Source organism: Pelecanus crispus, chromosome 8 (assembly GCF_030463565.1).
Source record: "Pelecanus crispus isolate bPelCri1 chromosome 8, bPelCri1.pri, whole genome shotgun sequence".
In the NCBI taxonomy this organism is placed as follows: domain Eukaryota; kingdom Metazoa; phylum Chordata; class Aves; order Pelecaniformes; family Pelecanidae; genus Pelecanus; species Pelecanus crispus.
In genome coordinates, this window is record NC_134650.1 from 22,247,567 (window position 1) to 22,319,156 (window position 71,590).

Here is a 71,590-nt window from a genome sequence, read left to right on the forward strand (position 1 = left end):
CAGGACTGTGTTACTCTTCCTAGTGCTGATGGTCATGATGGGACAAGGCCAGGGGAAGGGCAGGTTTGGCTCGTGCCTGGTGCCAGGCAAAGCATCTGTCACAGCAGGAGTTGCTGTCCATCAGGACTGCCAGTGTCCATTACTGGCAGACCATGGCAACAGTCTCTGAGGAATGTGAACAGCACATTATTAACAATCTTTTAAGGAGCTGCCAGTGTGTCCTGGGTCCCTGTTTATTTCTGCATATGGCCTGTCCACCATTGAACACAACATTCACAGGAGATGTCATCTCAGCTTAACGTGGTCTGTTACTTACCCCAATCAAACTCCTGCAGTAGGTGTTTCCTCCTCTGGGCAAGGACAAAGTCCCACAGGAGGGGGTTTATTCTCCTTTTAAATCATCTCTGCTTTTGTTTTCCTTCTCCTGAGGGCTACGTTTGTACAGAGCGGATGCTGGATCAACGGTGTCCAAGCTGGAACACAGTGGTCTCTGGATCTGCTCCCCAGATCGCTATGTCCATGGATGTTGGGGCTGTTTCTGTGCCTATGCCTTGAGCACACCCTGTGATGGAGAAATCTGGGGGTGTGCTGGCTGGAGGTGACATGGCTGGGAAGCAGGGATATGCCCAGAGAGAGGTGCCATGTCAGGGCTAGGGTGGCTGGGAGAGAGGGTGCAGGTAAAGCTGCCATCCATAGCTTTGTACCAGGTCCACTCTGGTGGCTGGAGCCCATCTGCAAGGGCACTCCAGGCACTGGCCTAAAGGATGGCGATCTCACCATGCAAAAAGCAGTTACTCCATTTTATGGTCACAGAGGCACCAGGTGGGACCCAGACCAAGGGGTCAAGGGCTCCTGGCCTTTTTCATGCAGCAATGTCAACACCAGCTATGGGACAAACCAGCACAGAGCCACCCACCCTGCTAGCCTTGGCAAGAGCAGGTTGCAGGGGGTGCATTGTGACCAAAGCTTCCCTGACTAGCTCCTGTGGGGACATAGTCTGTTTTGAAGGTGCTGGAATCCCCCAAGCCAGAGGTGCTCAGTTTCTACTGAGCAGGCAGTGGACCAGACATGACAAGGTTGTCTCTTTGGGGAGACATGAGCTGGCTGCTCTTTGGGGCCATTCAACTGCCTGGTACTGTGCTGTGTCTGAGCACAGAAAACCAGGTAACCTGTGACACACTGGGGCTGGGATGTCAGGGGAGCCAGCAACTGGAACACCTCTTTGGAGGATGCCCGCTTGGATTTTCACAGGACCCTGGGAGATCCTGAATCCTTCCACTTCTGCTGCTCACCTGGGCTCTCTGCCCATGACTTTTCCTGCTCTTGTGGCATCACTGCAGCAGCCCATGGCACAACCAGCTGAGAATGGCAGACCATCCAGCTCTGGGTCCACCTGGAAAAACATGTCCTATGGTGAAGGAAAGACCAACAAAAAGCAATAGAGAGTCACTGCTGTCATTGCTGAGACACTGACTGCACTGTGCTGGTGCGGGCAGCATTTGTACAGTGCCTGGCACAACACTCCGACACAGTGGCAATGAAGACAGCAGCACACAATAATGTTGATCAAACCATGGGAGGTGCATTCATGATTAGAACCTGATTTTCTTTGGAAGCAGCAGATCAGGGTCCGGATTCTGGACACCTGCAAAGGACAGGACCTCGGTCTATGTAAGTGGTGGCAGGTGCTGGGGTCATCCTCGGTGGCGTGCATGCAAAGAAGTCCCATCCCCTCCAGGAGTAAGAAGGGGATAAGGGCCCGCTGGGACAAGCAGCCAGAGCCTCTCCAGCCATGCGTGCTTTTCCATAAGCAGTCGCCTGGGTAACTGTAAGCACAGAGCCAGAGAAGCCATCAAGGATGAGGAGCCATTGTGCTTGTTCAGGGAATGATTCCCAGCCCTTTTCCCTGGTCAGGGGGCTCTGTAGGTCACTCTGTTCTGCCAGCCTGGAGATGGGCAGCAAAATGGTCCTGCCTGGGGCTCCCTGGCAGGCTGGAGTGGGTTATCTCAAACCTCTGCTTCCCCCATGGTAGGGTGGGATGATGGGGGAGGGAGACAACAAGCCCTCCCCCCGCCCCAAGGAAAAGCTGCCAAATGCATATGAATTGAGACTGAAGGGGGTGGCCCAAACCACCACCAAGCTGGGATGAGCCTGATTCCTAAACCCTTACATTTCACCCTGCGCAGAGAGAGGGCGAGTTTTCCCTCTGTGTTATTACTTGTAGTAAAGCGTGCACGTGCGTGTGCATGGCTGGGGCAGCAAATGGTGAGCAAAGGTGCTCCCCATCTAGCTGCATTTCTGCCTCTCCACAGCCAGACTGTCTCAGTTTTGCGGTTGTTGCTGCTTGCTTGGCACCTGCTCACCCTGGACGAGCCTGCTGCTTTGCTAATGAGCTGCAGTGTCTTGCTCAGGGTCCTTCTCAACGTCGTCAGAGTGCAGGGACTCTGCAGGCTCAGGTGCTTAGCTCAGCCCCACGGTTTAAATCCCTGCCAAGAGAAATGGAAGAATCTGGTGCAGCCAGGCCTGGAAAAAACAGCAAGGACAGTCTCCCATTAACCCTTCCCTCTCCTGCCCACGCTGCTCTCCTCTCTTCCCTTCCCACACGCAGGAAACCAGCAGGCTTCACACCCTTTCTTCCCACACCCCATTTCATGAGCGTTTCTCTACCTCTGGGGAAAAAGCAGCTTTTCTCATGAGATTGCCCAGAATACCCAAGGACTGAGTATTCCCACGATGCTTCAGTGCATGCCCCCTTTGATTGCAGGAGGGCAAAGGGCAGAGATCTGGGAAAAGAAAAGAAAATAATTTGAAAAAAAAAGGAGACACAAATGAAAATAAAAAAAGGCAATTCAGGCAGGAGCTTCCATCAACCTCTGTAAAATACAGTTCACGTTTCATGCGAGCCTGGGGTGCAGATCACATTTGACGTGAGGTGCTTTACCCAGCCCCGGTGTAAATTCTGGAGCCTTGCGTTTGCATGGCGTGATGGGAAAAAGCTTAAGAGGGGCCCGGGGAGCTGCAGAGAAGGCGGCTGTGCTATCTGGCTACCGCAGGGGCTGTCGATGCACAGACATTTCCAAGGCTATTTGTGAAGGTGAAATGGTCTGTAAAGATTCCAGGACACCATGTGGCAGGACAGTTAGCAGGGCTTCTCCTTCAGTGTTTGCACAGAGCTGCCGGGCTGGAGAGAGGCTGTGTGTGCAGAATGCCTCGCGGTGATTAGAGCATCTGCAAATTTCAGCTTAATACACGGCATAATGAGACACAGAATATTATTAGCCTGCAGACATCCCCCCGCCCCAGTGGCGATCTCTGCAGCTTGAGCTGGTTTCACCTTCTCAGTGCTGTGCTGCAAGAGCCCCCGTGAGAGATGCTTGCCCCGCTGGCAGGGCAGGCAGCCTGCAGGCAGCTCTGTGGCCATGCAGGACTGAGCTCCCACAGCAGGCAGAGTGGCTTTGCACTCTGGCTTATATGAAATAAGGTTTCATCATCCTACCCACTGGCTGTGCACACCACCCCCGTACTCTTCTGGCCTTTCCTGCAGTGCCCCGAGCCACAGCCTGCTTGCGCCAGCAGCCACAGGGACTGCTTACAGACAGTAACTTCCAACTTCCCATCCCAAAGCTGTATCGCCGTGGCTCACCTCCCCAGGTCATGAGGACTGATCCTGTGCGTGCTGTCTGTGAAGGCAGGAGGTGCTGGGAGGGTTCAGGCAGCATGGAGGCTGCACAAGGAGCCGTGGCAGCGCTGGGAACTGAGAGCACGGCTTTGTTTGCCACAGAGTAGTACAAGCATAGGGTGGCTGTTCATGAAGAGGAGTTTGTCAGGATGCTGTACCCGCTGGCAGTGTCCAGCCACATGCGCACAGACCCACACCAGCTCCAAGCTCCTTTCTCCTGCAGTCTGTGCTCCTCCATCCTGCCACCCAGCTGGACCTTGCAGCCCCAGCTCAGGCAAGTCCTGCTGCACTGCTTATTGGCTCTCATTTTTGGGCAGACAGGAATGTCCAAAAGTTTTGGCCCCTCTCAGATGGAAAGAGCTGCTGGCCGGTGGCAGGAGGCAGTTCTGCCCAGTGCAGTTGGTGCTGGCATGAGGAGGCTAGTGGGGTCCTGTGCGTGGTGCAAGTCTCTGGGAAATCCCTGGTGCAGATCTGGGTTCAGCCAGGAGCATCCAAGCAGCTCAGTGACTCCTCAGGGTCTTGGGGCATCACTAGCCCTGGCCTAGGGTGAAGGTGAGGATCATGGGGCCATGGCTTCCACAGGGAGGCTGTGGGAGGTGCGCGGGGAGCACCGGGTCAGCAGCCTGTGTGCCTGGGAGTGCATGCATCTGTTGGCATGCACAAGCATGTGTGTGTTCACATGTATAAAGGTACGCTTGGACATGTGTGCGTGCGTGTGCATGTATGTAAATCTGTGTGAATGTGTGTAAGTGTGAGGGACAAAGGGTGTGTGTCTATGTGTAAGGTATATGCAGATATGCATGCACCCTGGGATATACACTCTGTATGTGTGTGTGTGAGGGTGTGCACAGTCTGTGTGCAAGGACAGCTGGTGTACATATAAGTGCAGGTTATAGGCAGGTACCTGAGCATACATGGCGGGGGGGATGTGTGTGTGTTTGTGCAGGGTGTACGTGGGTGCAAGGTGTGTGCTGAGGCTGTCTTAGTACATGCAGATAGATGCCTTGGTAGCTGTTTGACCCCTGCTCCATGGACTTGCTGGCATGATGTTTCGAGGGACGCAAGTGAGGCATGGTGTGGTTTGGAGGTCATGGTCCCTGGAGCCACTGCCTTCTGCCTGGCAGAGACAGCACAGGACAGTGCTGGCTACACTGGCTGCAGGATGGTCTCTTGCCCAGAGCTTCCTCCACGCAGCCTCTCCTCCATCTTATGCTGACCCATGCATTTGTGTGACCTTGTTGCTGCTGCCAAGCAGAACCTTCCTTTGTTTTGCCTGGGGTATTTTTCAGCGAGATCAGCTCCCCTGCCTGTTTCAAAGCTGGCATTTGCTGCCAAAGGTATGACAGTGGCATCTGCAGCCAGGGGCATTCCCCCAGAGATGCTTGGAGCTGCCTGAATCACTGTCCCTCATGCTCGCCATTTACTGTGCTATTGATACATTTTAAAAAAAGCAAAAGCAAAGTCTGGAGAAGGTATCACCAAAGCAAAAACTGTTATGAATGCTGTTAAACTAACACTAACTGCTGCTGCTGTTAATCTGTACCTAGGTCAAATTCACAAACTGGCAGGTTAGTTTGAGTTCCAGCCTGAAATTAGATTGTCAATTAGTTAAATCATCACTTTGACACAGAAAAAAAACTGGAGTGGACCCAGTCCTTGCAAATCCTGCAGAATGGTCTGAGAAGGTGGCTCTGTATTTTACTGGGAAGAATTTGACCAAAGCAATTCACATCCATAGCGTGGAGCCAGCTACATGTTTTAATAGTGAAAACAACTTATCACCCACTGCCCAAGCCATAACCTCCAAGCTGATTTGGATGCTGCCATCTCAGCCCTGTTCCCCTGTCCCCAGCAGATGTTACAGCACAGTGTTAACCTATGCTTCAATAAGCTGAGGTTTGAGGCTTCCCATATACCAGAGTTGAGTGATGACTATTTAAAGTTTCTCAGGACTTTGAAACCCAAACCCCACCTTAATTTTATGAGTAATTTTATGGGACAATCTTTAGGGCTGTGAAATCTGGAAACTTTTCCTTCAGGTGCCTTGACCTTATGGCTGCTCATCTACCCATGCAGGAGCCTCACTACACTTTCATCTGATCACCCTTGAATTCAGAGCTATAAAAAGGATGGGATGTCTCCCAGCTAATAAAAACAGGAAAAAAAGGGACAAGCAAAGCTAAAGATAAAGGTGTCGCAAGTCCTCCTCTCTCGCAGCCTTTGGAACGTCATGGAGTGGGGGCTGGCGTGTGAATCGGCAACCAGATGGTGAAGTCCTTCAGGCTTGGCGCTCCTCACTGCTGGCCACCCGCCGTGCCTGGGAGGGCAGCTGGAGCTGGGAGTGGGCTGCTTCCTGAGGTCCAGGGTCAGTGGCCTTGGACAGCCCACCTGGTTGCTTTGACATGGGATGGGATGCAGATCTTGCAGGACGGATGGTGCAAGGCTCCTGGGTTGGAGGGGCAGCTTGGTAGAGTCTCGATCACCATGTGATGTGTGGGCTAAAGGAAGACCTGGGTCCTGGCACGAGCAGCTCCTGAACTCCCAAGCTCCAGCTCTGCTGGGGTTCCCGGGTCTCCCTCCCGTGCAGTTAAGCGTGTGTGCACACATGCATGGGAGAGTGTTTCTCCATGTGCCTACGTGGAGAGGACGCAGAATTAGGAGAGAATGCAGATATGCCACAACTGGAAGTAGAGCAGATCTTGGCTACAGCCACAAGGGAGGGTTAATCTGTTCTCCATGTGTCCACACATTAAGGTCACTAAATTCAGTGCCAGGAGCAGGGGATGCAGAGCAGCATTACAGGCTGGGGACTTGTCCCCCTCTGGCAGGCATCAGGATCTGGCACAGACACCTCTTGGGTCTCACTTGCTCCCAGATGATCAGATTCAGCGTTGTTTCACCAGCTCCAGCATCGACAAGCAAGCACACCCCTACCTCTCAGCCTTGCATCCCTCAGTACGTCTCAATCTTCGCTCATCCTTTTCAGTTGACTCTGGCATTACATCTACTGACAACTAACATCTACTGACAACTTTTCCTTCAGCTGCTCAAGATGGAAGCTAAAAACGCAAACAGTTCCTTCCCCCAAAATGTTCTCTCCATGGAGGGGCCCGGTAGCGTCTCTGACAACAAACAGCAACGTGTCATTTGTTTTTATTACTCTAGGAGGGCAAGCGGCTGTGCGTGACCAAGGAAACCGAGAGCTGGCTGCCCTTGTGAACTTGCTGAGTGCCTGATGGAGAATGGGAGGAGAAGAGAGCTGTGGGAGTAGGAAAACATTACTTCTCTCCTGCTTATTGGCCGAGGCAAGATTGATTGACTGTACTTGCAATAGCATAGTATGCGTCAAGGTAGGCACAAAATTGTGGTTAGCACTAGAAAACCACCGGCTGTGTAGAGGAACTTAATGTGAGAAAAGACATATGGGGCGGACACAGATTTTGTATTGTGCTGGGGAGTGGCATAGCTCCTTGGGGTAGGGAGGGCAGCGGAGATGCGTCCGGCACAGAGCACAAAGGCATGTGATGGCACTAGCTTGTCTCTTGATAGAGCAGGGATGGACCTTTTGATGTCTCCAGTGTTTGTAGCCTCTGCTGGAGAGAAATGGACATTTCTAGGATGTAATTCTCCTCCCCAGATCAGCCACAAGGTGTGCCCAGAGGTTTACTTTGCAGGTGGTGGCTTCCCCACTTGCCAGTTGAAGCCCTGCCCAGCAGATGAGATGCTCCCGGAGGCTCTCCTTCTGGCAAAGGGCAGGCTTAAGAAAGGACTTGAAGAACAGGGGAACATCTGGGGGTTGTGTTAGGGATGGTGATGGGAAATGAGAAAACACCACAGTACTGGCCTGAAGCCTGAGTAAGTGGCTGGGGGTGGCCGTCATCGTACGGTGCCATGCACACACCAGCTGGAGGGATAGCAGAGGAAGAATCAAGGTAAGGGCTTGTGAAGATAAGAGCAGTTGGAAGTGTTTTATCAGGACAGGGCTTTTGGTGACATAAAGTCAGTTTGATATGAACAGTTCAGTTTTGCCTGATAGTAATGGCTCCAGTACTATTTCCCATTGTGACAGATACTCAAACTAGAATCATTTCCATAAAGGACATGGAAATTATGTTTTTGATGATTTTTGGTTTAGAAAGCCTCAAAATTCTGCCTTGCAAGTCCCCTAATTTTGATGCTCTGAGCCTTCAGTTTCCCAAAACAGAGGGGAAAAAATTCAGTTTTGGGGAGAACTTTGATAAAGCAGGATTTCCTTGCTGCTGACATCCACTGTTTGGATTTTGCCACATTGAGACAGCCCACAGCAAAGCAGTGGCAGAGGAAGAGGCTGGGATGTTAAGGAGGCCAAGGGCATCTGGGTGGTCGGCGGCTGGTCTGGGAGCTTCCTGGTGGGGCAAGGGGTGGTGTGAGCAGGGCCAGGGACCCTTACAGAACAGCTGGTCCCTCCTCCAGCCTGCATGTTGCTGGCCCTGCAGCTTCCTCTGGCAACGCCTTACTCAGGCTATTTTTATGCTGTGTGAAAAAGCGTGTCTTTCTGCAAGCGGAGGAAAGGCGGCGTGGAGAAGGAAAGTGAATTAGTGAAGGTCACAGGCACAATGTCGCTCTGCACACTGCTGGGGCAGAGCATGAAGAGCTAAAGGGGATAGCATGGGGGTCTGGGTGGCAGGCTTGTCTAGGGTGGAAGATGGTCGTGGAGCAGCTCTGTGCTCCACCTCTGCCTTCCTGGGGAACATTCAGCTGCTGTGGCCCTGCCAGCATGGGGGAGCGGGCTGGCAGTGCGCACCTACTTCTCCACTGCTCGCTTGCTGCTACCACTGACTGTTTATAGACCATCAGCCACTATACGGACTGTAACTGGGTTTTTACATACAGCATAAAAAGTAACGATCACTCTCTCCTGCTAAATCACATGCAGTCAAATTGTAATATGGAGTCACTCCTGTCTGCAGCAGCAAAACATTCGTACCTGGGAAAGCCCAAATAGCTCCTGAAGGTGAAAAACTTCATGTTTTCCCCCACTGAACTCAGTAAGGGGAGCAGTGCCTAGCACCGCACCCTCAGGATCCGGCCAAAAACCACAGTCATTTCTGCAGCATCCCTTTCTCCATACTTTCCCCTCTTCCTTTAAAGCAATGGCTTTCCTGAGAACAACAGGGAAAGATGAAAGCAAGATGCCCCGCCTGCACATCACTGCTTGCAAATCGGAATTTGGGATCTGGACCACTCTTGGGCTTTCCTCACTTGGGTGAGCTGAGTGAAAAGTTGGCTGGGGTGCTCCTCTCTTTTGTGCAGTGTTCGGGAGCCAGGGATGTGAGCCTGAGCAAAGGGAAGAGCATCCTGCTGCCATGCCACAAGCGACTCTGTCCCGCAGTGCATTGCTGGCAGGGTACCGCGGGGAGCCTGTGTGCTCTCAGCAGCCTCCTGCTTCTGGGGATGCTGGAGGCAGAGTTCCCATCACTTTCCCATCTCGGAGCAGATTTACGAGCCTCCCAAAAGCTCTCCTGCAGCCCTCCAGGAAGGCCAGGGCTGGGGGCTGGCAGGGGGGCTATTTGCAGGGAATTGTGAATCTACTTTCTTACACGGCTGCGTACCACTGTGCAACGGTAATCCCCTGAGCAGGGTGAAACGGAGGCCTAGCTACCATGACCTCCTCTGTAGGTTTCCATGGATACCATGTACTATAAATAAAAAAAGGAATTTCAAACCAGTTTTCAATCCTGCTTAGTGGGAATAGGAAACCTCTTTTGAATTTAGTTTCCTATCTCACCTTACAGGGGTTATTTTGCAGCCTGTTTGAAACAAATAATTACCCCTTCAGCCAGGAAATTACCACCAATCATACCTATTTACTTCCAAACACTCGGCTAATTAGCACATTGGGGAGAGCTGCCTATTTGCACGCTGGAGATGGGAGGCTTAGCGTCTTTATTTTGGTGGTGCTGGGAGAAAGGACGTGGGGCCAAGGGTCAGTGAGGGGCGTCAGAGCCCTCCGAAAAAAAATAATAAAGAAAGAAGGAGAGCTGTAAAACTCGAAACGCCGAGATGCCATGTGAATTAGCGTGCAAGAAGCCCCGGCAAAAAAGGGAATATTACATCTGCATCCTTTTGCAATGAATCAGAGTCATGCTGCAGATTTTGTCTGGCATACTGGGTCTCTGGAGGATAGAAAATAATTTGGTCGCAGCAGTGGGAGGTGTGTGTGCGTGGAGAAGGGAGTTGCTTTCCAACAGCCTGCTGTGGTGAGAACATGCCTGACACTTCATTCCTTTCCAGTTAATGCAGGGAGGCCGGGAGGAAACTTAACCCTCTAATTGCTAAAGTGTACTGGGGACTTGGGAAACTCCTTGGAAACCAAACCAGGCTCTTGGGCTGATCTTGTCTCGCCCAGGCACCACTGGCAGACAGCTGAGGGGATTTGCCCAAATGGCTGGAGGTGGGGGTAGGGGAAATGCTAATTTGAAACAGGCGCTGGTGAGCAGGACAAGAGGACAGAGAGGTTGTGTTTTTCAGACCTCTGGGCTGGCAATGGGCCTGCAAAGTCCTGTCCGTCACAATGCTGGGTCTGAGCCAGCTGGACACGTGGTGGAGGGGTCTCACGGTCTGGTGCTCCCAAACGGCCCTGCAGCCCAAGCTCAGCACTGTTGGTCCACAGTCCTGGATCACAGTCACTGAAAATCCCAAGTGCTTTCCATAACTACACTGGTGCTATGTCCCCCCACCTCCCTGAATGGCTTCTGCTGCCATGGCCGCAGAGCACAGTCCCCATGGTGTGGTGTTCGCAGGGGTGGCCCGCAACTTCTACCAGACAAAGAAGGGTAGGTGAAGGATGCGTGAGCACAGGATGGGCATGCAAATGGGGGGCCACAACACCCCCATCCCTCTATGGCTGCCTGGGGGTCTGCTTACAAGGGAAGGGCTTGCTTCCTGCTGCTGTCCTTTGGTGGTCTTTGGGAGGTTGCTCTCAGCACGCATGGCTCCACATGTGAACCAGCTATCAGGTGTGCACCATCTCTTTGCCTTGCTCACCCCAATAAAGGTCTTCCAAGCAGTGCAGGACCAACAAGCATAAGCTCTCCACAGCCGGGGAGAAGGAGGAAGAGGAGGAGGAGGCAGCTCTGTCAGTAGCAGGGATGCACAAAGCACCCAGGGCTCAGCCAGAGCCTCATGCACAATACTAGTAAGCTCTGCTCAAAGCTAGTCCATAATGTTTAATAGCACAGGATGATCATGGGCATCTGACTAGGAGCCTGTTCACTGCTGCCCTCCTAAAGCTCCTTATTAGCATTTCCAGGACATTGATGTTGTGCTCGGATATACGGGAAGGCACTCATGAGTTACAGAGCAGCAATATATCAATGTTAGAGAAGGGTCCATTTAAGCTTAATATCAGAGGCTGGCTTTTTCTGGAGTCAGGTGTCTCTTTCCCATTGAAATTCGACAAGAGTTGGAGTCTGTTCCCAGGGCTTCTTTGAAAGTCCCAGACTTAATTAGTATTTATCTTAATTAGGGGGACGTTACCTGCTCTGGGAACCTCACGCTATCTGCTGTATTCATCCCCGCAGCACCCTGGAAAAGGACTCCCAGCCCTTTTTTGCAATGGGGGACCGAGGCACATGGAGGCTCATGCTGCAAGCCTGCAGCTCAGCAGGGAGCAGAAAATGTCCTTCCAGGGGCTGAAAGGGCTACTGCATCGCCTCCCCTCCCTGGGTCGTGTCCTCTTGGGAGGCCAGGGTAGACAATGCAGGAGACTGTGGGGACATTGCTTGATTGGGTGTGGCAGGATGATGCTGAGCTCCCCCCTTGCTGCCTGCCTGGGTCCGTGGGCATTTTAGGGGGAACCTGGGTGGACATAGAGGCAGCTCAGCACCGGCTGTGATCCAGAGTACAGCTGCTAGTTCACCATCTTCAGGCCAGGCCGCAAATCACAGGGTGGAGGATGGGAGGGTGAGGAAAGAGGAGAAAGTCAGCAGTCTTTTTTTTAAAAAACAAAGTCGCCAGCTTGGGAACAGCTTAGAAACCCAATCTGGTCCAAGCCATAAAGAGCTGAAAAGGACAAGGCACAGTGCTCTCGGTGAGGAGGATCTCACACACACCCTCCTGCAGAGGTGGGGAGAGGCAGACAAGTCCAAACATCTCCTCGGTCCTCTCTGCATGGGCTCCCCAAGGGCAGATAAACCAAAATCTGAGATCCCATTGTGTGCCCTCAGAGCCCGCTGCTCTGCAGTGCCATGAGGGATGGGGTTCCCCACCATGGTACCCCTGCCCTTGCCCCCCCCATGTGGCATCAAGGGATGGGGTTATGTCTCCCAGCCAGGCTGGCAGCTTGCAGGGAAGACGTTTGTAACAAGAACAAGCAAGCTGTCCCCAGGCAGAGTGATGAAAACATTGTGACTTGCCCTGCGGTGCTCCCATCGGTGGGATGTGAGGCCTCTGGGGCTGGTGATGGCAGTGTGGTGTGTACTTCTGGGGATGATGCAGGGGGTGCTCAGGGGGTGCAGATGTGCCACGACTCAAGGATGAGGGCAGGGGATGCTGACATGAGGAAGGAGAGGACTAGCGTCTCCATCTCCCTCCTTCCCCGGAGAAACCGGCCTCCAGGGAGAGCTGCGAGTCCGGGCAGGCTGTGCTGACAGGTAGCTCCAGAGGGTCAACCTTGCCTGCAGGGCTTTGGCCCAAGGGTTTTGTGGGAGAGATGGTGAAAGGCAGCAGGTGCTGCAGCATGATCAAGGCTGGCTCTCGAAGCATGCTGGGGACAGCACAGGCAGTGCTGGTGCTGGTGTCCAGACAGAGGAGAGAGAAGAGGGACTCTGGGTGGGCTGGGAAGGGCAGGGGTGGGATGAGCCATCTGCAAACATCCCCCACCAGTGGGTTGAGGAGTGGGGAGTGGGAACAAGAAGTGGGGAGCAGATCTGCTGGGAGCAGAGACCGTGGAATGCTGGGGGCCATCTGCTGCCAGGTCATGGGAACCAGCCAGGTGGGTCAGCCACAGATGACTTTAGGGACATGTTCAGTGGCCTGACAGGGGACTCTATCTGTAGGGCAGGGAGACATCTATGAGCTGGACCTGACTACCATGATGCCGAGCACCTCAAGGAGCCCTGCCAGCGCTGGCAGGGGGCTCACTGCCTTGTCATCCTGCTGGGCAGCAAAACCGTGCCCCAGGGTCACAAGACCTGGCTGTTGCCCACCAGCAATGTCTGGGGCTGGGTCCAAGGCTTACAGGGCAATGGTTTGCCCAGGAGATCCTGAGTGAAATCCTTGACACCCTGCTGACAGCTCACTAGGACACTGCCTGGGAGTAGGCCGAGAGCCTTCATCACTCAGCCACTTAGCAGGAGCCCAGGGAGAGGCGGAAGGGGAGGGGGTATCTCTTGCCAGACTGGACCTGGATCCAGGTCTTTGTCCAGCTCTGCTCCATCAATGGTGCTTCCTGAAGGAGAGCAGGGATGGTTTTCCAGATTTGCTTGTGGAGTGTAGGCCTGGAGCTTGAAAAGGGGTGAGATGGAAAGGGGTTTTGAAGGGAACAAATGTGGCTTCGTAAGGAAGAGAATTAGTCACTGGGGATGAATAGTCCCAAAATGCAAAATATTGCAGAAATTGGTTCATGAAGATGTTGAACACTCTTTCCTTTCCTCTCCCCTCTGATTGTTCACTAGTGCTGTAATAAGAATAGCAGAAGTTTTGTAAGAGAAGAGATACTTCCAGAAACCAAGGGTTTTGCGTTGAATGGCCTGATGAAAATTCCTGGAGATGTTGACATAGCAGACCTGCAATTAGGAGCCATATCCTGGCAAATAGCATTGAAAGCTGTGAGAAAAGTATTCCTTCCAGGTCCTGGTGACATAGGAATAAAACAAGTGGCAGTGAATTTAATGCTACCATTAAATAAAATCTCTATTCAGCCAAGAAAAATGTGGTAGCTGGAAAGATGGACGACTCCATCCTTTCATTCTGCTTCATGCAAAGCTACCATTACCTTGCTAGATATTTTATGGAAGGCTTGCTGGTCTCAGCCTGTAGGCTTTGAGATTGTAGATAATGTGCTAATGTAAAGTTGCTTGAGCTTAAGGAAGATTTTGAAGGCCTGGTTTCCATGTGTTGAGACTGGCACCATATCAGAGGAACAGCTGAGTATATGGAGCAGGGAAGCTACATGTAAGTTATCCAGCGAGGAGACAATCCACCTGGGGCTGCAGTCCTGGGCGCTGAAATGCAGAGGGGAGGCAGCGGTCCCAGCTGGTCCTTCCCCACCATGCAGTCAGGCTGGTGTCTTGCCTCACAAGCACAATGCATGAGATTATTGTGCTTTATTGGCCTCGGCTGCTTTGCCTGGTTTACTCACAGGCTCTGGCGCATCCTTTGCTACGGACCATGCAGGTGATGCAGAGCTGGGGCTGTGGTGGAGGCCAGGGTGGGATGGAGGAATGTGGGGCTTCCCTTCCCTGTGGGACAGTGTGTCGGCTGCCATCACAAGCACTGGGCCTCAGAAGTGCTTCTGGGGCCACAGGGTGAGGACAGGATATTAAGAAAATCTGATTTTAGCTTGGTGAGGCACTTCCACTCTGAAAGAGGTCAGCTTTTCTCTAGGGCAACTGGGAGGGAGAAGCTGCTTCAGCTGCTCTGAAGTGCCACCCAGAGGAGGTGACTACCTTGCTTGGAGGGAAGGAGACGAACCTGATGCTGTTCAGCCAGCACCTAGGAACCCCTCAGAGACAGCACTAAAGGGAAGACCATTTCCTCACCAATTTCCAAGCTACTCTGACAAAGATCCCAGAGGCAGCAGATACCCAGGTCCGCAGTGAGGTCCTGCCCCACCACCAGAGATTTCATTCACCCAGGCAGAGCAGAGATAATTGTCCTCCAGCTACCTCTCTGCACTGCTTCTTGTCAATAGTGTATTGCAACAGAGAACCACTGCTTGCCCTGCTGCAGGAGGCACTAAAGTAGAAACAGCCAAGGCAGAGCCCAAAATAGCTGGATGGAGCTTGGTGCAGTCTGGAAGAGTCGGGGGAATCCACCCTCACCTCACCTGTGGTCCTGGCTCACCAGGACAGGCAAGGGGCTTGCCATCTCTGGAGCCAGGTATAAAGTACTGGTGGCTGGAGGGCGCCTGGGAAGGGAGGACTGAATTGGCAGTCAAGTGGAAAAGCTTTTGTGACAACCAGCTTTGAACTCATGCAAACACCACAAGCCCCACCTGAACTGGTTTTCCTAGGAATTCCCATACTGCAGTGCGACATCCTGGTACCATGACCAGCATGACACTGCTGCTGGGGACAAGCTGTTGCCTTTGTCTTTCCTGGTTCAGTGAACAAACCAAAGGTTTTAGGTACACCCACCAGCATCCTTCCTTGTGGAGCAGGTCATCTCTGGTTACAAAGCCAGGCTGCTCCTTCCCAAGAGCAGTTTGTGGAAAAAATTCTTACACCGTCCTAATGTAATTGGGCTAAATGATCTGCCACACTAATTCTAGCTCTTTGGAGAGGCTCTTGGGGTGTGTCTTTTTCTGTCCTTAGTAAGGGGCCACCAGATGAGTGAGTGGAAGTGAGAAATGGGATTCCCTGGGAATAATGTTCCTACGTGAAACTCAGAGGCATCTGGGGAAAGTCTCGTGTGCACCAAGACGATGCACATGAGAGACTCAGTGGGGTGGTCAGGCTGAGCAGAGTGAGAGGTGCTGTGGACCTTGCTTAGGCAGCTGAGCTCAGCTCCGTATGGAGGCAGTTCAGGGCTCATGTTGCAAATGAGATGATGCCATATAAAATAGGCAACCTGCAGAAGTTGGTGAGGAATAAACAGGATGGCAAGGAATTAGGGATGGACATAGTGAGATGTGAGCACAAGCAGATAGCGGTGCATGTGAACAGGGAGGCAGAACAATCCTGAGCCTCTGTCAAGCCACTCTGTATGCCGAGGGCTTCGAATTGGCTGTAACTTCCCAGGAATTGGGTTATTTTGTGACAAGTGAATGAGGGCCTCTGCTCAAGAGCCCAGCAGTGACCAAAAAGGTGAATAAAAATGAGAGGCTGCATGGAGGAGACTGTAGAAAAGGATGTAAGGAGTTTCACAAAGGTGTTAGGGCGATGGTGTCACGATGACCTTGCACTGAGTGCTGCGAGCAGGTCTGCGCATCCCACCTTGCAAATGACAGTCACAGGCAAGGACCTGGAGAAGGACTGGGAAAATAGCTCCAAGACTGGCAGACCCTGGGACTTTTATATGCACAAGCTTGGACCCATTTGGCTTGCAAAGCTCTGGGATGCCTAACTCCTGGCAGTTGCTTCTTGGGTGACTGGAGCCAAAGGCTTGCTCCAGTGTTTGGTGAAGTCAGCTGGACTTTTTCTGTTTGAATCCTCTGACCTGCAGTGACATGGGCTGGCTAAAACCTGACAAGGGATGCTCTGAAGTAGAAAACTCCTGTCCAGATGAGACCAGGAAGGTGTTTCCAGATCCATGCTGTGGGTCAGCATTTTGCTGTCTGTATTTCCTTAAGGTATCTGTTAACAAGGTACTGCTAAATAGCCATAATCCTCCTGCTGCAAGACTGGGTCTGAGGGTGGTTCACTCCAATAGGATAATGCACCTAGCTAGAGTGTGCATTTGGAGCCTGCGCAATGGACCACTTAAATACACATGAGACTTGAGGGGTCTTGGCAAAGGAGCAACCTAAATCAAATTAGGAAGACAAGGGGATGTTCCCATGGGCCACTGCCTTGGAGTGAGCCCACAGGACTTGAAACAATGAGGTTTCTTTTGCCACAGAACAGTAGAAATAGGTAATTCAGATTAGTTGCTAAATGCCTCCAGGAGGTAGGATTAGTAAAAGGAAGAGTCTGCAATACTCAGCTGGCAATATCTCCCTGGGAAAAAAGTATAGCCATAACGGTGCCTTCGCAAGTTCCTGTCTGATCTTAGAGGGCAAACCATGGAATGATTATGAGAAACTCTCCAAAGGCCACAGAAGCAATGTTTATGTGTATAGGAGAGGTATAAGAGTCTACTGCATCACCTTGCCTCTTGCTTCAAACATCATGATCAAAGTAGTGCACTTACTGATTTTGCTGGTGTTTTGGCATAGACTATTTGCTGGGTCAGTTGATGTTTTAATTCACACAGACAACATGAACAATATTGTATTTTATATGTCAGGATTGTTTTCCTTTTAGAGAACTGGTCAGAAAAGGAAAATTCTGTTTGAAGAAGTTTAACTTCCCAGTTATATGGGTCCTACATCCATCAGAAATGTTGATGAACTTTCAGAGAGAAAGCATCATCTCTCCCCTGCCCTTCATGGGAGTAGATAGGTTCTGCACAAGAATGGTGGTCAGCAGCTCAGGGTAACTCTTTTGGCTCTATTCTTTGTTTGGCATGCTATCTAACCATACCTTGTTCCTCTTCCCTCCCTAGGCTTCTTCCCCATCTGCTCATCAGTGAGCTCACTGAGGCTGGGTGATGCCACACCAACAGAATATGAATCTGTACAGCACTTAGCCCCACATCTTGGGGTGAACATAGCATCCTAATGCGAATAACAAACCTCCCTGACACCGGGAGCAGAAAAGCTGTGTTATTTTCTCAGAAAACATAAAACTCTGGGACATTGATCTGCTTGTACTGAGAATATTGTTGCTTTTGAAGCGGTTCTACTGGAGGCAACATTTGTGCCTCCAGGGCCTCCAAAAACTAAAGAAGGCAGCAAAAAATCAATGGGGGTTTGGTGGAGCAGGTTTCCTAGATGTCTTTCACAGTGCCAGGTGGCTCTTGGCTGTTGATATGCATGTTTGAGGTGCAATGAAGCCTGGTGAGGTGTGTCGACTTTGCCTCCATGGAAGGTGGTGTTGCCACCCCTGTTAGAAACACCATCTGCAATACAGGGCTGGGCTGGTACTAATAGAGGACCCAGGGTGTGAGGGTCAGTTTTCCCCTCCAGGAAGAAGATAAAGATGAGAGTCTGACTCTCAATTCCTTTAGGCTGAATAATCAAAAGGAGGGGGTGTCCTGGTAGGTCAGCACTGTTTCAATGGGAGCTGTGTATGCATTGGGGAAACCCCTCTCCTGAGCACAGAGCAACTGAGGGAACCTCAAAATCAGGTGGGTTTTTTTTGAAGATGCAGGTGTTTGAGCCACACACCTACCCAGTGCTGCACAGAGAACACATCTCTGTCCTAATGTCCCTCCCTATTGGCATTAAGTGGTCAGGGCTTGCAAAGCACTAGACTAACCCTGCCCTGAGGGATGAGCTGCTGCATGGTGCTCTCTGATATGTGCCTGTCCCTTCCCTCCAGGCACAGCAGAGTGGTGAAGCTCCCAGAGCCTGATGGAGAACCAGAGCCTGGCTGAGTCTGTGCAAATCTGCTCTGTGTCTGTCCCAGCCCATGTGGTTTGGACTCGGGAGCTAACCCCACCCATCATCTCTGCCTGGGATAAAGGGACTTTGTTTGTGCTTTAGCTCATTGCAATGTCTCCTGCTGGCAGACTTTCCAATTAGGGAGCCAAGTGGGAGTCAGGAGAGACCCCAGGGTGGATTTCACACTCGGTCTTTATTTATATGTAAACCTGGATGCAAGGCTGAGCTGCTGAGCAAGTGAGAGAAGTAGTACTGAGGGAGGGGGAGGCCAGCCCAGAGAACAGAGGTCTTTGCAGCTCTCATTTGAAGTGTGTGTGGGGAACAGGACTGAGAGAGAGGGAAAGTCTGTCTTGTCTCTCCCACCTGCTTCAGCTGCTGGGAGGATGCCTGGCTCACGTGCTCTTCCCAGTCCCTGCCTGTGCCTCCCAGAATGGCACTTGAGCATCTCTGAATGTTGGGGATGGCGAGTTCTCTCCTGGTGAAAGAGATGAGCAATCCCGTGTGCCCAACTGTCCACCTGGACTGCACACAGCGTGGAAGTGCGTGACCTGGCTCAGGTGGGTTATGGGATCTGGCCCCACACTCTCCCACTCCTGCCCTCAGCTGGCATCCTCGTTCCTGCTGGTGTCCCAAAGCAGAGTGCTGAGTCTCTCTGCTGTACCATATCACTGATGGTGCTTCTGGCCCTACAGAGGGGTTAGCTGGAGGAAGCCCAGCAAGGCAAATATGGGTAGAGGAAGATGTCACAGCTGGAGGGTACATGGACCACAGCCATGCGACAGGGAGCGGTTGATGTCCCAGGCAGGTCTGTGACACCTTCCCTCCTGGCCTTCCTCCATCCTCTACTCTATTCCATTTCCATTGGGTGGGACCTTTTCAAACTGTCAGAAACAACTGGCCTTCTATTGTTAAAAAAATATTTAATAAAGGCAAACAAATGTAAAGTTAAAACCTAGAGGGAGCAATTCTTCCATGGACAAAAAGGAGCAGAGCGTTGCCCCCATGGGCAGCCAGTGTACGAGCATGTGCTGTTCAGGGACACGAGTCACCCAGCAAAGGCTTTGCTTTGAGCAGTTCTGGTCACCAGGGCCTATTTGTGACGCTAGCACAAGGGCTGTTTTCCAGGTGCTTTTGCCTTGCTTTATGGTGTGATTATGGCTGCACAAACAGTTCCACTGGCTCAGCTGCTCCCCTGCCTCCCTCCCCTCCTTCCCTTTGTTTGTGAAATGCGACTTCTCTCCAGCTAGCTTTTTGCAGGCATCTCAGCCAGATGACAACCCCAGGTGATGCTCACAGCTGCCATTCAAATTGCAGCATCGGTGGGTCGGTTGCTGTAATGACAAGACAGTTTTTGGTCAGCTGGTTGGGTGAGCTTAGAAAAGCACCTCTTGGATGGGAAGAAGGAGGTGTAGGCTCAGTCCCTGGTTTTCAACCACTTGTTTTGTGATAGGGGAGTGTTTGATATCTGGGTATGCTGTGACTCATTAGAATAGGAGTAACAGGATTTCTTAGCTTGGCAGGTGTGCTGGAAAGATAAATTCAGCAATATTTGGAGGGTATCGCAAGACTACAGCTTTACTCAGGTGACTCTGCAGGCCACAGCATTTCTCACCCATACAACTCAAATGCAGCTACCTCTCATGAACAGTCAGAGCAGGAAGAGACACCTGAGGGGTAGCTGAGAGATCCAGAAAAAGATGAGCAGCACAGGGAAGGTGAACAGGGATTGCTCATTTTCACTCCTAGTTGAGAAGCAGGGGGATGAAGCAAAGTCAGGAAGTTGAAGCAGATGGAAGGAAGCAATTTTTCAAGCAATGTGTTGTGGTGCTGTGGAACTCCTTGAGAAAGGGCATCATAGTATTAATGTTGACACAAGATCATGGAAGAGAAACCCACTATGCACTCTGCAGACGACATCTGGCTCAGGAAGACCAGCTAGGGGCAGGGCAAGTGCTGGGAGAAGTACTATGCCTTTATCTTCTTCTTATATCCTTCCCCGTGTATCAACTGCTGTTGGAGATAGGACCTAGGCAAGATGGGCCTTTGGGCTGGCAGTACTGCCATTCTCATGCAAGGCAAATTTCAGACCCTGAGGTGCAACACAGCATAGGAAGAAGTAGAAGCCCATGTGTCACCATCAACCTGGGTCCTGTAGGGTGACACCCACTCCAGGAAGGACTGTTAGTGTTCACTGCATGGGCAAGTCTGGAAAGCAAAGCTGCAGGGTGCTCGTCATGCTTTCACCCAGGTCTTTGCCTTCATTTCATGGTGTTGCAAGTCAACAGATGAAGGGAGGCCCAGTAACAAACTACTCACATGGATTCCTGCCATGTTCAGGTGAGTGGGGCAGCTTTGGGGGTGGACAACATTGCAATGGGATGTTACCTGGGGCTGTAGCATGAGATAAATAAAGCTCCATGGTCAGTATAGGCTGCAGGTACATTTGGGTGTAGACCTGTCACTTAAATCCCTGTCTATACCTAAAATGGCCTCAAAGGAGTGAGCATCTGTGAGCCCCTTGCTGACTCTCAGAGCCAAATACATATCCCAGGAAGGCAGCAGGCATCCAGCAACAAAGCTGAGTCATAGAGCACCTTTGGAGCCAAAATCCCAGGACCTGAACAGAGATGTTCCCATCCCCTGCAGCCTGAAGAGGCCCCCAGCTGAGCCACTCTATCCTCTCCAGAGCACCGGGAGAGACAGCAGGCAGCCCCTTCAGCACATGGCCGCTGTATTATTTAAGGACCCCAATGCAATTAGCAAGGCACTGGAGAGCAGCCAGCACGGACTGCAGGTGTTAGTGCCTCTCCAGGGCATGGACACTGGAACAGCTGGGCTCCACCTTCCTGGCTTGCAACTCTCAAGTGCAGTCCCAAAAATAGGCTGCTGCAATCACCTTGGCCAGAGACCCTGCTGACACAAATCACCCTGGCAGAGCGGTGGGAGGAAGAAAACATTATGATTTACAAAGAGATGAGTACAGAGATGACAGAACGGTGATGATCAAGACAACTTGCCTCTCTACAAACCCAATCCATCTGAAGGGGGTAGACCCAGACCAGCACGATCATGAGTGCATCACAGATGCACTCATCCAGCTTCTAACCCCACCGCTTTACCTTCTTCTTTTGTTGTAAGACCAACTGTTTCACCACCACTCCTGGCCCTAATGAATCCTGTTTTGCTGCCCTGTCTCACCACCAACCAAACCTGTTTTGCCGTATAGCCCCTGGCAGAAGTACCTAACTGCCAGCAGGTGCTGAATGTTGCTTTACCATTGTAATTAGCAGGTTAGGCTCCTCTCCTTGTCTCTCTGATCTCTGTTTTCATTGCTCTCTGCTGCTCATGGGAAATCTGATAGGCAGTATCTAGGGTCTCATGTCAGCAGCAGTCATTGCTAGGCTGAGCACCTTAGCAACAGGGCAACAATGGGATGGGAATACTGTAGGCAGAGGTATATGAGACACCTCTGGGTGGGCACCTCACTGAAAGGACACCTCAGTTCTAGCTGCTGCAGGAGTTTCTAAGAGCCTTAATGACTTTGTGGAAGAAAGGGAAGAGTGTTCAGGATACCCTTGCAGGACTCAGTGGCTCTGTCTGTGGTAGGCAGTTCCCAAGGACCAGACTAGTGAGGCTGGCTCAGGTAAGCCTGCCTCCTCCACAGCCACTAAAACTATCCCACAAGACTCTGCATCACTGTTTTTCTGCAGCAGGCATAGCCTGACTCATCTTTGGGAGGCATCCTCCAAAATGTCACTGCGAGCAAACCTGCTTGGTTTATGTCACTACCTGCTGGGGACTCAACAAAGGGAGGAGGAAGACAGGCTGTGGGGCATTCTTCCAGACTAGCTCTCTTCCCCACTGCTCTCCCAGGGTGTCCCTAAATGCCTTCAGGCATTTATCAGAAATCCCTTTCTGCGTGCCCTCTTGCTTCCTTGTGTATGCTCAAAGCCTCTCCCGTGTCTTGAAGGAGTATTATTTAGCTCTGACCAAAAATTGCTTGAACTTACCATGCCTGAGGGTCTGGTGGGGATGGAGGACAACCTTCTTGGTGGTTCAAGTGGGGGATTTTGAAGCTGAGGCCCAAGCACTGAAGCAGGAGATAAGACATATCATTGAAAAATGCTTTGTCCTCACAAAAGCTCAAAATTGTCACAGGATATGGGCAGGTCCCCTCTAGGTCTAGGACTTAGTGCTCTTTAGCACCCCTGAAGCATCAAGATCTCTGTCAGAGTGAGGTACTTAGAAAGCAGGCAGGCAGCTGAGGTGGCCCAAGTAAAATGCTGAGAAAGGCAGACAATGTTGAAGCACCCTCATGAGCTGACCAGACTTTGTCCATGCGCAGACAGTCTGGCTCAGGTGATCAAGGACGTGTCTCCAGGTTGGCCTTCAGACAAGGAGTGAAGGGTGACAGACCCAGGAGGGATCTCTTCCCATCTTCTCTTAGAGACATCCCCACCAGGACACCCTTTCTCAGGTCCATCGGCATGTCTCTGGTGCCCACTGCTACTCAGTAAATGCCTTCAAAACTCAGGATGCATCCATGGGGGGAAAAGCTTTGGATTTTGTCCCAAAACAGGTCAGAGAAGGTCTTTTCACAGCTAGAGTCTGCGGCAAATGCAATGAATGTTCAGCTCCTATCTGAATACCACACTACCCCCGAACCCCTCTCAGAACCAAGAACATATCTTGAGGGTATCTGACTGCCTAGAGCCATGCATTTGGAAGAGCGTGCTGTACACACTGTGCTTCCAGATGATGACAAGTCTAAGGGGTCGCTGGACAGAACATCTTGGGGCTGGAGGCAGTAGCAATGACACAGGAAAGAGCCTCGCTCCGTCTCTGAGAAAAGGGAAGGGGAGACAAGCTGGGTCCAGATGAGGATGGGGCAGATGCTACAGGAGCACTGGGCATGAATGCCCAAGCAGGAGTGGCTGGACACCTGGGTGGCGCAGCAGCACCCTGTAGGAACCACTGGCCCCGGCCAGTGGTCCACACCTTGGCATGCAATGTTGGCTACTGGGTGTACAGAGCCATTTTGTTGTGACAGCCCTGCCTTCCTCAGCCTCCCCTTAAGACGTCACTTCTAACCCCAAACAAGACCCCTCACCACAAAGAAGTTGTTCCCCCCAGCCCAGCTCAACCACATGGGGATGGCTATGCACACACGTGTGACACAGGAGGAGCCCGTGGGAAGGCTGGCCAGTGCATGGTGGTCTGGGGAGCAAGCAGGATATGGCTGGAGAGTTGGGTGAGCCAGCCAACTTGCTTCAAATGCTTCCCAAAGCAAAGACCTGAGCTGGGCTTAGGGCCCAGGCTGGTGAGCACCTGGCTGGAAGCAGGTCAGCTCTGCATAAGCCAGCACACAGGCTTGGAGGGCAGGTCCCAGGCTGAAGAGCCAGAGCAGAGAGGCAGGCATGGGCTGGGTGTTTGGCACATGGTTCAAAAGCATGTTTCTGTGTGGCTGTGCTTTGCCATGTCTCTGTGCAGCCTCTGCCTTCACCCACCGGTTACTTCCAGGGAGCAAAGTCCCTCAGATCCCCAGCCTAAGGGATGCTGAACAAGACCAGGGAAGCAGTTCCTACACACTGGGGTCTTCACAGCAACCCAGAAACAGTGATTTGTGTGTGATGATCCCCCACAAGCACTGAGCCCTCCTCTGCTGAGATTCACCAGTAGGGGGGATGGGAAGAATTTGCTCCGTGTGAGGAAGTGACTTGAGCTGTGGCACAAAAACTCTCTGGGTGGGTGTCATGAGCACACGCTGGGGAGTATCCCGTGGGCCTGAGCTCAGAGCTACATATGCTGCTCCTCTGCCAGCACCAAACATGGCACCTGGCATCTGCTCATCTCAGACCCCATTGGTACATAGAGGTGGTAGGTGGAAAGTCCAAGCCCACAGCACAGCCCATAAAGGTCATGTTTTATTCTGGCTGATCTCCTTCGCTTGCCTCATCTCCTGGAGGAAAATGAAGTGATAAACAGCCAGCAGCATAGTTTTGTTAAAAACAAATCAGGGCAAACAAACAGGGGATAATTCTCTCTCGGGCTGGTGAGGGGAATTTTGCTGAGCTGAGAGCGATGCTCTGGGGACAGCCATCAGTCCAAACCTCCAGATCCTGCACATCCAGCAGACAGTTGCCAGCTTCTCTCTGGGACAAGATGGCTGGGGTCAGGGTCTTGCTTCCTGGCTGACGTCCTGGCTGACGTCCTTGTGCAGGATTCATACTCCTGCATTTTCCAGCCTCCCAGTGAGTGGTCCCTGCTCCTCGGCTCCGCTGAGCCTGATTACAGTCTGTGTCCACAGCAAGTGGCTCTCCCTGAATGAAAAAAGGTCAGGGACACAAAGAGGGAATCAGGGACAACCACCTTGTCTGTCCGAGCCCTTGCACAGAGCAGAGCAGGCAGAGAAGCAGAGGAGGGAAGCCTGGCTGAAGCAGGGATGGCTGCAGTGTACCTGGGCCTTGGAGAAAAGGAAAGCAGGACAGGGAGAGCATACAGAGGGGTCCTGGGAGATGAGGACGTGCAGAGTGATCACACACACATGGTAGCATGCAAAGAGGAGGGGAAAGGACAGTGCCAGTAATAGAGAGGTCTGCGAGCCAGTTGTTCTTATTGTTTTAATTCTTACCTTCCTCCCCCAAATGCCAAGATCTCCAAGTCTTTTACAGGGCATTATGATCCCAGAACCTGGCAAACTGAGGCACTGAGAAGTTAAGCAAGGCCACCAGTGAAGATGAGAAGGGATTGTGTTTCTCTTTTTTTCCCCTGAAACAAAGCAGAGCTGTCAGTTGACACTTCCCGTGCTGCCCCAGCTCCAGAGGGTTGCTGGGGCCGCTTCCAGCAGACGAGAGACATCATGGAAGAGACAAGAGACGTGGGGCGAGGCTTGGGATTCTTGTAGCGTGGGGTCCTGTGCAAAGAGGTGCTTGGAGTCGGTGTCCTCCCACCAGAGCAGGGAAGGGCAGTTTGGCTGCCTGCTGCCTCCCGCAAGCATGGGGCCGGGAAGCTGTGAGCCCTGGCAGCCTGGAGGTGTCCTGGAAACCTGGGTTTTGAGGCTGTCTGCTAGGCAAAGGATTAGGAAATCAAGCAGGCTGCCACCAAAAGTCTGCCCGGCTTTTAGCAAAAGTCTGCCTGAACGATACAGCTCTATGAAACATTTCAGCTTTGACAAATGTGTGGTTTTGTTTGGTTTTCTTTTTTTTTAATGAAAAAAACAACTCTGTTGCATTGAAAACTTGCCTGACTGGTCTGAGGATGGTTCAGCCAGCCCGTAGGAGAGCTGGGGCAGCAGGCCCATCTCCTTGTACACAGGCTGCCTATTGTTCTCTGCATGGAGTAGGAGGATGGCTTGCATTAAACCAGAGGACTGGACGGGACCACCTGGGTCATCGAGGCTGGACCCCCACCCGCACAGACAGACTCCTACTCTGTGTCTTCTTTGGATGGGTCTGGGCAGCCTCAGGCATGCAGGGTGGCTTCTCAAGCCTTGGAACAGGCTGAGACAGGCAGGAAAAGGCTAAAATCTGCCCACATGACCCAGCCCAGCCATCGGCTGGCATTGCAGCACTGACAGGATTTTGCTGTCCCGTATCCATCCTTTCTACCTTCCTCTCTCTGGCTCAGCACTGAGGACTGACCCTGAGGTCGGACAACAAGGGACTCTTGAATCCGCTTTGCTGGAGACCACATATGGTTTTTAACGGCTCTAGGCACCAAACTGAGCGTGGCAGGCAAGGGGTGAGGGGAAATGGCAAGCTGGCAATGTCTCAGTACAAATCCCATTGCTGACTACAGTACCCAGCTTCACAGTCACCACTGCTGTCACCCTGGCTGCACCAGGCTCCTCCAGCCCCTCTGCTGTCCTCTGCTGCTTCTCACCTGCTTGTTATTCATGGCAGGGGGCAAGAAGCTCCCCCCCCCCCCCCCCCCCGCCCCCCATTCAACGTGCAAATGATCACCATAGCCCCAGAAGGCTGAATTATGCTAGGGGGATTTGCAAGTCAAGAATTCCTGTGCCCACACAATGTGCAGCTGGGCTTTGAAAAAGGGTCAGGATTAAAATGCAACTGCAAACTTGACAAACCGGCACAACGGCTGGCAGACAATGGGCTGAGGGTCCCTGTTATCATTCATGGCGTGTGAAGGACCAGCGGCCAGCTTGGCCGGCTACAAGTCATGTGCTAGAGATGCTGCTGGCCTGGACACCAGTGGGGAGGGCTCCTTTGTGCTCCTCTTGCAGTGGGGAGCAACCCAAAACCCAGCCCAAACTGAGAGACATCTCCACTCGCAGCGGGGGGTAAGGAGGGTGGGATGGTGGTGACCTGCTGCCACCATGGGCAGTCTCTGAGTTCCTGCCTGGTTGGATTTGTCCACCCTGGGGTTCTCCAGATTCACTGGTCTTTGCTGGATGAAAATTAAGGAGCTTTTCTTTGATTCTGTCCTGAAACGGTAGCTTGGTTTATGCAGGAGTAGTAAAGCAAGGGACACGTGGAGGCTGGGGGGATTCTGTCTGAACAGGGATGCCAGGATGGGGCAGAGGGTTTCAGATGATGGCAGATTAGATACAGGTCAACTGTGTAATAGTAAGGGACAATGCCACCTGGGGCTGCAACAATTAATGCTCTGGAGATAAAGCCAGCAAAACAACCAGCTGGATCTCCCTGCGGGCAGGAGCTAGACACCTTCCCCAGGCCCCCTGAGCCAACTGAACCTGCAGATCTTGGGGCATGCTGCTTGGGGCAGTGCTCCGCCATGGCCCCGGGGGGATGCAGGGCAAGGGAAGGTCTGGCAAAAAAAACCTTGGGTCTGGCCAGAGCAGTGGGAAGGAAGGAGTCACCAAAGAGGTGATGTGACAAGCATCTGGTCCTTGTGTGACTGTCATGGCTGGGATCAATTATTTTAATGAGCCCACGGACAAAGATCAGGGAGGAATGTGACTCAGTCAGTGTAATGTTGGTCAAGTCTCCATACTGGGTATGGTGGAGCATGCTCACCAGTGTGACCAGGCAAGAAGCAGCATTCCTGTTCAGAGGCAGTAGCCATCCAAACCTCCCTGTCCGGAGGACATGGGACTGAGTCTTCATGTGTCCAGCACTCTGGTGTAAAATTGGATTGGGTGATTAGCCCCTTCCCACCATCTTCCTTGATGCACTTTCTGCACAGGAGCGTGCACCAGTTCCTCTCAGTACATTGGAACTTGGGAGCACCAGAGGCTGAGCTTAAAGGAGCCTTTCAAAAATGATGCAAAACTGACACTGTTGGAACTTCAGGGAGTTTGTTGGGAAGCAAGAAGCTGTAAAAATATTATTGAACTAAGGATTGACATTTTTCCTATACTGAAGGCGAGATTTGTAGCCATTTTGATGCTAGTTTAGATAGATGTGCTGAAGAGCAGAATACATCTGGATTTTGAGCTAATACAGCTACTTCAGATAGACACAGGGAAAGGGAGGGTTTTACCTGACTTTGCCCAAATCTTACACAATGCCAGAACATGAGGTTTAGCAAACTGGCCTTGACCTGACAGAGAAATCAGAGCTGTGGCGTGAGATCTCTCTCAGCATAGCTCTCTTTGTGTCACACAGACTGATCTGTCTAACTGCCAGCCCTTGAAAAAAGGAAGAAAAAAGCTCATGAGCAAATTCTTCTTGTGCCTACTCCTTGAGCCAGCACCAGCAGCTTTTCCCAGGCAGTGACTCTGTGCCCAGGCCTGACTGTGATTAGAAAAATGACATTAATGACCAAAACACCATCGCTGCCTGCAACAGTGCCCTGCAAAGGGTTCCTTGCTGAGCTCGCAATCTTGTCTCTGTCCTATGGAGGGATGGGCCATGGGTGCTGGTGTCTGCTGGCGATGGCCTCAGCAGAGCCAGGTCAGTCCAGCATGATGGGCACAGGCTGCCCTGGGCTGCCAGAGGCTGCTGAAGTTAGAGGGGCAGTAGTTTATGGGGCTGAGAGACAACTTGAAGAAATTATGCTGGGATGCCAGGGAGCCGGTGGGGCAGGATGCACAGTGGAACCTGGCTGGAGAGTCCCCCCAACCTGCAGCAGGCTGGGCACCCACCCAGGCTCTCTCCCGGGCTGCATTTTTAAATTAAAACAACAACAGAGCAGCATGAGCTAGAACTAAAAAAGTTCCCTGGCCCTTATAATCATAGGCAGCATCTGGTCCCCCAGTAACCAGGTCCCAAGGACCTGCTTCTCCATGAGAGCGGGTGCATCTGCTCAGTCCCCACACCTGGCACAGCCAAAGTGGCACCCACACAGCCCTTCCTGAGGGACCGATGCCTCGGGGCCACCTTCCTCCCACCTGGCCCTGGCATGCCTATGCACTGCATGGCTGCCAACTTGCCTTCCCTCACTGCACCAAGGTGCTGCTAGGTGGGAGGTGTGCCCCACAGGGAATTTGGGTGGGTGCCCCATGGTACCCACCCCACAGCAGGAGCCATCCTCCTGCCCTGCTCGACCCACCGGGGAAGGTCAGCTCCTGCGCCGGCGAGGAGGGAGTCAGCCTATATTAAGCTAAGTCTGCCAGGGAAGATGTGTTTGGGATACCTGCAGCGCTCAGCGGGCAGATGCACGGTAGGAGCTGTATTTGGAAGGTGCCGTTTGGTTTCCTCCCCAGACTCTGCAGCAAGCTGTCCGCAGTGCCGGCCGAGCGGCCACAATGCCGAGCTTGCAGCTCCCCAGCCCAGGCACAGAAGCATCCCCCCCTCCCCGGCCCCACAGCACCCTCTGCTCTTTTTTTTTTTTTTTTCCGCTCCTGCTTTTCTTTCCTGCGGGCTGTGAAAAGGTGCAGTCTGCCTGTGACCGTTTCTCCTCCTTCCCTTCCCCCTTCCTGCTGGTCAAAACCGCCATCCTGGAACAGCCCGGCGGATTAGTGAAGGGATACCTTTGAAACCAACGCCAGGAAAGCTCCGTGGATCAGTTAACAGGAGAATATAAAAAACCATGCCTGTCTCCCCCCATGCTCCCCTCCATCTCTCTTCCTCCATGTCACCAGCCCTGGCTGCCGGCTCGCCCCTGGCTGGGGGCCTGCGATCCCAAACGTGCTCTCCAGGCTGGCTTGCCTCATTAATTAAAGACGACAGATTTTTAGCTTCTCTTTCCCTCCCTCCCTCTCTCCCCCCCTTTTTTTTTTTCCCTTGCGCTCCTGCTGGGGAAAGTGGAGCCAGTCTTGTGGGGGCAGGGGGAGGACGAGGAAGAGCGCCAGGGATTACAGGCAGCTGATGCGCTCTGCTCCCAGGGTGCAGGATGCCCCAAGCCTGCACGGCGCCATTCCCCGCTCCTTGCAGGCAGCCTCCCCAGGGGTGTGGGAAGAGGGGACTCAGCTCCCTGTGCCCACAGTCTTGGGAATGACAGCAGTGTTTGCAGTCCCTCTGAACACATTCCCTCAAGGCTGACTGGCACAAGCATCCCACCTGCCAGCAGCAGCTCCAAGCCGACTCCTGCCCCGCTGGTCCTGCTGAACTGGGGCAGAGACCCTGCCCCCTTCCCTGGCACAGAGGGGACCATGGATGCAGCTGTGCATGGTTCCGGGAGCATAGTGCAGAATGCGTGGTACACTGATGTGTGGAGCAGTGTTTATGGCACAGCCATGTGTGACCCAGGGTGCATGGCCCAGTGCGTGTGGTGAAATGCGTGTGGTACAGCCACGTGTGGTGCAAGTGTGCATGGTACAACTGTGCGTGGTGCATTGTGTGTGCTGCTGTGTGCATAGTACAGCAGTGCATGGTGCAGTGTGCATGGTACATCCATGCATTGTGTGGTCTGCGTGGTGTGGTGTGCATGGTACAGCTGTTTGTGGTGCAGCTATGTCTGGTGCAGTGTGCTTGGTGCATTGCATATGGTACATCCATGCATTGTGCAGTCTCCATGGTGCAGTGTGCGTGGTACAGCTGTGTGTGGTGCAGTGTATGTGGTACAGCCATGTGTGGTGCAGCAGTGCATGGTGCAGTGTGTGCTCCGGTGCAGCAGTGCATGGTGCAGTGTGTGCTCCTGTATATGGGGTTGGCTCACACCAGCAGAGCACTGTTGCAATTCACTCCACCTGTGTTTGTGTTGTGGTAGCACAGCTCTGAGCCCATTCCCAGCACAGGCACACCCTCTGTGCTAGCACAGGTTGAGACAGCCACTCTGGAACATGGTGCAAGTGTGGGCTGGCCTGAGTGAGGACAGGACAGCAAAATGGGGACAACAGGAGCTCCAAGAGGGACTGGAGCATTATGCTGTGCTGGGAGCTGGCCCCTGACTCTTCCTGGCTGTGTCTGATCCTCCCTGAAGAGAAGGCCTGGCTAGTTCTTCTGGCTGAGTCATCCCCAGGTCTATCAGCCTGGCTGCAGAATTAAATTCAAAGCTCGTCTTTTTAACATGAAGATCACTTACATCCAGCTGCACGAGCCGTGGCCCCTTTAGGATTTAATAATAAAATGAATGCCCATGACCTGACTGCTTGCTCACGCCTGGATCTTCCTTGATGGATGAACAGAAATTGCTCCCTGGCTCGGGTCATCTGCAGTAAAAATCGCCAGTCGATTGCTGGGCCCTCCCTCAGCTCCTCTGTGTTCAGGGCTCGCTGGCTTCGTTTGGGACCTGGCTTGAAACGGATAATCAATAATAATCAGGCTCGACGCTGTGACGGCACCTTTGATCCCAGGATCTCAGAGCACTTTGCAGCGGATAATGAACGGAGCCCCTCTGTGAGGCAGGCAGAAGCGTCTGCATTTTATGGGGGTAGCAGAGCCCAAGGACAGGGTGACCCCGCTGCTTGCCTGCTCTGTCCTGCTTGGCATCCCGTATGCGGACAGCTCAACTGCTTTAGTGTGACCCTGGAGAGTCGCATGAAGAGGGGATGGTGCCAGACATTTGGGGGCTCATTCCCCAATAGCTTATGGGTCTGGTTCCTTCCTGAGACAGCCTGAGCTGCCCTGTTGACAAAGCTATTTTGGGAAAAGTAGCACAGGTTTGGAGCTCAGCTTGCCAGGGAACAGAGCAGCCCTGTGATGCAGCATGTTCCCCCAGGGACAAGCAGTCTCAGTGCTCGTCCTGCTCCAAACTGTGGCTCAGGGCTGGCACCTCTGCAGCAGCATACAGGGTCCAGAACTGGGGCTGAGGATGGGGACTACCACTCCTAGGGGCTTTCAAGCTAGCACTGTTCCCAGGCTTGGGGCAAGAGGCTGGCAGCAAGCAGCAGAGCTGCTGAGTCCTGTCTCCAGCCATGCTGGAGAGCACAGTTGCAGCCTGGGCTCGATTTGCTTTCAGGGGCCACTTGCACCACCTGAGCTGCAGCAATGCCAGCTCCACTGTTGCATGCTGGTCCTCCTGGCTCCTCATCTGAGCCCTCCACAGGCACCAGATTGCCCCTGGGATGGCAGCCTGGGGGGCTGGTGGCGAGGACCACACACACACAGTGAGGTGTGCAGGGCTGGTGGCATGGACCTCAGCCGAGGTGGTGAGCTCTGCCCGAGGGAGGGCTGCTTCCTCCATGGCCGGGTGGTGGGGGACAGAAGACCCAACTCTGGGGATGCCATCCCCATGTGCCCAGACTGCATCCCTCAGCCAGGGTGATGTCCTGCTGTTGGAAGGGCTGCATTCCCCACGGCCAGGCAGTGGGAGGAGAGGGCACCCAACTCTGAAGATGCCACCCCTGTGTCCTCAGCCTGCACCCCTTAGCCAAGATCGCATCCTGCCCTTAGAAAAGCTGTCTCCGCCCCGTGGCCAGCCAGTGGAGGCGGGGAAGGGGGTACAGCTTTAGGGATGCCACCCCAGCATCCCCAGCCTGCACCCCACCAGGACAGGCTGCTCTGCTGGTGTCGCAGCGCCACCCCTTGCCTCCCGGGGAAAGTGCCCGTTGGCTTCGTCTGTGCTCTCCAGTAATTAAGAGACTAATACATTAATTGTTTCTAATCTGCGCATCTCCAAGGTCACCTGTAAGACTGGGCAAGGGAACGCCCCCCCAAAGTGGTCCCTGTCACCTGCCCCAAGGGAGGAGGCTGCAGCCCAGGGATTATCCTATTGGACCCCGAGCTCCCCAGCCCCCAAACCCTCTCTGGGACCGTGACCGTGAGGAGCAGCCCCCCGCAGCGAGCGATGGAGCTGGGGATGCTCGATGAGGGGATCCGAGCCTGGTGCTGGCTTTGAGTGGGAAACACCTTTTGCTGGCGATGAACAGAAAATAAGAGTAACTAGGCTGAGGCTGCCTGTCCAGTCAGCCCATGCCTTCTCGCAGCCTGCCTGCCGCCGCGCCGCCCTGCCTTTGTCTCTCGTGCTCAGCCGCGCTTCCAGTCTTCAAAGTGTTAAAACTTTTCAGTGTGTGCTGCAGATCCCTTGCCTGCAGCCTCCTGCCCTGAGTCAAATTAATCATGTACTGGGAAACACAGCAGGCATGTACTAGCCCTGGGCATGGTGTATCACGTACTTTCTGGAATCTGTCACATGGGGAGCTTTCTGTTTTAGGCTCAATTGATCCTTTCTCGGTTTGATACTGTGTTTAATTGTGAGATGGGGCTGTGTGTTTTTGCTTCAGCTGAACTTAAAGGGCTGCTCTTCCCAGCCTTGTTTTCAGATGTCCGCAAGAACAGACCGCCGCTGTCTCCTCACCCAAACAAAAAGCCTTTCTCTCCACACACAATATCCCCTCTGTATTGTCCACAACAAAGAGCAGGGCTAAATTAATTTTAGGTCCGTCTCCTTTAATGTAGGACTGGGGAGGGGAGGTGCTTTTATTGCTGCAGCTGAGGTTCAAACAAGATAGTGGAGAGGTGGCCCGGGCCACCGGCTGCTCCCTGGGCAGTGGGGATGGGGAGAGGTGATGCTCCTGGCCCCCAGGACCCCCCTTGAGCCCCCTCAGCTGCAGCGCCTGGTGCAAGGTGAGGTGAGCTGGAGCAGAGCTCAGCCCTGCTCCTTGCTGCAGCATTGTACCAGGTGGGTCTGAGTCTGCCCGAGCTTTCTGTCCACCCCAGAGGAGGGCTTTCCACCTGCCCTCCCCCAGAAAGAGTGGTGCAGGGAGGCTGGGTGGGACACAAAGAGCCTGAACCCCAAAAGTGACATCCCCTGGGGGCTGGCATATCCCTCTGGACAGCCAGGTAACCAAAGCAGGGTGGTTTTTCATTCTATCTCCACACAAAAGATTTCCAAAGCCAAGCAATAACCGCAGCATCCCTTCAAAACCGGGTAAAGGGGAAAATAAACATTTTTTCCATGTGCTTTTCCTCCTGAAAAAGCCTTATCTGGAGCAGTTAGAGCAGGCTGCTGGGTGCAGCAGCATGAAATGGAGCCTCTGGGGCCTGGGAGAGGGTCTCTGTAGGGTCTCCTCACTGCCCTGGTGGGCACAGTCCTCCGGCATGATGTGCCACCAGTGTGCACTGGTGGTTTGCATGGCTTGCCTGGTGCTGCAGGATGACGTGGAGATGTGTTGGGAGGAGGGAAGGGACCACGCAGCCACTGGATCCTGGTGGCATCTCCAGGATGTGGGATGTGCAGAGAGAGGGGAAGAAGCCCTAGGAAATAGTTGAAACTAAGGCAAAGAGAGCAGGGGAGAGCAGGGTTTGGGGAAGGAAGATGTCTGGTCCGGGAGGTGGGAAGGAAGGGGGATGCTGAGGGGAGCAGAGGAGGGGGACAAGAGACCCTGGGCAGGAGAGTCACATCAGGAAGGGGTGTGGCAGCACAGGGATGTTGGGAGGGGAGACAGCAGAGGGGAGGGAGGTGGGTTGGTGTGACCTTGTGTGGTTTTCCACAAATTTGGGCAGAGATGTAGGTTTGAAAGGGGAAGGAGAGGTGTTGCAGACAGCTCAGCTCTGGTTCCTCCTTGTGTGCATCTTCTTCCCCTTCCCAAGTGGGTAGACAGGCCAGGTCCCACTGTCTTGTGTGTGGGAAAGGTCCTGGCCAGCCCTCTGTGGTGAGACAGAGGCTGGGTGTCTGCTCTCTCCCCTGCAGCCCCTGGTTTCTTGGTAGATGGGTAGAAACTTGCTCCTGGTTTATAAATATTCAGCACCAGCAGAACCCATTAATGTTGCATTAGGCCTGTGAATCGGAAAGCCCCAAAGCCAGGCAGCTCAGTGCTGCAGCTGCAGCACAATCCAGGTCCCACCATACACGCACAGCTGCCTATCCCACTCCAGCAGAGACTCCTCTGTCTGCCTGGACACCATGTGGCTGCAGCAACGTGCTGTTGAAGAACATTGCTTCAACCACCTCACTCCAGAACCCCTAGCCAAAGGTATCATGGACTGGCAAAAGCAAAAGAAAAGGAGGGCATGGTATTTAACTCTCAGTCCCCAAATCTCCCACTCCCATGAAATGCAATGGTTGTAGGCTGAGGGCTGGGTGGTTTTTTTGAGTGGGATATGCCTCGAGCCAGGCACGACCCCCTGGAGCAGAACATCTCTGGATTTAGCCAGCTTTTTGGGAGAACAATAGGAAGCCCCTTGGCTGCACAGTCAAACCGACTCAGTCTCATGGACTACTCCCTCCATCCAGCGACATGCACTGAATTGCATCTCCAGGAATAGGCAGCAATGCACATATTAAAACAGAAGCTGGAGAAAGGAGTTACATCTGTGCAGAGCAGTGATCCAAGTGTTACTATCGGGACCAAATTTTCTCACTTCCAGGAGAGCAGCTCTGAATGTGACAGTCTGCAGAATTGGGCATTGGTTTCAGCCAGCTTCCTCATCTCACCGTATTTTGCAGATCCACCTAGCAGCCATGTCCCCTCCACTCCAGCAGCATGTCATTGAGTTTGAGGTGATAGAAGAAGCAGGAGCTGGGTTCGAAAGGGGGCACACAGAGCGCAAAGAGGGGGTAGTGCTTTGGGGAGATGGTGGGGAGCAGGCAAGGTGGAGAGAGGGGCTGGTGAGGCTGTGAGGTGGTCGGGGAACCACTTGTGGGCACTGAAATGGAAAGCATGATGGACCACCGGAGGTTCGGCTCTTGGGGAATGAAAGGCCCCTACTATGCCCCTACTATGTCCCCTACAATGCCTAAACAGATGTCCTCATCAATAGATTGTGCCACTGCTGATGTGTGCAGGGTTGGCTTCTGAAACCTCTGGGATGAACTGAAGGGGGTGGTCGAGTCTGAGAGCTGACAGCTTCTGCGGGGGCTGCTCTGGAAGCAGCTCGGTGGGCTCAGATAAGCTAAAGTCTGCTCAGACTGCTGAAGTCACTACTCAATCCTGGCTGGTGCAGTAAAATCCTCCTCCCTTTTTTCTTGTTGCTGCCTTTTGCCCCACAAACTGTCCCTGCTCCTCCCTCCAGAGCTGCCCCGAGAGTCACAGGGGAGCACACTCCTGCCTGGCATGCAGAGACCCTGAGGTCAAGGTATACATGCAAACAATGTCAGGGTCTGGAAGAGAGGAGGGGAGGGCTGAGTACTTCTGGGCTGGAGCAAGGTTCAGTGGTTCTTCGGGACACCTGCAGCCTCCCTTCCCAGAGGGCTGGGCAGTGCAGGAAGCAGTCTTTGAGCTCCTAGAGGAGAAAAGTACTGAGACAATAAACTGCTAAAGTTAATTTCTGCAGCTCACCTGAAATAGTAAAAAACTGGATGAGAAAATGGGAGGTGTATTTCATCAGAGATAATAAATCTGGTTTATATCAACAAATGTTAGAGACAATGAAAAGATGTTGCCTGTCCTGTGCAGTTTACATAGGGGATCATGATAAGAGGGGGAAAGGTCATTTAGAAATGCAGCAAAGAATAGAGGCTTTGCCTATTGAAGAATAAATGCTAGGAGGAGTATGTTTCCCCAGATTTAGGGACAGGGAAAAACTGAGGATCCTGGGAACAGAGCATCTGTGGCTAGGCAGCAGGAACCACTGGCTCTTGGTGCTGTACAGTGTTACGTAGCCAGACAACTAACTTTAAGTGGATGTAACTGAACTGCCAATCTTTAGGAAAAATTTTGAGAACAGAAAAAAACCAAGAAACTTACAAGAAAAATGAAAGTCCGAAGCTCTTGTTACCCCATCTGAGCTGGGGCAGCATGTTGTGCTAAGTCACACTGGAATCTGGCTTGGTGACTGCTGCCCCAGCCAGGAAAAAAGGTGTTTAAAGTAACCCAAGGTCCATCCCCACTGTCAGTGAAAAATCACGTCTTGTGACTGGAAATAATGAGGTACATGACTGATGTGTTCTGTTACGTGGTGGCCTCTGGTGCCACTGGTACCAAATTCAGCACAGCTTTGTCCAAAGGGTGCCTCACCTTCTTCCTGTAACTCCTGGTGAAAATCAGGGATGGGGAGATGTGCATCAGCACAGTGGGTGTCACAGGCATTTCCTTGAGCTGAGAACCCTGAGTTAACTCTTTTCTACCTGGTTCTGCGGTGTCTCCCAGAGCTGACTCTCTAGACGTTTTCTAGAGCTGCCCTTTTCTGGGGTGAGCCTTTTCTGGGATGAGCTTTTTTGGGGGCAGAGAGGCTGTGAGCACCCCACCTGCCAGCCTTCTCCTCTCTGATCATCTCTCTGTGCAGACGTCTCCTCTGGTTTGGGTGTTCCCTCCTGGAGGGCTGTGCTGCTTCATCTTCATTTGGTGTCTGCTGGGCAGAAACAGGGATCCCAGCTGCAGAAGAAAACGTTTTGTGGAGGAAGGCCCTTCCTTGCCTGTGACACTGAAGAGATTCAACACCTCCACGGATGTCTGCTGGGGTTTCCTTTGCTGGGTGGGCCTAGAGAGGTTATTAATGGTGAGTAATATCAATGATTGCATAACCCCTCCTACAAAGCCTTCACTGACATTGACAGACCCTTTGATGCCATAGCAGTCTTGTGGGGATCTGGAAGAGTGTTGAGCATCTTTCAGTTGTGTCCTTCACCAACAGAAGAACACGATCAGTTGGTGACTGGGCCAGCCTGAGACATGTCACTGTCAGGGATGCTCTCTGCTTTCCCATCTTTTTAAGTTGGCATTTTATTTATCAGAAAATGGCTTTTTGATGAAAGGGAGAGGTGGAGGGGAGAGGGGAATCACTTTTGGGAAGTGATTCCATAAAGCAAAAAACCCCATGAAAATATCTGGGGTTTTCAGAAAACCAAACCCCTCTCCACCCCCAAGTTCAACAGGCAACAAATGTGTCAAGCCTTTTGAGAGTCTTCCACTGGGAATGTTTCTCACCATCTTTTCACAGCCTCCTGTTACCACAAGCTTGAAGTGCTGCTGTGCAAGAACCCATGGCATAACAGCTCCTCACTCAGCAGCTCTGCTGTCCCAGTCCATTGGCACAGAGGAGCTCACATAGCAGCATGTGTGCCACTGGTGGTGTGGCAAGTCCTTCACTGTGGGACCCAGCAGCAGCAGCTACCAAATCCAGGTTTGGAGGCTCATGCCTGATCTGTGCAGCAGGTAGCATCCAGGAATTTGGGGTCTTCATTTGGGGGCAGGGAAGATCTTCTCAGGGGTAGAAAGACATCCTGCCTCCTCCTATACATGTCTATGCATGCCAGCCTGGAGCTGCTCTTGCAGCTGATGTGGAGTGGAGACTTGAACCCCTGTTACAGTCCCCACTGCTAACCATGAATGAAGGAGACAAGCTCTCCCATTTTTCTTATTTCTTGAGGATGCCAGAGGCAGCCCAGGACCCAGGTGGAAGATGTCATCTTCTGCTTCTGCACTGAGAGAAGTCCAGCAAGAGGGCCTGGGAAAAGGCATGGGCAGAGCAACATGAGGGCTCACCAGGGTCATGCAGAGCAAGGCGGGATGCTGCTGGACTCTTGGACAGGAGGCCAAGGTCACAGGGTTGGGATGAGGCCCCCACTCAGGAGGTCCTTGCATGCTGTACAGTTCAAGACAGGATTGGTCAGGTTGCATTCAAGACAAATGCTCACCTTTTTAGCAGTAAGCATCTGTGCATGAGGGACTGGGTTCTTGGAGAAGTTAAACCTGTGGAAATAGTGTGTGTTTGATCTGGACTTACAGAGGCTGTATCTGTGTGGATATCATGAGCTGCCGCCCATTGCATGCAACCAGCCTGCACCAAGTGAACCCAACTCTACTACACGTGTCCCCTGAACAAAGCCGTTCCCTCATTTTTCATGGGCAGCACACAGATGTATCCCCAGCACTCCCAGAGCCTTTCTGAGACCTTTTCTGTGGCTGTCTTATGTCCCCTTAAAGCTGGGACAAGCAGTGGGGCAAAGAAGCAAAAATGGGCATGGGAAAGGGTGTTACTGTTAGTCCTACCCTGGAGACCTTCAAGCCTGAGCAGATCATCAGCTAGTGCGGGAAGAAGGAGCTGTGTAGGAGAGAGGTGGCTCTTCTACTGCATGTTGATGCAGAGATAGACAAATAGGCACCTTTGTGATGGGAGTGCTGGGCAGCTTCTTGGAGGCTACAGAAGGCTTTGAAATACTGGTTATTAATGAGTATTAATTATATTATTAATTTGTCCCTGAACTGTAAGAGATTTAAGAAAAGGAGGTGTAGACTTTGCTTGGAGGACCAGGAGAAGAGAGGCCAGGGGAAGACGTCATTGCTGGTGCAGCTTTTCCTGGGCCTGTGACCCACACACAGAGGAGGTCAAAGCAGGCTGGTGCCTGGCAGCACAGACCCTTTGCACCAGGACAGTGACTGAAAGGGGCAGAGAAAAGCACTGGTGCAAGAGGCCTGTGTGCTGGCTGCAGAGCTGCTGGCACCAGGAATATACTGCCTGGGGTGAGGGAGACCTGACTGCTGGCTGGGATTGACTGTGACTAGGTGTCCCATAGCACGATGTCCATCTGAGCAGCAAGCAGGGTGCCAGGAAGAGCAGATCCCAACCAAACACTGCCTCTACATCCCTCTGCTGAGACCTGTCCTGTTAAATGACCGAAACTCTCATTTCGGTTATTTCTTTCAGTGCAGCCATGGACCATCAGCTTGCCCTGAAACCCACCACCAAACTGCTCCCTCCTTGATCTCTTGTGTAGGGTTTAAGAGAGATGCTAAGGGACCTTCACACAATGTTCCCATCCCAGGACACAGGCTCTGCATTGGGGACAAGATGCAGGCAGCAGCCCAACACAAGGGAAAGGTTTCCAGAGGCTGAAGGAAACTACCCCAAACCCCAAGAAAACCCCTTGTGCTTCAGGGCATAAGCTGATCATCTGTGGGGGCTGGGAAGGAATTTGTCACCATCTGCCTCTTGTCTCTCTGCTGTGGGGAGTAATAAGCAAGTGAGGAGGGGAGGATTCAGTGGTGTTATTAGTTGGAGAACGGCATTATTCCCCCTGTCTGCACCGTATAAATGAGTGTGTATTTTTCATAATGGGGGAATACATGCAGGGAGAGAGAAAAAATGTTTTAAAAAAGAAAGAAGGAAAAGGGGGAGGGGGGAAATGAATCGATATAACAGAAGCATTAGGGCACTCAGGGGAGTGTTTTACTGGGGCCATTAATATACTTCTCAGGTGGTAAAAGCCACTTAGCCTTTAAAAATGATAATGAAATGTTAACTACCCAAAGCATTATTGCTGAGTCACGGAGAGCCAGGCAGCCCTTCAGCTCCCATCTGATCGAGGGGTGCTGGCGGGGCTATCGCTAGCCCCAGACAGCATGTGGAATGATGATCCAGCACGTCTTGCCTCCTGCACACAGGAACTGAATAGCTGGCAGCCCCCGCCATGCTGCGGTGGCTGCTCTGGCACAGGCACCCCCCGCCAGCCATGCCTGCCACCCCAGCCGCTCACTGGCTGCCGCAGCACCTGCCTGGCACTGGATCTGCCATCCAGCCCCAGGCACTTCTGGCGGGAGAAGCCCCCGATTGCACATGTGGAGTAGGCACATTCCCCGTGCTGTGCTGTGGCTCCTCTCCTGCCACCATGTAGGGACTCAGCCTTTGGGAGGGCAGAGAGGTGTGGGGGCCAGATGGGATAGGACCCATCACCATGCAAATGCTGCAGCCATATTTTTTCCAAGCCTTGGGGAGCAAGTGGGGGCTAGGAAGGCAACCGCTGTTTCCAGAGGTCCACTTGCAAGGATATTTGAAGTGGAAAGCTGCAGGCAGCGAGGCCTCACCTGGCTGCAGAGGATCCCATGGTGAGGGATGCTCAGCTCCACTGTGGGGAGCAGGGAGGACCCTGACTGTTCAGCTGCCGAGCCGACACAGGGATGTGATGCACAAGGGAGTAAGATCCCCTCTTGGCTCCCACATGGCGCAAAGCAACAGTGGAGGCCTCATGCATTTCTAGTCTACATTTCACAAACTGTTGGTGATTGCAGGTACCTGGCTCATAGTACCCTAAAATGCTTGACCAGCATGAGGTGCTGGACACCCCCATGTTAATGAACATGCTTAGCTTTGGGGCACTGGAACCCCCAAATTACTGACCAGCTCTGAAAACCATGAGGGTCAAATTCTGGCTGTGTCAATGGGGGCTTTTTCACCCTGAAAGGGAGCAGGGATTCTCATTTCTCATCTTTTATGTATCTCTGACTCTTATTTGATTGTGAAGGGCCCAAACAGCCCCCTGCAGTGTCACACGAGGAAATTCAACAGGCCTGCATGGTCCAGCAAGCTGAAGTGTGAGATGAAGGTCTTCTCCTAGGATGATTCAGTGCCCAAGCAGAAAATTAATTTCCTTCCATCCATCTGTATACGGCCCAGAACCTTCCCTAGTCAGGGAGATTATGAAGTTTTTCACGAATGTGGATTGAAAGTCAGAGGTAGCTGTGAAAGATGCTGGAGGAGGACTGAGTATCTGGAGGGGCAGGGAGCAGCTTGGCTCCTGGAAGCACACCATCACTGTCATCCTCAGCACCTGTTTCAGGCACTATTGAGAGACCCATTTCTGGAGAATTTTTTCACTTGAGTGAGTTTTCACCTCTGTTACTGAGGGGTCTGACAACACCTGAAGCAACCAGATGCCTTTCTTTGCCTCTAAGCCCTATGCAGAAGTCACTTCATGTGCAGCAGTGTGCTGCATTTGGGAACTCTGGCTGTGGCACAGATCCTGTTAACTGCAGTGTATAGGGCAGAGTTAAGGATATTATAAGAGTATGTCTGGAGCTCTTGCATGCCACTGAGCAGGTTGTGAGTATCCCCAACCATTTCGGAAGGCCGTCTGGCTGGTACGAGGCTGCATTGCCCCGATAGCTTGTGGGGAAGGGTCCTATTCTCCAGCATCTTTCTGGGAATGGAGCCCCGAGGTTAATCTGCCTGGAGCAAGCCTGGCTGCAGGGTGCACATTGTGCCAGCCTTCTCAGAGCCCAGAGAAGGGCCGTGCAGCCTTAGCTGAAGCTGCATGCCCAGCTCTGCAGCTGGGACAGGGCAATGGAGGAACAGGAACTCTTCCCATCTCCCTTCTCCCTTCCCTGACTCACCTCGATGCTTCATCCTCTTTCTGGGAGAGCTTAGCAGGAGGCAGCTCTGATCTATGCTGGACCTAGAGGTCCTGTTGGGTCCCAAAATGGCAAAGCCTAGGTATGCCGATGGAAGCAGGACCATCCCCATCAAGCCTGCAGCTGCTGCCTGGTGTGCAGGAGGCAGATGTGCAATCCTGCGCTCCTGCCCTGGAGCTGGGGGCTGTGCCCCTACCCCTAAACCAGAGACGACTGTGTTTCCCTTGTGCTCTGCATAGGCTACACTGCAGAGAGTCTGCAGGTACAGCAGAGAGGGCATGTGAAGGGCATCTCCTTCCAGTGTGGCACTCTTGAAATTAAAGGACACGGAGGGCTTTTGTGTCTGCTGAGAGAAGCAGTTCTCAGACTGCGGGTCACGACATGCCTGAAATCATCTGGGGAACTGCTAAATGGGTCATGCCACTCCGTAGTCTTCAGCGGTACATGGCCATGGGGCCCGGATGGACCAGCCCTCCTCCCTCCCCAGCTCCACTCTCCCGAAGGCAGTCCAACGAGCAACCGCTTGCCCAACTGGCACCAGCAGCCCCACTATTAAGGATAACGCAGCCGCCTTGCACTGAAGCACTTTATCCCCAGCACCCGCTGTGAACAAAATTGCCTAGGATCAGGTGGTGCTAGCCAATTTTTCTCGCAGCAGGGGCCGCAGGTAAAGCACCTCAGTGGAGAGGAGCTGCGCTGCTCTGAACTTTTCTGTTGCCCGCCTGAACTCAGGGAAGAGGAGAAGGGATATTGTGTGCACTCAAGCAGAAGCGGAGAAGATGCCAAGAGAGGAGAGAAGCAGATGGAAAAGACAGAGAAAGCTCAAGATGAGGAGAGAGCAGGAAGGAAGGAGCAGAGGAAGGATAAAGCAAGAGGGAGGTGAGAAAAGAGCTGGAGCTGGGATGCCACAAAGCAGTGGCCAAGGCAGCAAGAAAGCTGCATCTTCTCTTTCTTGTCCTACAAACCAGACACAGACGTGGCAGTAGCTAATCTTCCTGGCTTGTGAACAAAAGGATTCTTTTCATGCCAGTAATCCAAGAGCTGCCATGCCACGGCTCTCCCAGCTCATCTGCTGTGAATGCACTTATGTGGCGTCCAACTGAACGGGTTAGCAAAATAAAGACAGATGGCAATGGATTAGCTCTAACACTTCTTCTGTATCACAATGCAATCACTGCAGTCTTCTCCACTGCCTCCTCTCGGGACAGTTTGCTTGCACTGCAGCTGTGCAGCCAGCCCCAGTTACACACCAGTGGCCCAGCTCCAGAGCCATAACTTAGCACCATGCAAGTAGGAGAGATTCACCAGGGTTTTTTTGTTTGTTTCTTGGAAAACACTTATTAGGGAGAGGCTGTGGTCACAATGAAGGGTGAGCACACAGCCACCTCTCTGTTGAAATGGGACTTCTTTGCTACAAAACACCCTTGGTCACACACCTTTAGCATCAGTAGATTCAGGGCAGACTCTAAGGCCCATGTTAATGAAGTAGATGCATTGCTGAGCAGCATTTTTGATGTCTAGACCTATCATTCCTAAGAATGGGGCTATGTCTATGTCATGCAGTCCATTAAATGTTAAGGCAGATATATCAAGAAACAAAGTTGGGAGGTTGATGCCACCTCTTCACAAGTCAAGAAGAGTATTCTCTTCTTCATGATTAAGTATACTTTGCCCAAGTCAAGCCAGCTGCAGATGTGGAGCTTACAGTCAACCCAGTGCCAGCTGATGCAACATGAATATGCATTTCTACTGGACAGAAAGTGTGCTGGTGACAGACTAGGCTTTGTTTAAACTGGCACATTTCCCTTCCTATTGTTTCTCAGCCAGAAATTATGTGGGAATTCTAGCATCAAGTCCCATAAAAGGCTAATCTTTACTACTTGGTTAGTAAATATCCTTTCCAATTGCACAATTTGTTTGTGCTGAACTGTATCCTCCTGTAAGGTAAACTTCACCTTAACATCCAGGTGGAATCTGTCTGATTTCAGTTTTTCTAAGTTGTCAGCTCTGGTGCTACTGGTAACTTCAGGGATATTCAGGTTCCTCAGGGTGGCAATATTTCTGCCCTGCTGAAGGAGTTTCCTGATCTCATTCAGGCAGTTAACAGGACAGCTTCACCTCTGACCCTGTTGTTTTGCAAACTATCCCTTCTGACTCCTCATCCAAGATTATCACACGACCAAGCAGTTCCATTTTTGTCAAGAAGATACATTTCCCCATGAAACTGGATATCTCTTAGAAGACTGGCCAAGTACAATTCAATCAATTTTTCTGTCACTGGTCACCTAGAGCTGATATATATATAAAAAAAAAGACCAAGAAACTTCAGACTCTTGCCCCCTGAAAAACACCAAGACTTAGTCAATGTGTTGGGCAAGAAGATACCTTGCCTCTGCATTGGCTTTGCAATTGACCAGTTTGTTTATAACCTGTAAGGAAGATAAGGCTCCAAGCAACCTGATTTAGCCTTTAAATTAGCCCTGCTTTGAGCAGGAGGATGGAGCAGATAACTGCTCAAGGTCCCTTTCAACTCAGTGTCTGTATGTTGTAGATCCCACTGGGACGCTCTAACTTTGCAGCTGAGTCCAACAGCTCTTGGAGCCATACGTGCCTGATGGATGTTCTGAGTGTCCAGTCTCACCTGCAAGTGCCGTTTAACCAAACTATGTTCCTCTGCTTAGCTAGTGATATCTTTAGGGATGTCCTTTGCTATTTTTCATGGATATTTGATCAGGAGTATTCCTGATAATCATGCTTATGCCTAAAAATGTCAAGTTTGTTCCGATGCAGGAAGCTCAGTCTGCCTTTGATCAGTTCAAACAGACGTTTACATCAGTGCTCATCTGGGCACTGCAAAACCTTCACTGTTGAGATTGATGCATTCAGCCAGGTGATCAGAGCTGCATGCTTGCAACATTAGGTGCCCCAAAATGAACACAGACTATGTGCATTGAAATCCTGTAAGCTTGCACAATAACAGCAGAATTTTAAGATTACCCTTAAGAAACTTACGTTTGCCAAAATGCCCTCCAACAATGGCACTATCATCTAGACACATGTTGTCTAGCCTAGGTATTCCCAAATCAGAATAAACTTTTATTTAGAAGGTGGAAGAATCCACCTTCTATGGAGTCTTTGAAACAGACCCAAATTTCCATGGTTATTCCTTTTTCTCTGGATTCGCCTTTGCTGTAATGCACCATCCTAACTTTTAGAAAACAACCCTGGTGCATTATTCTGTAATGGTGACTATTTTGACCCTGAATTGATAAGAATACCACAATAAGAGATGTACTGAGTACTCTCCAGTTGGTAATGATGCTTGCAGAAAGCTTGTGATATTTGAAAAATTTAACCTACCCATAATCAACTGCAATGAAGGGAAGCAGGCTTTTTATGAAGGACAGGTCAGGAAGACAAGGAGGGGGAGTTGCCCTTTTAGTAAGAGAGCAGTTGGAGGGCATGGAGCTCTGTCTGAGGATGGATGTGGAACCAGCTGAGAGCTTCTGGGTAAAGATTAAAGGGCAGACCAGTATGGGTGACTTTGTAGTGGGTGTCCACTATAGGCTGCATGACCAGGAAGTGGACAAGAGGATGAGGTCCTCTGCAGACAGCTAGAAGCATCCTCACATTTGTAGGCCCTGGTCCTCATGGGGGGCTTCAACCATCCCAATAACTGCTGGAAGGACAACACAGCAGAGCATAAGCAATCCGGGATGTTCCTGGAGAACATTAACGACAACTTCCTCCTCCAAGAGGAGTCAACGAGGAAAGGTGCTCTGCTGGATCTCATGCTTAAAAACAAGGAGTAGCTTGTTGCAGATGGGAAGGTCAAAGGCAGCCTCGGCTGCTGTGACCATCAGATGGTGGAGTTCAGGATCCTAAGGGGAGGGAGGAGGGCAAAAAGCAAGAGCACAGTGCTGTATTTCAGGAGAGCAGGCTTTGGCTTCATCAAGGATCTGCTTGGAACAGTCCCATGGGATAAGTCAATGGAGGGAAGAGTGGCCCAAGAAAGCTGCTTGATATTCAAGGATCACCTCCTCTAAGCTCAAGAGCAGTCCATCCCAACAAGCAGGAAGTCAGGCAAAAATGTCAGGAGGCCTGCATGGATGAGCAAGGAGCACCTGGCCAAACTCAAACACAAAAACAAAGGACATCCCTAAAGATATCACTGGATAAGCAGAGGAACATACATAGGGTGGAAGCAAGGATGGGTAACCTGGGAGAAATGCAGAGACACTGTACAAGCACAGGATGAGATTAGGCAAGCTAAAGCCCAAATTGAATTGAATCTGTAAGGGATGTCAAAGGTGGCAAGAAGGGCTTCTGTAAGTACATCAGTAACAAAAGGAAGACTAGGGAAAATACAGGCCCACTGCTGAAGGAGATGGGGGACCTGGTTATACAGGACATGGGAAAGGTTGGATTACAGCATGCCTTCTTTGCCTTGGTCTTTACTAGCACGACCAGCCTTCAGGAATCCGAAGTCCCAGAGACCAAGGGGAAAATCTGGAGCAAGGCAGACGTACCCTTGGTGGAAGAGCATCAGGTTGGGGAATACTTGAGCAAACTGGAGTTACAAAAGTCCATGGGCCCTGATGTGATGCACCCATGAGTGCTGAGAGAGCTGGCAGATGTTATTGCAAGGCCACTTTTGATAACCTTTGATTGATCATGGCAATTGGGAGAAATGCAGGAAAGAAAATGTCACTCCTGTCTTCAAAAAGGGCAAGAATGAAGACCTAGGGAACTACAGACCAGTCAGCCTCACCTCCGTCCCTGGGAAGGTGACGGAGCAGCTAATCCTGGAAACCATTTCCAGGCACACAAATGATGAAAAAACAATCTATCAAGAGTAGTTGGCACGTATTCACCAAGGGGAAGTCATGCTTGACCAGAATGGTAAACTTCTGTGATGAAATGGCTGACCTGGAAGACACGGGGAGAGCTGTCAATATTGCCTACCTAGACTTCAGGAAGGCCTTTGACACCATCTCCCATAAGATCCTCACAGGCAAGCTGTTGATGTAAGGGCTGGCTGAACCATGGGGTGGATTGAAAACTGACTGAACGGCTGGACCCAAAGGGTAGAGATCAGTGGAACAAAGTCTAGCTGGAGGCTGGTAACTAGCAGGGTATCCTAGGGGGCAATACTGGGTCCAGTCCTGTTTAACATCTTCATTAATGATCTGGATGATGGGGCAGAGTGTACTCTCAGCAAGTTTGCAGCTGACACCAAACTGGGATGAGTGGCTGATATGCAGAGAGTAGTGCTACCATCCAGAAGGACCTCACCAGGCTGGAGAAATGGGCTTCACCTTCCACAAGGTGAAGTGCCAAGTTCTCCACCTGGGAAGGAACAACCCCATGCACCAGTATATGCTGGGGGCCACCCAGCTGGAAAGCAGTTTGACAGAAAAGGACCTGGGTGTCCTGGTGGACATCTAGACACCAAGTTGACCGTGAGCCAGCAATGTGCTCTTGAGGTAGAGAAGGCCAATGGTATCCAGGTCTGGCAAAGTATAGCCAGCAGTCTGAGGGAGGCTATCCTTCCCCTCTGTTCAGCACTGGTGAAGGCATGGAGTACTGTGTCCAGTGCTGGGCTTCCCAGTACAAGAGAGACAGGGACATACTGGAGAGAGTCCAGTGAAGAGCCACAGAGATCGTGAAGGGACTGGAACATCTCTCATCAGGAAAGGCTGAGAGAGCTGGGACTATTCAGCCTGAAGAAGAGAAGTCTCAGTGGGGATCTTATCAATGTATATAAATACCAGGAGGGCAGGTGAAAAGAAGACAGAGCCAGGTTCTTTTCAGTGGTTCCCAGTGACAGAAAAAGAGGCAAAGGACAAACTGAAAGATGGGAGGGTCCCTCTGAACATCAGGAAACACTTTTTTACTGTGAGGGTGACTGAGCACTGGCACAGGCTGCCCATGGAAGTTGTGGAGTCTTCATTCCTGGAGATATTCAAAAGCTGCCTAGACATGGTCCTGGACAATGGGTCTAGGTGGCCCTACTTGAGACTACTGGTTGGACCAGTTGACCTTCAGAGGTCTCTTCTGACCTCAACCAGTCTTTAGTTCTGTGATTGTATGACTACATCCTCAACAGTGGGGATTTTCAGACAGGGAAAGGAGAGCAACATATTTGTACTCATCAGCTGTAAGCAGGATGACTGGCTTTCTCTTTTAGACATGTCAAAGATGATATGTGACTGACTAAGATGAGGCAGTGATAGATAACACAGGACTAAGTTTTGGTGCAGGGGAAGTACATGCAAAAAGAGTCAATGCATGGCTGAATGTACAGTAAGGTCCTGAGTCACCAGGACTTCCTGGAGGCTAATATGAGCAGTTGAGTTAAGCCAACAGTGATCAGCAAAGTGTGACATCCAGTCATAATAGCTGGATTAGCACTCCTCAATGTTCAATCAGAAGAGTTAACTGTGATGGTGAGTAAATCCTGGATTATGCTAGATTTGTGGCAAGCTATGAACTTGCCACACAAGGCAGCCTTGGCAAAATGACAGAGCTGCAAACTTTCACCAGCTCAAGTGGGTGTCCACTGCTCAAGTCATCTAATAATCATGAGCACAACTCTACCAAACAGCTCATTTTATGCCAGTTACAGTTTTCACCTGCAGTTCTGTACCTTTTTGCAAAAGCTTTCTCTGGGTATTGTGTCTCTGGTCCCCCTCAATGAGTTTCTCTCCCATGAACTGGTCTAGTCTTCCCTTGAGAAGCATGCAGACAAAAGTCTGCTCTGCAGTGTCAAAGCTGCTTTCTCCCTCATCTCTTGCCGATGCCTCAGAGTGGCAAGGGAATGAGGTGTGTGGGACTACTGCTCCAGGGAGTGTGTCTGCCACCCATCATGCCACTGCCCATAGGAAAGCCATGAGTGAACAGCGAGCTATGAGATCACAGCTGGTATGAGGTGGATGTGAGCCAATTTGGGAAAGGTAGGTGACCCCTGAAATGAGTTCTGACAAGGTGTTCCTCCAAGTTGGGAAGAAAGTGAAACTGGTAGGAGCTGTGGCCCTTGATGGACTTGCACATTCCTGACAGACTGAGCAGTTCTGCAGGAATGCTGATTGAAGGGGTGCTGTCTGCAGCCCTCTCCCACCTCTGCCCACTGGGAAAGGCATAGGGAGAGCAGGGGCAAAGGTGTAGCTCAAGCAGAGCTGGCAGTGCCCATGCTGGCTAGGAGATCCACCGCACCACTAGTGACCAGTCCATTTTGCCACACAGGGACAGTGCAGGCTGAGATCTTTACACACTGGACATCTTACTGATACTGGTATTTTTTTCCTCCAGCAGCCAGAAATCAGAATTAGACATCCTACAGACCAGCCTAGAAAGGGACAAACACTTCTATTGCCAGGACAGCATTTGGGAGGCTTGCCCTGACCAGTGCCAGAATATGCCCTGGAGATGCTGGGGAAGTGAAACATTAAACAACCTTCCACAGACTGAACCTCTTCAACACTGAACAAGGCATGTTTCCCCTCGTAAAATGGAAGACTTGTTCCTGTTGGCATCCAGAGGTTTGCCAAAGCCAGGCTGAGCGGGCAGCCTGAATTTTGGCACTTCTTGTCTTCAGGGCACTTGAGTTTTTTGCAACCTCCTCTGCATGTTTTCTTTTTCTTGTGCAAGGTAGAATTGGACAGGCAGCCAAACAGCAGGCACCGAATGTATGCTGATGACAGCCCACCAGTGCACTCTGGGCTCCTTCAGGATGCTAACAGTAGACAAGCGATTATCACCCCTCCCATGCGTAGAAAGGGTCTTGCCAGGTGTGATTGCAATCATAGCCCACAGCACTGCTTTCCATGAGAAGTGGACATGGCTTTTAGGGATGCAGTTTGACTACGTGGGAACCAGCAACTGCTCCTTTTGCAACCTGACCAACTCAGAGGCTATTTTCAGCTGTTCTGACCTACTTCTCTGTTTCTCACAGCATTACCTCTCCCCAGAATTATGCCCTCCTTAGTTTGCTGCACTTCTACCCCTATTGCCTCCTGGGGATCCAAGGCAGCAAAGCCTGGCACTGTGCACAGTTGTGTCCTCTGTGGAAACAGCGTGCCAGTTTGCTGCTAGCTTGGCCCCATTCTGCAGAGACACCGCAGTTCCCTTCGCATGCATCCTGAAACAAAAGACAGTTGCTGCAGCTGCCGATGCTGCAAATGGCGATTCAGCCCCAGTGCTGCTGAGGCCTCCCTGAAGACCAACACCTGGTCCCTGCAAGCGAAAGCTGGGGCCTCCAGCACACAGCTCTGCTCCCTGCAATGGCCCCAGTAATTTGGTTTGTAAACAGCTTGGGAGGACGTGGGGAAGGGGGAAGAAAAGGGGCATCTGAGACAGACAGAAATCTGTTGTTCAGCCACAGCATAAACATGAAACTGCAGCCAGCACAGGATCATCTTCGTCATAAACCTCCTAAGCCAGTTCTGCAGTTTGCGTCTGGATGTATTTCATTCCCTATCAATGTTCATTAGCAGCTGCCCAGTGCTAAGCTGCCTGCTTGGGAATAATTAGGCCCTTTCTCTGAAGGTCATGACAGTGCTAAAATCATAACTTTCCTTTCTTTGAACATACAGACAGTTGGATGTTGCCAGCATCGATTAAAGTGCTTCTGTGAAAGGTACTGGGAACACACAGGCAGCGGGGCAACACGGACAACCATTTTGGTGCTGCTATGAATTATTTTTACAGCAAATATCAAAGTTGCATGACAACTTTGCTGCTTAAGCTGGAGACAGCAAAAGGCTGGAAAAAGGAAGGGAAGACAGAATATGGATAAACCTGAGAGGCAATGTTATGTTAAAGCTTTTACTCCTATTGACAACCCAGGGCTCTTCATTCATTCACAGACAGAGCAGTGGCTCCAGGACAGTGTTGTAGGTGGGTGGGTCACCATAACTCTTCCCAGCCCTCAAGCCCATGGGCTTGAGCACTGAAAAATAATTTTCAGTGACTCGTACGTCACTGTTAGCCAGCCAAGGAAGCCCCAGGGGCTGCATCAGCTTTGAAGAGACTCTTCAGAGTACAGGCTGTGCAAATGGGAGCAACGGAGCTGCTGGGTCATGGCAGAGTGGCCTCCTGTTGGGTTTTGTGGCCAGGCTGGGGAGGCAGTGGTTCAGCCTCCCATGGGACAGGAACACTCCAATTCCAGCTGTGGATCAACCACTTTCTAACCATGGGCACATAACTCCACTGTTGCAGCCACTCCCAGGACTTGTCTGAGAGCTGCCTGGTGGGCTGCGGTCAGCAAAGGCAAGGCTGGGGAAACTGGGAAGGCTTGTGTCAGTTCTTTTGATGCACAAACTGCTTGGACTTTGCTGTCACACTGTGTAGCTTGGGAGGACTTTCATCACCTGTGCTTGTGGAGGCTTTGCTCCTAGGAACAGCCAACAGCAGACACTGCTGGTGGACATGAACCTAGCCACATCTGCTAGATGGCTCTAGCTGTCCTTGAGAAGCACAGTGCTGCAATATCTCCACACTGACATCTGACCATTGGTCTTGGCTCCTCCAGCCCTGTCTGCTGTGGTTATTGCCTGTTTCCCAGAGGTCATCAGATGTGGAGCGCAGGCTGAGAGTTTCTGGAGATGACATGGGACAAGGCTGTAGCAATTGTGATTTTGGCCAGGTGCCTACCACTTCATCAGTGCATCCTGCTTTGTTCTCCATGATTTTCAAGCAACTTATCTTCAGGACCTGCTACAAGGTTCATCAGTCATCCTGCAGAGGCAGACTGGAGCATAGCTGAGGTATCAGAGGGAAGGTGGAGATGTCCCCTAGGAGAAGAGTTGTGTTGCATCAATGAAGGGCAGCATATCATCAAGCTAAAAAATGTAGGTCTCTGAGGTGCCTACCAAAGCCTTTGATATCATTGAGAACTAAGCAGTGTAAAAAGGAGGATGACAAACCTGCCCCAGAGTTTGCCTACAGTCTTTGCTGCTATTCTGAGTTGTAGCTGAATGCACTTGGTGAGAACTCATCAGGGGTTCCCCAAAACTGACAGTCTCTGCTGTTACTGTGGTAAACACTATTGTTTTAAAATTATCTCAGTCATCACAGGTTGCACTGATCCTAGGATGGCTGCTTTCATTGGCAATCCTGGTGCCACCTTTTAGAAGGCATCACTTTTGTCCATGCAGCTAAAAGCCAGCACAGTGTCTGATCAACATCCTGTTCTCACACTGTGTTGATAGGAACCTCATGAAGATGCTACTCAGTTGTGACAGATGACTGTAGATTTTCAAGGAGAGCAAAAATACCTGTTACCTTTGTTACAATAGTCTCTAGGCATGTCTCCGTATTGGATAGCTCACACTTCGCACAGACATAGATGAGGGGGAAATGGCCATGAATTGCTCTAAAACAACAGTCAAGTCCCAGGTTTGACCTGGCTTTCCAAGGATTGAGAACCCTCCCTGTCCCCACTGAGTGCAGCAGACCACAGACGTTCAGCATCCCTGCAAGGCAGCATCCAGCCTCTTGGAGTCTCTTGCCTTCTTCTGCAAGCTGTCTCATCTCACACCAGCAGAGCTCACAAATGGAGTGAAGCAGAGGCTCTCATCACAGCCAGTGTGCTTGAGAGCATGGGACAGACATGGCTGGGGTCTGCCCTTCAGGTCAGGATGCTGTTTCTACGGCCAAGCCCAGCCCTGTTTTGTCGAGAAGAATTCCCAGCATAGACAAAGAGCAGAATATGGATTTTCTGTAAATATAATACAGCAAGACTTTGTTATACTGGAGTATCTTGCTTTTTAAAAATTTAAATAAAGGAATAAAGTGTAACCTGGAGCCATTTCAAATTCCCAGGCAGACAGATAGCTGTTTTGCTCTATTGAATCCATGCATATTTAGACAGTTTCTCATTAAATAGACAAGAGTCACTCTATGCATTAAAAACTTGCATTAAGTTGGAGCATGTGTTTGGTATCTCTGCAGAAAGCTGCATGCTCTGTTGAGACAGGGACTGGCTATATTTTGTGTTTTATGCAGCACCTAGGAAGGCTGGAGTATAAAATCCAGTAGCTGCACTCCCTGGTGTACAATGCCAGTGCAGCAACAGCATTGTATATGAGTGGAGCTGTGGGTCACTGTGGGATGACTTGATAAGAGACTTGCATAGAAAATGAGAGAAAATAATCAGGTATTGAGTGCTGGCTGCTCCTTTCAGCCCTGCTTTGACCACTGGTCAGTGTCAGAAGTCAAAGTACTGATAGCTGTTTGGGAGCTCTGATCCACCACCAGCTTTCTAGTGTTGTCCAGACACTCTGGATCACTTTCTGGCTTGCTTTATTCAGGGTGGTGTGATGGGTACTAAGATTAACTGGACACCGATGATCCAGCAGGACATTTTGGGCCGAGCAGCCTGGGTCCAACTGCAGCTCACTTTTCTGTACATTGAGTCAGGTCCTCATTTATTGCTTCTTGCATTCTTCTATGGACTATCATCATCTGTAATGTGTCTACCAAGCACTTTTGAATTGATCAATTACTTTATCCATGTGCTAAAACTTCAGTTCTTGGCAGAGTTGCTGGCAGATTTCAAACTCTGCATCTAGCTACTATAGCTGAATATTTTTTGTTCTTCATGCCCAGAGATACCTGTGCAGATCTTCCTTATGTCCTCATAGGCTAGAGCTAATCTACTCCTTACTCCCCAGCCCTCCAGTGAGTCTCTCAAGCTTTTCCTTCTTGCAGTTACACAGCTCAAGTATTAATGTTCACAGCTCCAGGTATGCTGTGTGATGCATGGAGCAGTTTGGATGGGTTGGACTATTGACTAAGAAATAGAGCAATAGAAATTTCCATTGCTGGTGAGGGGATTTTGATGCTCTACTCCTGCTTATATACCCCGCAGGCGGCTGGAGTAGCTTCAGCTCCAGGGGACCCACAGTGTTTGCTTATACATGTACCCCTGCGTGCATATGGTGAGGGGTGACTGAACCAGAACATCCACCATCTCATAACTAGATTTGAGCTCCTAAGTCATGCTGGCAGCTCAAAAATTTCTGTGGTAAAGGACCATTGACAAAGACCATTAATAATCTGTGTGTTTACACTTGCTACTGGCTGGCCCTGTCTGTAAGGAAGTACTGAGGGTGCTGTGCTGGCAGACATTTTCGTCAATCCATGAACAGCTTTTAAAGAGAAGTTATTTTATGTGGCTTCCCACATAAGGACCAATGGAATAGTATAGAACAGTCCTTCTCAATCCTCTCAAATCCATATGCCACTGAACCCCACTGAGAAAATAACCCAGACCCTCTCATGAAGCTTTCTCCCAGTAGCTTTCATTACAGCCAGCTTTCTGTGTTCACTTATTACTTCTATTTCCCCTTCTTCTGATGACTTGCTTGTCCACATAGGAAGATGTTTGTGTGTCTGTGTCTTTGCTATAATTTCACAGACCAACTTGTGATTCTCAGGACTGACTCAAAAACAGAGGGAAGATGAGGCTCTCAGACCAGTGCTCTCTTCTCAATATGCTTAGCTTGACTTAAATGTTAAATGAGCCCAAAACTTTATTGCAAAGCCATACAACTCATCTTGCTTGTTCCCCAGTCTCTACCCACTTGCTCAGTCTCTTAATTTCTTTATCTCTCAGGTCCTTCCTTTGCTTGAAAACACACTGGAGCAACAAATTTCTTACTACATATTTAAACAGCACTTGGCCATGACCAATTCATGGTAGCACTGACTTAGAAAGATTTTTTTTAAAATTCATTGAAGGATAAGGATGAATGCAGTGCCCACCAAACTGATTGCAGGTCTTTGATTTTCATGGACATAGGATCACTGTTTTAATAGGTTTTCAAGGCATCATGGTACAACAGCTCTCCTTCGAATGCAACAGGATTGGGGAACTGTACTCTACTTTGTGCCTTTGAATGTTAACCCCTCAGTTTCTGTGCTATTAAGGCAGAAACTGAATATTTCATCATTATTTGAAGATAGTTTAGTCCTTTTCATAATTTGCTGAGTGGATTAGAGTTTCTTTTATATTCAATTGAAGGCTTTCTTGAAAGCATCCTAAAAAGAACTCATTTCATTAGCACGCTGTTGGTTTATTATTTATAATGATGGTTTACAAAACAGCCTGCGAAGATGGTGAAGCCCCAGTCAGGTGGCTGCATATTTCTACAGGCAGCTCCTGAAAAATCTGCATGCCCAGGCTCAGCAAAAAATTAGCTGCTGATTAGAAGTGATTTGCAAGGAGAGTTTAAACAAACTAATCCATCTCTGTTTTGAGGAATGCTGTTGTAGCTGATGTAAATCATGAGGGGACTGATCTTAGCTGGAGGTTTTCGTAATGTATTCTGTGTGCTGTCCCCACTTGCTCCTTTCTCAGGATGACATTGGTAGGGCAAGAGTTGGTGCAATCACATATTGCCTTTTCCTGATCTCTTCTTATGAGCACCAACCAGTCAGTCTACAGATCTTCTCAGTGGTGCCAGAAGTTGTGTGTACCAACTCCTGTTCCTGTCCAGAGTCCTGTGACTTTTTAGCATCTTCAGCCTTAACTGGATGCATTGAGTTCTTTGGGCAAGAAAGGAGCCTGCAGCAGCATTGCCCCTTCACTCCACTCCTGTGTTGGAGGGGTCTCTGCTAGGCCTACTTTTTCAACAATCTGCATATGTTGAGCCTGATTAGCAAAAGACTGATGTGTGCTGGACTTGATTGTCATGGTCTGTGGGGATGCCTTACCATCTGCAGCAGCAGAAGTGGTGAGTGCAGCGCGGTGTTAAGCATCCCTCCCTTAAACATCAGTCACAGAACCAGCAGTTACAGTGGTGGTTACTGAGCCTGCAGGTATTGGAGAAATGGCTGAGAAACATTGACTGGTGCCAAGGCCAGCAACAGGAGGAGATTGATTACTCTGCCACTGGAGTGGGGCTGTCGGAGCTCTGCTGCAGTGCCACAGGCTGTGTGCTCCAGGCAGTGCTGCCAACAATAAATGTTTGGCTGATGTTGTAGGTGCTTTTGTCTAAAGGAATCAGGCCTGGTTGTGCACATGAGCTATTTTAGGAGCAGCTTTCTGTTCTCTTTGTTCTGCACCTCTGGTAACTTCTGTTTCAAAGAGCCACTCAAAAAGTTGCACCCAGATAGCTTCCCTTGGCTTTCAGGAGGAAAACACCCTTCCCAACCCTGCACACAAAGCCAGAAATCTGACAGAGAGAAGCAAGAAATCTCTCCTGGGCCTGGGCTTCCAATGTCCATCATGGAGGCTGAAGGTCCTAGCCCCTCCAGGAGGACTGTACAATCTCTACAGGGCTCAGAAAGCCACATCAACTGCTATGTGAAGCTAAAGCAAGAAGATGTGGCTGCTGCTAAATCATGAATCTGCCAAGCCGGAGTGAGAAAATGCCACCTAATAAGCATTTTTTTTTTTTTTAAAGAACATAATTTTCCAATCGGGCAATGAAGAATTACCAAAGGAATTGGAACAATACTGATTTAGTACAATATTCTTTTCTCCATCAGTGCTCCCCCAGAGGTGCTAAGCAAAGTCTTTAGACCTCCTGACACCCTGCACCCTTTCAGGCTCTCTCCAGGAGTGTTGGAGTGTCCACACAGTAGTGTGCAGTTGGTAGCAGTGAAAGATTCATGTTCTTTCATATGCCTTCTAGTGTGGGTGGAGCGAGCACTTATTTTCTGGCAGGGACCATGTACACCCACAATTCATGGCCTCACAAAATCCTTTGAGGGTTTTGGCCCAGAAGGCATGTGGTACCCCACATAGCTGCAGAGTCCTCAACCAGTGCTCTGCTGCTTTCCACTGAATGCAATACCAAGCTTTAAACAGTTCCTTTTGATTATCTCCCACCCTTGCAGGTTTGCTGCTCTGACCAGCTGGGCCACATCTAAGCAGCAGCACAAGAGCCAAGAGCTCTGCCTGGCTCTGCCGCAAATTCGCAGGATCAATGGACACACTAGCCCCTGCCACCAATACTTCTTTGTCCTGTGCACTGCTAGTGCAACTTGACAACTGCCTCCATGCAGCTGTGTCCTCTGGAGCTGTCAATGGAGGTGGTTCAATCTCATTTAATAAAACTGGCTGTTGAAATCACAGGTGGTTCCCGAAAAAGCAGCTAAAATCCAGTCCTTTTTCTTGAGACGTGCTGACTGAATTCAGCTTAGTGGATGGTTCTGGTCTGCTCCATCTTGGACCTCAAGTCCTTTTCTCTGCATTGGGCTAGAAGACAATCTTCGCTGCCTTCAAACACACTTCAGAACTGGTTGAAATTCCAGGAACAGCACATCTCCGCTTTGCTCTCTTCTCAAATTAAGGTCTTAGCATGTTCAGTGGTGTGTAACTGAGACGTAAACCACTTGGATGGGAACTCAAGGGCAGCACTCACTGTGCAGGTACCTATGGCTCTGGGAGCTTGAGACAGAGCAGTGACTCAGGGCTTTGTGTGTCAGATAGATTCACATTCCCAAGCCAACGACCCCTCTCCTACACTGAGAGGCTTCATTTGATTTTCACATGCCCCTGGGGAAGACACTGGGTTCCCCCATTCCTGCCTTTCAGATGTGCTAGGTCACACTTGGGTCAGTTCTCCCATCAGCCACGGCACCAATCACTGTAATGCTGCTATCTCACTGTGACATGGTGTGTGGGACACCACCTGCTTTGATAGTGCTGGCACTTCTTGCTGTGGGAAGGACTCATGTCTGCATAAGGAAAGAGGCACTAGCAGCTGAGGATGCACAGTCCAGGAGTTTTGCCTGCTCTTTTTGAGTCATGAATTGTTTGCAAGCAGATCTATGTCTCTTTGCACTGATCTTTTCCAATTTTGCCCTCCATCCTCCCATCCATCCCCTTGTATTTTCTCCTGTGCTCAGTCTCCTGTTTGCTGGCTCACATGTGTATTGTAGGGTAAAGGCAGCACCACCACTTAAATCCCCTATATCTGCATCTAAGTAAATTCTCACAAGGTCACATCTGCTGTGTCTTAGCCCTGCTGCAGCATGCACAGGAGCCCAGGAGATCTGCACCTAAGCATCAATCTTGCCATTTCTGAGTGACTCAGAAATGCTAACTGTAGTACCAATGTATGGGTGAGCCAGGCAGCCTGGTTCTTCCTGAGGATGTTACCTCTTGAAAGAGTTGGTACACTTTTATTGTAGGGAAATCCCAAAGTGCACAAACACCCAAAATGCTCTTTTTTATTGTTGTTGCTGTTGCCGTTGTTCTTCCAAACTTAAAGGATGAGTGGTTCATTAGATGGCAGGAAATGACCATGTTGCATGGTAGTAACTGGATTAAGAGATTCAGTAACAAACTCTGACCTATGCTGTTTATAATACCAATTAACTATTTAATCCATCTGTGGCTCCAGCTTCACTTGTCTATTCCCCTTGCCTCACCCTCCTCTGACATGCTCCCCCATCTCCTCCAGTGCCTTGCTGCTCAGTGTGTGCCTTATAGCTAGATACCTCCCATGTCCTCCTTCTGGGGATGTGACTTTGACCACATCCCACTGGTGGTTCTGCTCAGTTACTCCATCATAACTCTCCAAAGTGAGAACTGTGTGCTATGTGGTACCTAGCCAATGAAGCCTACAATTGCTTGGTCTCTAGGAACCGCAGTAATTACCATAGTGGCGGGGATGATTAATCAGGAAATAGTAAAGAAAATGCTTCTAATGAAGCATCTGAATTTCTGACTTTACTGGGGGGTACAAACTCACAAACAAGGTCATGGAGAAGAAATCCATTGAGGATGACTAGATACAAAGACTTTACCTCTGGGTCAGGGAGTCTCTAAACCACAAACTATTGCAGACTGGAAGAATATAATGGGGAAGTGTTTGTCCATGATCATCCTGTCCTATATATTGGTCAGTGCTGGAGACAGGCTGTGGAGCCTAGGTAGACCTTTGGGCCACCTGGTGCCACTAGTCCTGTGTCATGCTACATTCATGATCTGATTTGCAGAACTTTGATGATGGAGACAGACAGCAAGGGGCCCTGCTCACATACCATGAGATGAGGAGTGAAGCACTGTCCTTGGTGTGCATGCCACCCCTCCTCTCTGCTTTCACTGGCCATGCCCTGTGGGAGTTACATCTGTGCCCTTGGAGCAGACGGTAAACACATCTCCAAACCTGGACTCCCCCTTTCTGCTTGACCAGAGTGCAAAGACAGGGCCCAGCCCAGGATTAAAACTCCTCTGTCTTTAGTGGAGAGCCTTTTCCAGTATTTAAAACTTCTCTGCCAGCTTGGTGTGGGACCAAGCAGGGGACCCCGAATGCCAGACTCAGCCTGCAAATGTAAAGCAGAGTGAGGTTGGCTAAGGAAGTCACAGAGGCACGGGAGGTCCTGCTCTCTGCACAGACGGAGCAGATTTCACATCCTTTTCCCACGGGAATTTCATCACCTGCATTCTCAGCAGTGAAGGCTGTTCCTGGTGAGGTATTTTTTTGTCTCCTTTGTTCTTGGGACTAGAACCCACAAAGATGATATGTTTGTTAAAAAAACCCAAATACATCCCTGAGCTGCAATGACTGTTTTCAAACTTTGGCTTTTAAAGGGGTATCTGACACGAAGGGCTGAAGGTAGCTAATACAGCACATACCAGCCACTGGCTGATAGGCATAAATAGCGTTGCTGATAAGTTCATTTGATAAAGCTGTTGCTGGGCACTGCAGATGCAGGCTAAGTCCAGCCTTTAGTTTCTACCTCAGTCCCACAGGCAGCGTTCTCAGGAAGTGCTGGCAGGAATTATTGTAGCCCTGTCTTCCTCTCGTACAGCTTTCAGTGAGTCCTGATGAGTCCTCACAGTGTGGTCTTATGTGCCACAGCTGTCATTGACCTGACCATACATCATTAGCTGATACCTAAGTAAACTGCACATGCTAATGCAAGTTGGTACCAAGACTTCACAGGCAGCATAGACCCTTCTTGTAGCTCCATGGGCTTTTGGTGTCCTGTGTTGTTGAAGCAATGATTAAATCCCCCATAATCGTTCCAGCTGGTCACCTGATCATAGAAGATGTTTTCTGTCAGAAGCTGCTGAGGTTGCCCCATGAGTTTGCACGTTGGGGCTGGGTTATAAAAGCCTTCATGTGCATGAGCTAGTGCCATCATGAGAAGTAGTGAATGGCGGGACCTGTTCAAAGAAAGAAATCTGAATGTAGTGGGTGTGTGGCCTTGTCTGTCTGCTAGAAGGGCGCAGGATCTCTCTGTCCTCTGGTTCTTACATTACAGAGGACTGGGTCCCTGGGGAATCATGCTAGGCTTGGGTACTGTTTATTGCCAGGCTATGCTAACGTAATAAAACAGCTGATCTCTTACCAGCTCTTATGGCATCCTGTCAGTTGAGGAACCAGGAAGAAAGGATCTGGGCTCAGGGTGTTTTCAGGACATGCAAGATATGTGCCAGTTGAAATGTGGCTCATCTCACTTCTGAGCCTGAGTAGAGATCAGCTGAATTCTGGGATTTGCACTGGGTTGGATCCCAGAGCCCATGACTTGAAACCCAGTGCTCGTGGCTCCTTTTATGTGCTGCACTGGAGGGAGAATGGTTGTTAAGGTTATAAGCCTCCATGGTCACCCGTGGGTTTATGGAGACAGCCTGAAACCAAGCAAAAGAGTTCCTAGTGACTTCTCCATTTAACTCCATGTTGGGAGCACAGTTTTCCAGTCTACGCTGAGGTAGGGTTGAAAGATCCTGAAGAAAAAATAATTTGCTTTTGGGTTCTGCAAGACTTGTCTCTATCAGGAGTATTCAAACATCTGGTGTTGCATGTGGACACCAAGCTGTGACTGGAGTAGCACAGGATCTCCACCACATCTGTGCAGCAGGGTCATTTCCCAGCCCCTCTGTCATGGTCCGTGCATGATCAGGTCTTTCCTCCACTGCTGACCTGGAGGTGGCAGAATCTTAGGGCTCCTTTAAACATGGTGCTGATCCAGAATACATTAGACCGTTATCTCTGTGTCTCACTTCATCAACATTTTTTCAGCCTGTATTAAAAATCCTACTATGGTTTTTAGCACAAAAGGGGAAAGAAGAGAACCTTCTATGTTCAGGACATTTGGGACATCACTAGAATTTCATCCATCTGTGATTGGCCCTCAGACCGTCATACTCAATTTATTTCTCAGCCAAAGTTTTTCAGCCATCTGCTCAAGTGGAACAGCTTCCAGCATTTATTCCCAATAGTGCTCCTCTGAGGGAGCACATGGATTTTCTCCAGTACGACAGCATCACTATTTTCAAAAAAAACCCCTCAGCCCAACCCTGCAGTGACTGGCGGGGAGCCCTCCCTGCTCTGCACCCCGACCTTGAATTTTAAGCAATTGATCAAGAAAACACAGAACTGTTTCTCTTCCACTTAGCACTACCGAATGTGAATGATGTTTTTTAAAGGGCTCCTCTGCAGAGATGTTAATGAGGTCGCCTTGGATACTCAGCTTAAAACGGTGTCGCTTCAGCTTCTTTTATGTCAGCAATCAACAACAGCAACAACAAAAAATACACAAAAATGCATCAGCAGATCTGCTTGAGGAGGGGTGGGGGACTCCTGGCAGGCAACTAGAGCAGATAGCAACTCACAGCCCACCTGCTGCCAGCAGTTCTGTGGCTGGGCCTCTCTGATTGTCTAGTAGAGCATCAACACAATGATCTCCATAATTATTATCTCCTTAAATTACAAAAAAAAAAAAAAAAAAAAAAAAACCAACCCAAAAAACAACCCCCCCCCCCAAAAAACCCCAACAGATTAAAAAAGCCTGATTTTTCCAGACATCCTATTGAAGGTGCCCCAGGAAAGGACTTCAAATTGGGAACAGCAAGAGGTTCAGGAAGAGTCAGGGAAATAAAAGCAGTTTTCCTGTGTGAACAGAGGGAAGGCTGTGTGTCCTTAGGGAATTGTTTGCTGGGGTCAGAGACCCACTTGCATTACTGCTGCTTAATGTCTTACCATCCACCAGCTGAGCTGTGAGAGTGTACTATGTCCAGATTTAAAAAGTAGGGTGAAACACACTTGAAGCAGGAACACAGGGCAGGTGCATTCAATACTTTGATGATCTACCTAGCACAGTGCTCACCATGTCTCCAAACAAATTACTCAGCTTCTCTGAACCTCACTCTCCCCACTTGTGAGCAAGGGTGAATTCAGTGACACAATTCACAGGCTTCATTGGAGCTTTGAAGACTTATGTGGAGCCACTGATGCAAAGGTATGAGCAAGTTCAAAGGATTAGCTTTGGCAAACACCTTTACATATGAATAGTGATCAGACTGATTCCTCAATTAGCAGTTAATCAATCTAGAAAGGAACTAGAGTTATTAGTATTACTTTATTATGTACTTACTATTCCACTTATCCAGATTATATGGATATGGAGGGAGTACTTTTCTATCCCTCACCAGCAGTGCCCAAACATGATGATGGAGAGCATCCTCAAATCCTGAAAGTAGATTGCCATCATGATACAAGCATCCCTTTCCTCGAGGACCTGCGGGTGAGCCTGGCACTGTGTCTGGGATGTCAAAGCCCAGACTTAGATCATAGAACAACTCAGGTTGGCAGGGACCTCAGGAGGTTTCCATTTCAAGCCCTGCTCAGAGCAGGGCCAGCCTAGATCAGGTTGCTCAGGGCTGTGCCCAGTAGAGGGTTGCGTACCTTCATGGATGGAGACTCCACGGCCCTTCTTGGCCTCGTCTCAGTGTTTGACATGTTGACGTTGTAACTGAGCTTAATTGCTCTGACCTGGGGCGTTAATACACAGTCTCTCCCATGGGCTTGGAAGCTTGATTTAAGCCCAGCCCTGGGCTTTCAGCCCTGCCTGACCTACTTTGTAGGTATACCTGTTTCCAGTATGGTCTCCTGGATGGACCTTGAATCATGTTGTAACCTTGTTTCCAGTCCTGTCTCTGGCCATCTCTCCTGCTGCTCCTGACTGGACTCCCTGGATGGACCGTGCACCCGGTTCTTTGCCTAGCCTTGTCTGGGACTGTTGATGAACCCTGTTACCACCACCATGCTCTGCCCACTCTGGTCAGGTGCTGCAGGACCATGTCCTGGTCAGTGAGACTACTGTCTGTGCTCAGGTCACCCTTGGCTTCTTGCTCATCCCTTCTCATGAAACAGTCCTGCTCCTGCTTTCTGACATGAGCTGAAAACATTTTTCCTTGTATCTACTAGGAATTTTCTGCACTCTAGCCTCGTCAATTGCCTCTCATCTTTCTGCTCTGCACCTCCAAGAGTCCTTCTGTCTTTTCTACCCATTCCTTCAGGTAGCTGCAGAAAGCAGATCTCTGCCTGCTCTTCACCACACTGAAGAAACCCAGCTGTCTTCTCTTTTCCTCATACCTCTTGTGCTTCAGCCTCTCAACCATACTGGTGGCCTCTGCTGGGCCTACTGCAACCTGTCAATGTTGTTTTTGTCCTAGGAAGTCCCAAACTGGACTCAGTGTTTCAGAAACAATCTCAGAAGGGCCAAAGGGAATTATCACTTCCCTTGATGCACTGGCCACATTTCTGCTAACACAGCTGAGGGTGTAGTTAGCCTTTGCTGTAGGCACAGTATCGACCCTTGTTCAACTTCTTATTTGCCAGGAATCCCACTCCTTTTCTGCAAAGCTGATTTCTATCAAGCTGCTTTCCAGCCTGCTGTCCCCTAGCCTGTCCTGTTCCCTCATGAGGTTATGCCATTAGGACTGTGTGCTTGCTTTCATTGTCTGCCATTTCTCCAGTCTGTTGAATCCCTCTGAACAGCAGCTGCAGCCTCTTGGGTGTTGAGTGCTTCCCTCCCCACTGCTTCCTTTGGTGTCATCCGAAACCTTCCTGACAGTGCACTTTGACCAGTTTTCCAGGCCATCAGTAGAGCTGTAAAACAGTACTGGTCTCAGTACCGTCCCCCCAGGATCTCAGCAGTAACGAGTTGCCAAGTGGACTTTGTACTGCTGATTGAGTTGCCAAGTGGACTTTGTATTGCTGATTGTCACACTGTAAATGCAATAGTCCAACCTATTTTCCAGCCACCTTCTTTTCTGTTTATGAGGTCCATATCTCCCCAGTCTGGCTATAAGGAGAGTATGCATCGAAAGTTTTACTACAGGCAAGGGAAACTACTTCCACTGTTCTCCTCTTATCCACACCTTATCCATGCAGCCAGTTTTCTTGCCATTCAGGGTATCAGACTGGTCAGGTAGGATGTGCCCTTTGTAAATCCCTGCTGGCTGTTTCTCTCTTGTCCTTCAGGTGCTTGGCAGTGATTGCTGGGAGGATTTGCTCCACCACTTTCCCAGGGACAGAGGTGATGCTGGGCAGGCTGTAGTTCACCAAACTCTCCTTCTTGCCCTGCTCAAAGTTGTGTATGATGTTTGCCTTGTCCCACTCATCAGGAACATTCCGATTGCTATGATGTTCCAAAGACATCAGGCAGGAGCCTTGCCTTGACATGGCCATCTCCCTCAGCATCTTTGAATGCATCCCACCCAGTCCTATGGACTTGTGCATGTTCAGATAGCTCAAGTATGTCCTAAGTCAATCTTCCTCTAGCATGGATAATGCCTCACTGCTGCAGATGCTGCTGCTAGGACCAGTGACATAGGAGGTTTGAAGGCAAACCTCAGAAATAACAACTGAGCCAAAGAATGAGCCAAAGAATACTTCAGCTGCTCTGGGTCTGTGGTGACTAGGTCCTGCCCCAGTGAGCTTGAGGGCCACCTCTCCCTCAGCCTTCCTTCTGCTGCCAATGTACTTCTAGGAGACTCCTCATTCTCCTTTGCATCCGTTGCTGGTTCCCACTGCAGCTGAGCTTTGTCTACATACCCCATACGACTTAGAAAATGCCTCTCCAATATTCCCAGTTGCCTGTGCCCAGTTCCACCTCCTGTGTTCTTCCTTCTTGCATCTGAGCTCAGTCAGGCATTCCCTATTAATTGATGCTAGATTCTGCCCCACTTGCTTGACTTCCTCCAGACAACAATGGCCCATTGTTGTGCTTGGAGGAGGTGGTCCATGAAGATGTACCAGTTGTCTTGGCCTCTTTGCCCTCCATGGAAGTCTCACACAGGATCCTGCTAAGCAGAACCCCAAGGAAGCTGAAACCTGCTCTGCATCTGGGGTTGGGGTTCTGCTATGTGCCTTGCATCCTTATTTCAGTAGTTGAAACTCTGCCATCTTATGGTTGTTATGGCCAAGGCTGCCCTCAGCCTTCCCACTCCTGACTAGCTCTTCCTGGTTTGTGAGTCATGGCTCCAGCAGAGCATTTCTCCATGTTACTTCATTGATTACCTCGAGGAAATTGTCCTCCAGACACTCCAGAAATCTCCTGGATTACTTGCACCCAGCCCTGCTGCCATTCCAGGGGCAGGGAGGCTGAAGTCCCCCATGTGTACCAGGGTATGCATTCATCAGGCTTTGTTCAGCTGGGTTCAAATCAACCCATCCCTGATAGACATTCTCCTACCTAGACCAACAGCTTTTCCATTGCGCTGCTACTACTTATATAAAAGATTACAGCTGATGTTGATCCTGCAGTAGGCATGGTCTGTGCATAAAATCAGAGTTGCTCCTTCATCTAGAGACTCTAGATTTCCTTGTCCAAATAGACACCATGGTAGGAAGACAAAGAAATGGGAGACCACCAGGGCTCATTTGTCTTAAGGAACAGAAAGTTAGATGTTACAGTAGTTTAGTTAAACTGCACTTAAAAGAGTTATGTGGATAGTCCTAGTCATAATGGAAAAAAGCTGAGTTTGGTATCTTCTCATTTATTGTGGACATGAGGTAAGCTAGCATAAGTGGAGGCTACTTGAATTCTGAACAGGAATGTCCACATAGTTTAATGAAGTTTAGCTAATCCAATTTGCAAAGGTTAATTCAGATTCTTTTTCCTGATTGTCTCTGTGTAGGTAAGGCCAAGGTCACTTCCCCAAGGTCACTGGCTGAGTCAGGCGCAGGATCCAGACTTTCTTGCTCAGGGAGCACAAGTCGCCATTTCTTTTCCAGGCTGATTTGTCCCTAGCCATGTACTCACATTATATTCCCCTGTACAGAAGAACACCATTTCTTCCATTTTCCTCAATGAACAGTGAGTATCACTGATTCTTGCTGTCCTCTTTTAGGCTGAAGATCACTACAAAGCCTTTTTCTGGGTGAAGTGTACCCACTGTTACTGGGGCAAGAGCTCACGCTAGTGCTTGGAGGTGAATTATAGCACCCACTTTATCAGAGAGACATAGCACACATATAGGAATTTGTGATCTGCTAAAATCTTTCCTAGGAAGCCAGAACAGCCCATAACATCTTGCTGGTAGAGGTGGGTACTTCGAAGCACTCCAGCTGGCTGACATTGTCAGATCTCCCAAATCCTCCTCGTGCTGCTTTTTCTGACTCTCCTGGACATTCATGTACTTAACTACAGTTATCCAGAGTCTCCCAGCATAAGCAATAGCAACAGTTTAGAAAATTAACCTGCACTTTGCAGCCTAACCAGGTGCAGACTGGGATGGGACCTAGTGCTGAGGGACATTTGTCCCACAGCTGTTTCAGCAGGGGTTCTCACCTCTGCTTCTCAACATCTAGTGCTGGCACCTGGCTGGCAGCTGCAATGCTCCAATTATTCATAAGGGATTGAGATCCAAAGTGTAGATACTTTAGAGGATTTGAAAATGCATATATAATCTAACCAGAACTGAAGACCTGCCTTCACATTAACTGAAAACATTCCCAATAGAGTTACAACCCCAGAATAAGTAGCTTGCATCTCCTAGTACATGATAAATGAATACAGGAGCTATTCTGAACAGCAGGCAATAGTGAGTGAATGGTTACATTTCCTTGGCCAACATGAGGAAGCTTTAAGTAACTAGTTAAAAAAAAAGAATCAATAGAAAGTCTTTTCCCACGATCTTTTGCCATGAGTCCTTGGCAATAATTTCTGCCCTCACATCAAAGCATTGAGGTCTCTTTTCTGAGCTTCTTTCTATCATGGCAAAGGAGTTTACAAAGATAAGTTACTTGAGCTCAGTAGCTGGCTGTGAGCTTGTTGTTCTACCAAGTCCCTGTGTTCAGGGGTCTCTGGATGATAAGTCTTGTAACCATGACGTGCGTCCACATCTCTGGCTCTTTGCCATCATTAGAAGATCATTTCATCTCCTCAGGACTTCCTAGAGTGTTCTGCTGTCCCACAGCAATGCAGTGATCATTTCTGATATTTCCCCAACATGGCTGTCCAAGATCCTCCTCCTCTTCCTCACTGTTACAGCCTCTCAAGGCTCCTGTCTTAGACCTGAACTGCCTGAACTGTTCAGGGCTTGGTCCCTGCTGCAAGGACTTTAGTGTGGGAAGTGAAGAATAAGACAAGAAGCAGAGAAGGGGCAGAGAGATGGGAGCATGCAGAAAGCAAGGGCAAGTTTTCTGCCAGTAGTGATGAGAAGTGCTCTCCATCTTGCATTGTTGCTGTAGCCTTTCACTCCAGAGAGTCCATGGTGAAGCTGGGACACCATCCAGTTGAAAACAAGCTGTACTGCCCACATCTGCAAAGCAGTTTCAAGGAGATCAGTCTGCCAAACAGAGTGCTGAAGGTGTTGATGTTCTCTCTGTCCAGGGGAATCTCTTCATATCCTGCTAATGAATCTAATTTGCTGAAGAATTTGCCTCATTTCAGCAAAATATTCATTCCTATGGGGCAAGTGGAAATGTTCCTTCTTCTTGGTCTGGTTCAGCTGCTCTGAGTTAATGCAATGTCTGAATCTGCCCTGCAATTACTAAGAAGGGACCTGGCTGCTGCCTCTCCTCTTCCATCGGTGATGTCACCTGCTGCCACATTTTGCTGCTCTCCTCTTTTTCAGGTCTTAAGCAATTCACTGGGGGCACCTGGACAGCAGACCAGGTGTGCTGTTGGATCTGTGTTGCACATATCACTCTTTCTAAGTGGGAAAGGCCAGCTTCCACAGTCAGCAGCCATCATCCTCATCTCATGTCCCCAGCCTGACAGCTTTGTAACAAGTCTGAAACAGTCTGAGCTCATACCCTAGTATTTGCAAGAATATCTTCACCATTTTTCCTCTCACTGACCCAGAAACATTAAAGGCAACCTCCAACTCTTCCTTTCCCTCCCTCTTTCTACCCAGCAGTCTATTCCTTTTTCTGTGTAGGCAGGACAAAAAAAAAAAAAAAAAAAAAAAAAAAAGGGTCTTCCCCCTCCTCTTTTACCACTCTTCTTTCCAAAAGCCTCCTTTAAGGCAAAATAAACAAATGGGAATCAGGTACTCTGGGAGGTGAACTTACCTTCACTTTGGAAAGATGGCTTTGAGCCACATCAGACCATTTCTGCTTGGTGAAGAGAGAGCTAGTCATGTTGCCCTAACTGAGTCACATATGATTTGTAGCATCATATTCTGGTCTAAGTGTCTCATGTTACCCCAATACAAAGCAGGACTTCATTTCTTCTTGTAGTCCTAACAGGCTACTCCTCCAGCTTCCACGTGCTTGGGAACTGAAATCAGGATGCCAGAGTATCCTCCTGACACTGGTGCCATAGATTGTCCTGTGACAATTTTTCCCTGTCTTGCAGGAACCTACATGTGTCTGGGTGAATTTATATCCCAAGACATGGATACACATGCTGATCACTGCACACTATAGTGCTATAGTAATTGCTCATCTGCATGTTTCTGCCCAATGCTTAGTGTCAAGTAATTCATATATTCCTCTCCTTGGTCAAAGCACTGTGAGATACTTGCTGTCCAGTGCATGCCCAGGTACTGTGGAGCGGCTGACTTGCTGAGAGCTCACCCTCCAGCTTACCTGCCTGGTCCCTTCTCCATGTGGCACCTCTGCACTCCCCTAGGATCAGCCAGGCAGGCTCCGCTGGAGGCATCCCCGTCCCTCTCTCTCACAGCAGCGTTACTTTGCATTTGGTTTCTCTGGGTGCATTACTGGTAAAGTTCCTTGACACAGTCCTTTTAACATGCCCTTCCACTTCAAATGCATTTATGTGTTGTCTGTGCAAGGCAGTGGGGCTTTTCTGCAGTTGCAGAACATCTGAAGAGCATGTACAGAAGAGTTCATATAGCAAATAATCAAGTGTAATTTTTTTACTTAATACAGGCTAAGGAGCAGCTCTAAACACAACCCTTCATTAGTGTCTGAACTGTTGGTCCTTTCTCTTTTGACCTGAAACATCAGATAATACTTAGGTTCCTGAAGAATTATTTTTTTGCAGGTGTCATCGTTTAGCCCCAGCCAGCAACTAAGCACCATGCAGCCGCTCGCTCACTCCCCCTACACTGATAGGATGGGGGAGAGAATCGGAGGAGTAAGAGTGAGAGACACCCCTGGGCTGAGATAAGAACAGTTTAATAATTGAAATAAAGTAAAACAGTAATGATAATAATAATAATGATAATAATGATAATAATAATAATAACAATATACAAAGCAAGTGATGCACAATGCAATTGCTCACCACCTGCTGATCGATACCCAGACAGTTCCTGAGCAGCGATTGCTGCTCCCTGGCCAACCCCCCCCAGTTTATATACTGAGCATGAAGTCATATGGTATGGAATAGCCCTTTGGTCAGTTTGGATCAACTATTGTGGCTGTGCCCCCTCCCAGTTTCTTGTGTACCTGGCAGAGCATGGGAAGCTGAAAAGTCCTTGACTAGCATAAGCAGTACTTAGCAACAACTAAAAACATCAGCATGTTATCACCGTTCTTCTACTAAATCCAAAACACAGCACTATGCCTGCTACTAGGAAGAAAATTAGCTCTATCCCAGCCGAAACCAGGACAGCAGGAAGGGAAAATATTAATAAGGTATATTGGGTCAATCCATTTTATTATGATGAATATAAGATCCTATTTCTTGAGAACAGTTAGATTCAAAAACGAGGATGCAGTTTAGGATACAGTTTAGGTGCTCACTGCTTCTCAGAACCTGCCCCATGTACTCAGTACTATTCCTAAGACTCTGTCCTTTAGCTTCTTCCCATGGCCATAAGAGACTGTCTTGTTTGCAGGCTTTTTCTTGATTACTTGCATTGGCAATTCCACCTGACACAACATAATAATCCTTGTGTTTGCTGTTGAGCTACCTGCATAGGTTCTTCACAGTGCTGCCAGCACTGAACAGTGGGCTCCAATGTGTTCTGTTGTTGCACAAAGACACTTCTTCCATTGACCTGGGCCAGGTCTGTGAGCATGTGTAAATTGCAGCCTACTTGACGGAAATGAATATGTTCTAGTGTAAAAATATCTCCTTCCAGGAGACCCCATGCAATAGGGAATATTGATTCTTTGACCCCCACTGTGAGAGCAGTGACTTTCAAAGGATTGTGAGGAGTGAGCATCACTTCCCAATTGCCTAAAGGAAGGGGAGTTTTGTGGCTGAAATGTAGGATGAGAAACTAGTAGGTCTGGGACCTAATCTAGACCAAATGTGGCCTTTTGAGGGCTGGGATTTTTCAAGAGCACTCAGCACTGCTCCAGTTCTTCTGTGAATGAAACTGCCTCTGATCACAACCAACAGACAACCCTATGTGATTCTGCTTACCATCTTTAAAATGGATCAGACTGTTCTGACCTGCTCCACAAACATGTTGTGTCTGTGCTGCTCAGCCACCGTACAAATCAGCACCTTTAAAAAGCCCAGGTAGGAACAAGATCTGCAGCAGCGCCCAGTGCTGGGCAGCTGGCAGGAGATCTCTTGGGACCAAATTTCAGTGCTTTGGAGATGGTGGAGCCAAGGGCAGCTAGGAATGGCCAGGCACTTCCCAGCACAAGGCCCATGATACACAGCTGAGCTGTTAGAGGCAGGCAGTGTGAATTTTCCCCACCTGAGGGAGGCCCTCCAGCTCACAGGCTCTGGGGGTGGTTTTTCCACCATAGGATTGGGAAGACCTGTGGGCTGTCACCTGGGATCTCATGTACCAGGGACCTCTCTGCTTTCAGGGGCTGGACACCCTCTCAAGGAACATCAGGGCTCCCAAAGCTGAGGTCATCCCAGTCGTTAGTTATCTTGCCAGTGCAAGCTTTTAACAGACCTGTGAGAGGTTCACACTCTCAGGCCACCTGAAACAGTTCCTGGTCCCTGGAGTGATCCAGTAGCCCATGGGAGGTGAAGCTGAGCTCAGTTCTACAGATTTTTCAAGTTGCTCACTGCTGTTTGCCCTTAGCAAATGAACTGGGTCTGCTTGCTGCAAAACATTTTGGTGTACTGTTAAATAGCTGCATCATCCTGCCCTGGAGCTGAGTGTGTTTCAGCGGGAGACCGGAGTTCCTCCCAGAGCCAGCTGCAGCCCTCAGTCCGTGCATGCACCGGTCCCTGCCAGATTGCACTGAGAGTAAAACAGAGAAGGAAGAAACTGGCTCCTCGAATAGTATTTGTTTAGTTTACAAAGCCTCTTTTGCAGAGTTTCCTATTCCGATTGGCCAGGCTGTCCCTACACTGCTCTGCTGCAGAGCCCAGGGGAGAGTGGAGTGAGAGGGAGGGTGAGCCGGATGTGTCTTTGAGAAGGGGCTGGCACTGAATAGGGACATTGGCGGTGCAAGACTGCAGCACCCATGTCAAGGAGTTCTTGTGCTGGAAGCTGACTGTTTAGCCAGGGATGCGGCTGTGCTGGCCCCTGGAAAAGCTCTGTGTGCTACTGGGGCAGGGGGAATTTGCCATCCTCTGTAGCTGTCATGGATGTAAAAGCTGAGGAAGCCTCCCCTTCAGGTCTTGAGCGGTGTCCCTGTGCTTGGCACCACAGATTGTATTCCTGCACTGCACAGCACCCTCTGGCATGGCCGCAGTGACTGCTGCACATGCCAGCATGCCCAGCAGCTCTCTAGAGGAGAAGCGTAGCTGGGTCATGGGAAGTGATGGTTGCTGCTGTGCAGCACAAGCCTGCAGCTAGCATGCACACATCAGGCTGCTGATGCACATGTCTTTATTCCTCAGTCCTGTTTTTGGTCACTGACTTAAGCAATGCAAAAAATGGTTTCCCACCATATTTCTAGGGTGCTTTTATCAAATGGCGTTTTGCTTTGGATTTCCACAGATCATGGCTTGTCTTCTGTCTGGCCTTTGTCTCCAGGCAAGGCTGTGAGCTCCTAGAGATGGGGACATCTCTAATCAGGTGCAGTGTCTTCACACAGCCTGTGTTCAGGGCAGTGTGCACGTACAAATAATCAGCATCATGTAGACTCCAGTGGGCTTTGAATTTTAACCTTGTTTGCTGTGGGGAGGGGCCTGCTGGACTTTGTAGAGTAATAATCTGCCTCTG